The following is a 72,089-nucleotide window of genomic DNA, read 5'->3' as shown; positions in this document are numbered from 1 at the left end:
TCATATGGTTCAGTCACTTAATAGGATATATATCCTTTCCATAACAGCAGCTGTCAAAGATAAATATATATGTGCATGACACATACTCATGTGTTCACGTATTTTACCCTCACACTCAAGACTGATGGACAGTTAAAAAGAATGGGATTTGGTGGTATGAATTTCATGGACTTCTTAATTTGAGCTATTAGATATCTAAGAAGTAAATGCCATACCTGCCATTGTCCAAGATGGAATGTTAACAAGCTATGGTGAATGACACAGTTATAGTTTTTTACTAGATGATTTAAGTATCTGAATGCATCCTTATTTATGAAACACCTGGTAAGTATTATCATTGCTATGGTGTTATTTAGTATATTTACATAACCTATAAATAGGAAAAGTTATGGATAGAGTGGTTATCAATGAGGCCGCATTCCTGAGTTAATGATGAGCTAGCCTGGGAGTTCCAACATAATACTGGAGGTCCTGAAGGTATCTGTACATCTACGCATCTGTGATCTTCAGTCTCTCCCTCTTCTATACTATGATGATCTATCTAGTCATTCCTTACTTCAGAACAAGTTGCCTTTTGATGTACCTGCAGTGCCTATGGCACACTTCATTGTCATAGTCTATTCCTGAACTCTCCAGCAATTTTCCTAGCATTTCGCTGTGCCAATGAGAGCTAGTAAGGAAAAAAATAGAATAATGTCATGTCTCACTTCAAGGAGCTATATGGAGCTTCTAGGATTTCTGAGTCAGGAGCCAACCAGACCAATGAGCATTAAATGTTAATTCTGTATTTGAAAGTATATATTTAAGTATTTCTAGTATTCCAAACAGGAATATAAGTTTTCTCTAATTCTTCTCTGTGTTGCATCCAAAATAATTTTAATTACAGAAGACACTGGACTGTGGCTGGCTGTCTTCTCTTGGTGCTTGCTTCACTCACTTTTATCTCAGACTCTTTATATTAATTAAATGAATAAAATCTTCTCCTAAAATAGTATGTGTTTTACTACGTCAGTTTTTAGGTAAGACATAAATTTTAGTTCACAAAACCTCCTTATATAACCTCAGAAACCATTTGTCTCAAGACTATTTTATCTTCCAATTTCAAAAGTATTTTATTTCTATATAAATACCCGTATCAACATCTAGATCTATCATTTATCTACCTATTTAATTTTAAACAAGGTCTAACTACATGGCTCAAGCTGGCTTCTACCTCTAGAGTTGAGACAATTTTTCCAACCAATGTTATAAGCCATTTCTTCTTTTCTTCTAAAAATTGTGGACCTGACAAGCAAAAGGATATGGAAACTTTTAATGTGTGTGATGAGAAAGGAATCCTATACTGTTGATAGGAGTGAAATTAATGAAGACATTGTAGAAATCATAATTGAAGTCCTTTAAAGCTGTAAATAGAATCAGTATGGAATTCACCAACCACACCCTTAGTAAGGGGTGTTGTATTTAGCAAAGGAGCAAAACCGATATGTTGAAAAGATAGCTGTGTAACCATGCTTATGGTCGCACTCACTAGACACAATGGCTGAGATATGTAATCAACCCACACGCCCATCAATAGATAAAAGGATAAAAACAATGGAGTTGATATTCTATACTTGATCTTCTTCAAAAGACAGAAGGATGAGATATGTAGTCTCAATGGACTGCTATTTAGCCATTAAAATATGAAGTTCAGTCATTTGACGTAAAATGGATAAACTGAAAGGGCATTGTGTTACGGGAAACAAACTAAGCACATAAAGAAAACAAAGGCTCCATGAACCCCTCAATATGTCTATCTAGAGAAACTGGCCTTATAAAAGTACTGGGAATAGTACTTATGTGTTTTCGTTACTATCTCACTACTGTAACAGAATAAGTGACAGAAGTAATTCTTAAAAAGGATAGGTTTATATTATGGGCTATTGGTTTCTGGGGATACTATGCAGTCTGGTGGTGAAGGCTTGAAATAATGGCAGGGAGTACCATGTATATCATGGGGTGTCGTCCATGGTGGCTAGGCCAGAGCACATGATGGAAACATTTAAAGATGATAACCTAGGCAGTCCCAACTCCATAGACCTTCTAAACCTCTCAAAGTGATTCCACCAACTGGGACTGATCATGAAACATATGGTTTGTGGAGGACTTTTTAATCCAAAGCTCAACCTTTACTCACACCTGGATAAGTTAAAGAATTACACATGGAGGGAGACTAGTAAAGGGATATCAGGTTATACTTAGGTGAGAAAAATGTGTCCTCATGTTCTCAAGTCATCTAGAATGGTGGTGGTCAACCTTCCATGTTGTGACCCTTGAATGCAGATCCTTATGTGATGGTGACTACAGCCCTAAATTATTTTTGTTCCTAGTTTACAACTGTAATTTTGCTATTACTATGGATTGTATTATCAATATATGCTATGCTTCATATCCTTTTTTAAAAATATTTTATTGGATATTTTTATTTACATTTCAAATGTTAATTCCCTTTATGCTGCATATCTTATATGTGATTCCTATAAAAGGGTTGTTTAACCTCAAAAGGGATCGCAACCTATAGGTTGAAAAACAGTGATCTAGAATGATCATGTAGGTCAAAATGTTAAAAGAAATGTTTTGAAATGCCTAGAAGAATGATTTTGAATATTATTTTTCAAGAAATTGGCAAACATTTAAAAGTGCAAATTCCTAAGGACTTCAATTTGATTATTATATAACATATACACATAGTAAAACACTATTTTACCTTATAAAATAAACAATTGTGTTAGACATGTCTCAGCCTCTAATACTAAAATTGGAGAGGCTGAGGCAGGATTGTCATTAGTTCAAGGTCAACCTGTGTTATATATTAAGTTCAAACCTGAGCTATAGAGTGAGAGGTTTTTCTTTTTTAAGTTAAAATGAAAACAGTAGCGAAATATTAACAATTCTTAAAGACCAACAGAAAATAGGCTTTCTGGTCAGGGATGTACTTTAGTGGTAGATGATTTGTCCAGTGTGTGCAATTCCCTAAGATCTATTACCTCCTTACATAAAAATACATAATAGTAAATATAAACAAAATTCTACTAGAACTATGTTCCAAAATACAGAACCCAAGGCTTGTCTTTTTTTAATGTTTTATTATATCTTCATTTGGGGGTAGAGTAATTTAAAGCACTGTCACTTTCTTTGAAAAGGGAAAAGGGCTCATGTGGGAAAATCACAGAGAACTGAGTTTTCTGCCTGTAAGAGCCTGGTTTGTGTGCCTGGTGTTTGAAGATATGAGAAGAGGGAGCTGGATCCCTGGAAAAGGAGTAACTAACAATTGTCAGCCTTTAAGTGGATGATGAGAACTGAAAACAAGTTGTCTGCCATAGCAAAAATGTGTTTTTAACCACTGAGCTCCAATAATTTGTGGTCTTTGAACAAAGTCTAAGGTGCTCAAAGAGTCGCCATCTCTCCTCCCCCTTTTAGCCTTTCAGCACATCAGAGAAAAGAAGAAAATACTTAAGAAGAGCAAACTTGTGGTCCAAATCCTAATTTTGACAATGATTACATGTGCTACAAAAGATGGCTCATTAAAATTTTGATGTTTGTCCTAAGCACTTGACATTTCTGATGCATTGTTTGTGTGTCAGATGCATATATAGATATAGATATAGATACAGATACAGATATAGATATAGATCTAAGCACGTATATATGCATTTTATTTGTTTAATCATCATTACTTTAATCATTTTTATAAGCAAAAGGTAAAGAAAGCCTTTATTCGTTTGGAGAGTTGGGTTAGCAGTTAAGAGCACTAGGTGCTTTTGCAGAAGTCCTGAAGACTCAATTCCTGCACCCACATGGTGGTTCACAATCATCTAGAACGTGATCTGATGCTCTCTTCTGGCATGTAGATGTGCATACAGCATGGCAATCATACATAAAATAATTCAAATGAGCAAAAAATAGAAGAAAAAAAGAAAGTCCTTATTAAAGACGAGAAGCTATGCACACAGCAAGACCCATAGATAGCAAGACCATCTGCAAACTGGTGCTCTGGAAGCTGAAGCTCTGTTTGATTTTATGGCAGTGTATTTTAAGGGTCTTTGAGGGAGTTCTCCTTTCCCAATTTAAGACTGAACAAGGACAGATAGGCTAACAGGTACAAAGGTCTTTGGAAATACATGCTGGGCAGCCTTGAACTTTTCAAATGGGTTCACAGGCAGGGGTATTACTGGTGGGAGAAAAAAACTGCCAGGTCTTTGTTTTAAGCTGGCTGGATTTTTTCTAGGGTGAGAAGGGTGAAGAAGTTAATAATCTTGGGAGTTCACCATCTTCATTAGGTCACAGCCTCTCTCCCTACATGTCTGCCTACTGAGGTATCTAATTCCTAGTCCGAGGTTCCCCGCTTGCAGAGGTCACCCTAACACAAGTGGCTCTAATTGCTACCAAAGCTGGAAAAGGTGGAGACACAGATGGGACAACAGTTAGAGTGTCTCAGAGGAGGGTTGACATAAAGGTCCATGATACAGCTTAACAGATGGCCAAGATCCAGAACGTAAGACAGACATTATCAGTGTACCCATGGAGCACGTCATACACTTGAGATAGCATCTGTAACGTACCAGACAAAGAATCAGACTGTTAGCACTATAATAATTCCCACTAAGGGTGGAAGAAAGAAAAGAGTTGAGGCAATTGTTTATCTTATCAGAGGAAGAAGATAGGCAAGAAAACACAAAGAACCATTGGCAGGATTTGTCACATTTAGTAGCAAGACTTACGATTTTATTTTTGCCATGCTGTCTACTACAAGGTTTTCACCTGGGAAGATGCTGGTTTGGTTTAGTAGCTGGAAATGTTTTTTCACTGGCCAGTGTTAAGTTCAAAAGTCAGCTTTTGGGGTTGGGGATTTAGCTCAGTGGTAGAGCGCTTGCCTAGGAAGCGCAAGGCCCTGGGTTCGGTCCCCAGCTCCGAAAAAAAAAAAAAAAGTCAGCTTTTGGGTCTCCTTGATAAAATCCCCTGGGGAGTATTAAGAGGAAAAATTAATTTTAAAAAATCCCTTAACATTATGATCAACATAAGTTTTGTTTATCAAGGTGAAACATAATTATTCATCTGGTTAGACTGTGTCCCAGAGCCCTGTGTACCAGTGAGAGAAGTTGCTTTCTCTATATCTAAGTTGACATAAGATTTCTTTGACAGACCAATGTTTAACTGTGCAATTTTTGATATAAAACTCCTGCTTAAGGGTCAAAGCGTGGGATTTGTTATATGTTGATGTATTAACAATCCAGGTAAGCTCTTAAGGTGTAAAAATGGACATATTCTTAGTGAGAGAACGAGACTTGTTCATAAAGATTAAATTAGCTAGATATTTTCCAAAGTAGGGAGTAGGGAGCTAGAAAGCTTATTCAAGTTAGGGGTCAAAATGCATTAGTAAGGGGGTGTAAAAGATGAGATTTAGATGGGTTCAAACTTAAAAATATATGACCAATTAAGATTTATTTTTAAATGTTTGATTTTTGCTAAAGCATTATTTAAATACTATATAGTGGTGTAAAACATTACACTGGTGCACCTGACCTTCTGGGTATTTGTTCAATACATTACATGGAGGCTTATAAGTGATGGGGTCTGAAGAAACTAGATGGAGACTATCTTCTCCCTCATACACCAGGGTCTGCAAGACTGTGACACATCTCTCAGAATGCACTGTAACTTAAGGGAATCACCCATCCTCTTATTTACAGGGACCACTGAGATGCCACTGAGTAGAACCTAACCAGTGTCTAGTCTGAAAAAGGGAAGGTCAACATAGAGGGAAAATCTCCCCCACACTTCCAAGCACAAGACTCAAGCACCATCATGGCCTATGACCTTCTCCCCACAAAGATAGTCTAACTAGCAAATAGAAATTTCTCTCAGACTCAAGTGACCCTGAGCACCTCATCTTCAAATGGCTTTGACAGTAAAAAGAATTCTTTGTTACCTTCATGGTCCTTCACACCAACAGGAAAGAATAAGGATTGAATCAAACTGTATGTTTCTTTCTTCTTGTACAATCCAACCTCAGACCCCTGCTCCCTGCCCCTAGCTCATGATGTTAGTATAGGCAGGACAAGGGACTCCAACTCTCACTTTAATTGTTTTAGAAAACACAAAAGCTTAGGTCCCAATTCACACTAATCTTTAATTTGGGGGATTCTTTAACTCCCATTCCCCATTGTCTTTTATTTAAAGTCATCCTCATTTGTTGCTTGTTAGTTTGTTTTTTGTTGGTTTTGAGGCAGGGTCTCACTCTGAAGGCCAGGTCTGTCCAGGAGTATATAGTCTAGGCTGGCCTCAAACTTAGAGAAATAAAACCCTTCATAATAGTCCCAAATAATATAAAATATCTCAGTGTAACTTTAACCAAGCAAGTGAAAGATCTGTATGATAAAAACTTCAAGCCTCTGAAGAAAGAAATTGAAGAAGATCTCAGAAGATGTAAAGATCTCCCATGCTCATGGATTGGCAGGATTAATATAGTAAAAATGGCCATTTTACCAAAAGCGACCTAAAGATTCAATGCAATTTCCATCAAAGTTTCAATCTAATTCTTCAGAGAATTAGACAGAACAATTTGCAAATTCATCTGGAATAACAAAAAACCCAGGATAGCTAAAACTATCCTCAACAATAAAAGGACTTCTGAGGGAATCACTACCCTGAACTCAAGCAGTATTACAGAGCAATAGTGATAAAAACTGCATGGTATTGGTACAGAGACAGACAGATAGACCAATGGAATAGAATTGAAGACTCAGAAATGAACCCACACACCTATGGTCACTTGATTTTTGACAAAGGAGCCAAAACCATCCAATGGAAAAAAGATAGCATTTTCAGCAAATGGTGCTGGTTCAACTGGAGGTCAACATGTAGAAGAATGCAGATCGATCCATGCTTATCACCCTGTACAAAGCTTAAGTCCGAGTGGATCAAGGACCTCCACATCAAACCAGAAACAATCAAACAAATAGAAGAAAAAGTGGGGAAGCATCTCGAACACATGGGCACTGGAGAAGTGTTCCTGAACAAAACACCAATGGCTTATGCTCTAAGTTCAAGAATCGACAAATGGGATCTCATAAAACTGCAAAGCTTCTGTAAGGCAAAGGACACTGTGGTTAGGACAAAACGGCAACCAGCAGATTGGGAAAAGATCTTTAGCAATCCTACAACAGATACAGGACTTATATCCAAAATATACAAAGAACTCAAGAAGTTAGACTGCAGGGAGACAATAACCCTATTAAAAAATGGGGTTCAGGGGTTGGGGATTTAGCTCAGTGGTAGAGCGCTTGCCTAGGAAGCGCAAGGCCCTGGGTTCGATCCCCAGCTCCGAAAAAAAGAACCAAAAAAATGGGGTTCAGAGCTAAAGAAAGAATTCACAGCTGAGGAATGCTGAGTGGCTGAGAAGCACCTAAAGAAATGTTCAACATCTTTAGTCATAAGGGAAATGCAAATCAAAACAACCCTGAGATTGCACCTCACACCAGTGATAATGGCTAAGATCAAAAACTCAGGTGACAGCAGATGCTGGCAAGGATGTGGAGAAAGAGGAACACTCCTCCATTGTTGGTGGGATTGCAGAATGGTACAACCATTCTGGAAATCAGTCTGGAAGTTCCCCCAGGAAACTGGACATTGCACTACCTGAGGACCCAGCTACACCTCTCTTGGGCATATACCCAAAAGATGCTCCAACAGATAACAAAGACAGGTGCTCCACTATGTTCGTAGCGGCCTTAATTATAATAGCCAGAAGCTGGAAAGAACCCAGATGCCCTTCAACAGAGGAATGGATACAGAAATGTGGTACAACTTCTCCCACTAAAGCTAGACCAGACAGTCCTCTGCTACATGTGTGCTCAGGGCCTCAGACTGGCCTTTGTACGCTCCTGGTCTATGGCTCAGTCTTTGGGAGTGGCCTGGGGTCTGGATTAGTTGAGACAACCGGTCTTCCTATGGGGTCTCTCTCCCCTTCTGCTTCTTCAGTCCTTCCCCTAATTCAACCATAGAAAGAAAACACAAGAAGCTAAATAGTTCAAAACAAACCCAAAATAAGAAAATAATACACAAGTATTAAATTCTCTATCTGGAAATCAATACAAAAAAAGAAAATGGTCAATAATCTGCAGAAAGATTGGAGATTCTCATCAAAGGCCCTTTTTATTCCTTGTATATAAACATTGTAAATATAGTAATATCATAAATTACCTTCTAACTCATACTGAATTTCTGTCTACATTGAAGAGAGTATTGATAGATATTAGCTTCCATATCCCAAGAGCAGGACCTCCAATGTTCTATCAGGCCATCTCAAACATGGATGCATCTGGAAAGGTTTTTACAGGCTAGGAACACCTTGCATCTAGATAACTAAAAGATCCCCAGATGGCAATGTGTGTGGTTTGCCCTGGAGTTATCTCTATTTTGATGCTAATTCCACTGCCCCAAGGACAGCTGCCTAGTCAGGTACTCAGTGACTTCACCAGAACCTTCTCCCCATTGAATTTGTAAAGTACAGGTGAGGGACAGGTACAGGATAGAAGGAGGCCCCTCACTGGAAGAGAAGGAAGGATGGGCAGGAAGAGAAGTTTGAAGGAAGAGGAGGAGACTGGAACAGAAAAGGGGAGAGAGAGGAGGGAGAGAGAGAGAAGTCATTGCAGGTGACATTAAGAGTCTGCTCTGTGTATTTACAGGTTGTTATTAATGTTCTTATGGGATGGATGGTAGTGGGCTTTGCATGTTTAGGTGGGCAGTTATATCTTACCAAGTGGGTCAAAGATTATTGTGTTCTGTGCTCTTTTATGTGACGGTTTGTGTGTAGGAAAGTGTGCAGGGGCTGGAGACACGGATTTGGGATGTGTGTTTCCACCAAGATATCTAGCAGATATCTTGGGGCACTGAGGTGCTGGACCTAGGGGGATAAAAGACATCCATACTTTTTTTATTTTACAACAACAGCAATAATATATAGCTAAAGTGAAGACCCACATTGTATTCTCTCATAAATTCTCCAGATTCTCCCTGATGGAAGAAGGCTACCAGATACCCTGTTTTAAAACTCACAGGGTTAGGAAAATTAATCAGCATATAAAGTTCTATCCCAGAGACTATGCTAGACAATACTATAAAATGTCCCACTAAGATTTTATTTCTCTTTTATACTATCCATTAGATGCTGATGTCTGGTTCTGACCTCTACAAATGAAATCTGGATTGCACTCATATTTGGGGCACAGTGTCTGTTCCCACCAGACACTACATCTAGTAAATTAGCAAGGAAATTTTGGTGTGCTATTTACCCTCTTAACTAAGCAGGCAAGCAGCTGCTTGGCAAACTTGGACATGGAGAAACACTCACTCACTTTAGACTGATATTACCACATACACTTCAAGCTGGACATTTTGTTATCCTGTGGATTTCAAAGACAATCTGGATGCTGTTCTCAAGACAATGATATTCTGCTCTGGGTAATTTATTCAGAATTTTCCTTAAAGGTATGGTGTATGCTGTCATTCGTGTTATTGTGTCCGGTTTTACTCTGTCATGGGTTATCCAATAATGGGTCTGTTATGTTCTTGCTGGTGTCAATAGTCACCTCTGGGAAGTCACTGAAATAATACTTATCCTTTGATTTTTATGTTTATTTTAAAATGCGTAACAGTATGTTGATTCTAGCTTATCAATGAACCCTGTATTGAAGGAGAAGGCTGTATCTAGATTGTAGTAAGGTAATAGGGAAGATTGCTAGTTTTTCTTTTCCTCGTGTCAAAGATAAGGCTGTGGGACCAATCACCAGGATTTTATTTATCACATGGGGTGTCTCAGCTAATGTGCTCTGCGAGTGACAAAGGAAGATTTAGCAAGAATAACGATGCCCCCTGGAACCTTGAAGATGACTACAAACAAAGAGGAAGTGACAAGACAAATCTGCTCTCTGAGGGCATTTAAGCTCTTTAATGACTACTTGTTAACGGATTGAAGATAGTATGGACTGCCAAATAAAAGGATGCTGAGCAAATCCTGGATCCCTGGGCGTCTTTGCCCTCTTAGTTAGTGAGACACCAACTTCACAGCTTGTACAGAGAGGGGAAAATATTAATGAATAGTCTATGAATAATCAGTCTTGCCCAAATTGCTCAGAGCCGACTGGGGACTTGGACCTTCAGCTGAAACTGAAGAACTGTTTTATGGCCACCAAGGGAGAGTAAAATGACCTCAGAGCAGAGGGTGGGGATGGGCAGCTGGCGAGGACTGAGACCTTCTTGTGCCATTGCCTAGCACTTGAGTGTACTATGAGTCATGCTGGACACACACTACACTTCTGCATTAGCAGTCAATGCTGGTGGTGGAAGAGAAGCAGATGAGACCTAAGGATGCCTGGGACAACCCACCTTCCTGTGCTCTGTGAGGACAGCAAAGACCTTCCATTCTTTCAGGGCCTGACTTAGATTATTACCCATGTGTGAAAACATGCCAGTCACTGCCAGGCTGAGACATTTCATACAAGATAAACTGAAGGGATTTTTGAGATTATTTTATTCTATCCAAGTCATCACAGAATCACAGAGCTTAGTTTCAGATAACAGCTGCATATGCATTCCTGGAGATTAGCTTAAGAGTAGCTAAAGTAAAACCGTTTTTTTTTTTTTCTGGGCAGTCGCAGTGTTGAAAGACATAGCCACACTGACTACAGCATTGCAGACTAAAAGCTTTCCTCTCAAATAGGCCCGAGCTTCACAGACATTGCTTCTTTTCTCCTCATCATCATGGGATGGCATCCTGACAGCCTGCTTCTGGCTTGATCCCAGTTCTGCTGTCACTTCTTGGTGCTGCCCCTGGCCTATTGTGTCCAGGGTCTTCAGCCTAACCTTTACCACTGACTCCTTTAAGCAGTTTTGGAAACACAAAATTTTAATTCCAACCAACAACCTTTAATCAAAATGAATGAAACAATAAAGCTCTTAAATTTCTTATGTACATATATACATAATATATCTACATTTATACATATGTACAGATATTATATTATCTATTCTATATGTCTATAATATATACCCATATTATCTTATATATTGAGCTATTGTGCACATATTTATATAATATATGCAAACAAACTATTTAGCAGAGGAATTTGTTAAAAGGAAAGAATCTTCATTCAATGATATTGAATAAGTATGTATTCACAAACAATACATATAAAGTTTACAATGTTTCTAAAGTTAGTTCCTTTAAATATATGCTATATTATAAACTTTTCTAGGACATCACATACATGGCAAGCAAATCAATATTGACCTTTGAAATACTTAACAAAAGGATTATAATTCTAAGTAACCTTATCATCAATGAGAATGTGGCAAAGATACTTTCAACAATATTATCTCTGGAAGAGAGTATTTCATTTCATACTTACAGAATTATTTTCCTTTCAGCATTATACCTCCACAAGCCACCTAACAATGAAATATTTTTTTTTCAATCTAAATCTCATAATACAATCTTCAGGTATTTGGTTCTGAAATGCCATGTAAGTCCTTTATGGAATCAATACATAGTGATAGAAGGGGAGAGACAACTTGAAGATGATTTTGATGAGTTCTTGGATTCGGTTTGTGAGAATTTTGTTCAGTATTTTTGCATCAATATTCATAAGTGAAATTGGTCTGAAGTTCTCTTTCTTTGTTGGGTCTTTGCGTGGTTTAGGCATCATAGGATCTGTGGCTTTGTAGAATGACTTAGGTAGAGTTCCTTCTTTTTCTATTGTCTGGAATAGTCTGAAGAGTGTTGGTATGAGCTCTTCTTTGAAGGTCTGGTAGAATTATTCACTAAAAGCATCTAGTCCTGGGCTTTTTTTTGATTGGGATATTTGAAATGACTGCCTTTATTTCCTTGGGGTGACGGGACAGTTTAGATAGTTTGCCTGATCCTTATTTAACTATTGTATGTGGTATTAGTCTAGAAAATCATCCACTTCATCTAGATTTTCCCGAATCAGAAAATTCTCAACAGAGAAACCTCAAATGACTGAGAAGCACTAAAAGAAATGTTCAACATCTTTAGTCATCAGGGAAACACAAATCGAAACGAACCTGTGATTCCACCTTGCACCAATCAGAATAGCTAAGATTAAAAATACATGCACATGCTACAGTACACGGTGGCAAGGATATCGAAAAAGAGCACTCCTCCATTGCTGGTGGGAATGCAAACTGGTACAACCAGTCTGGAAATCAGTCTGGCAGTTCCTCACAAAATTAAAAATAGTTCTACCTGAAGACCCATTTACCACTCCTAGGTACATATCCAAAAGATGCTCCACTATACCACAAGGCATGTGATCCACTATGTTCATTGCAGGCTTATTTGTAATAGTCAGAAACTGGAAACTGCCAAGAGGTCCCTCAATGGAAGAATGGATATAGGAAATGTGGTTCATTCACACAATGCAGTACTATTCAGCTACTAAACACAAGGACATCACGAATTTTGCAAGCGAATAGATGGAACTAGAAAATATCATTATGAATGTAATAACCCAGACCCCAAAGGACAAGCAGGGTATGTACTCACTGATAAGAGGATATTAGCTAAAATGTTCAAAATACTCATGATACTACTCACAGACTGTAAAAAGCTTAACAAGGAAGGTCCAAGTATGGATACCTGAAATGCACTTAAAATGAGAAGAAAATAATCATAAGAGGTACAGGGAAGGAGCAACCTGGGTGGAACAGGGAAGGTGAATGGAAGAGGGGGAGGATAAGGTATTGGGGGGAAGACAGGAGAGGAGCTGAGAGGGAGCAATAACTGAGATTTTCACCAGGGAGGGTTGGAGGCAAGGAAATCTCTAGAAAGTCCCAGAGACTTGAGATGTGAGAGGGTACCAGGACTCAATGGGCATGACATTAGCTGAAATGACCAACAGTGGGGAGATGGGACCTGAAGAGAACACCTCCAGCAGATAGACATGGCCCCCGGCTGAGGCATGAGCCTCACACTCATCTTCAAAAATTTTGACCCCAAATTGTTCCTGTCCAAAGGAAATGTAGGGACAAAAATGGAACAGAGAGTGAATGAACGGCCACCTAGTGACTGACCCAACTTAGGATCCAGCCCATGTGGCACACACCAAATCCTATCAGTATTACTGATGCCATATTATGTGTGAAGACAGGAGCCTGGCATGAATGTCCTCGGAGAGGCTCTACCAGCCTCAGACTGAGACAAATGGTGATACAGCCAAACATTCGATCAAGGTTGGGGAACCCTGTGGAATAGTTAGGGAAAAGGACTGAAGGAGCAGAAAGATTGCAACCCCATAGGAAGAACAACAGTGTCAACTAACTGGACCCTCTCACAGCCCCCAGAGACTAAGCCACCAACCATGAAGCATACAAGGGCTCCTCCATGACCCCAGAGAACATGTGTAGCAGAGGACAACCAGGTCTGGCCTCAGTGGGAGAGGTTATGCTTAAACCTGTGGAAACTTTATGCCCCAGGGAAGAGGGATGCTGGTGGGGTGAGGTGGGGGTGGGTGGGCAAGTGACAGAGCACCTTCTCAGAGGCAGGGGATTGAGGGGGGTTGGAGTGAAAAACTCGGGGGAGAGAATGAGGAAGTGGGGCAACTTTTAGAATGTGAATAAATAAAATATTTTAATAAAAATATTAACTTGTAAATTATCAAATATATGAAAAGACAATTCACATGATTTTATTTAAGTAATAAGATCTCCAAATGTATTTTGCTCTTAATCATGAACTTTAAGTCTACTGCTGTATGCAATGCGGCTCCTTGCTTTTGTCACAATAAGATACTCAGCAAATATCTCACCCCCTCTGTAAACATTTTCTCTCATTTTATCAGGAACTGATGGTGATAAAAATTTAAACAAAACATGTAATAACCTATTCCCTTACCAGAAGTTATTATAGTACTTGGCTTTTTAATTTTGTCATCGTAGGTATGTTCTGTTTTCTTATGAAATGGAACATTCTACTAATTGTAACCAACAGCCTATATCTTTATTTTTATTTGAACTGCATCGTAATTTCTTCTTCTTAGGTATATCTTTGCCAATTTTCTAAAATTTCTATACTCTGAATAAAGTTATCCAGATCCTATATTTACTTATATCTTCTTCATATTAAAAACCATTAGTATAAAACTTTTGTGTTTGGTGGGTGGAACAACTTATCTCCTCCAGCAAACCATACACAAGGCCATACACATTAACAAACCTTATAAGGGATATGCGATTCTCTTGAGAACATTAAGAAAATGGATTGAGTTTCGCATCTGGGTCCACGTAATGCTAAATAGGGAAAACACATGGGGGCAACAAGATAATCTATAATGTAAGCCAATTAAGTATAAGCCAAGAAAGGACCAGAAGGGACCATGAAGTTATAAAGTCCTCTGGGGATTTTTGTAGAAATGTGGAAAAATCAAATATTCAGAATGTGACCTAGTCTTTGGGGAGAAGGGTGCAAACTAATTTCAAGATGACATCCCCACATTTTATTCAGAGTCTGTTGTCAGCAAGGACAGAACGTGACATGAGAGCCTGATTTGAAATCAAATATTTGCATATTTACATGAATTCATTTATATTTAATATATGCACATATAAACAGAAAGTAAAGATGAAACTCAGTATGGAGAAATGAACAAAAATATATTCCTCATGAATTCTTCATTTGGCATATAATAAAGTATGATGCCATTCACAAAAGCAATTGCCAAACATAGTCCTGAGTCAAATCACTTGGCCTCAATCACACTTCCTACTTGGATTTACATAAATTAAGTTTCTTTAGACTAATGTACAAAAGAATATGTAAAATACCCCAAAAATGTTCCAAGTGAATAGATTATTGAACTGAGGACACCTAGAAATTAATCAACTTAAATTACCTTGCCTTAGATTTTATGATTGTGTCATAATTTCATGAATTTTTCATATAATAGATGAATGCCAGGTTAATAAAGTGGCATGAATTTTGTCTCTAAAATTTTTTATCAACATCACATCAATATGCAGTATGTCAAGACAGTAGAGTCATAAAAGAGGAAAGCTTAATTTTCTGTCTTTCTATGTCTCTAAGATCACATGACAGTGACCATCATATTTCTGTTCATGTAGTTCTAGTAATCCTACCCGATTAGCCATGGGAAGGATTTAGTTGAACCTTTTACCAATTCAAACAAAAGCTAAATAATTCAGAATGAAGACAAAATAATTCATCATTGGATCCTGTTCTTACTTCAGGTAATGTCCTAGCATTGAATGAAATATATCACAAATTTAAGAACTTCAGCGGGTGATTTCAAGTTCCACCTTTTCTTACCCATAAGAGAAACATTACAGTTCTTCTAAGGACTAAAATAAAATCATAGTTCTGAAATTTCTTACAAAAGTCATAAGACCAAGATAAGGAGATTCATTTCTCTTAATCCTTTAGACTCAAATCCAGTGTTTTAATTCAAAATTGTATTACTTTTTCAAAACCTCACTGAATCTTATGCCTTGGAGTTCTTCCCATTATTTTGAGCTAACAGGATCAGTGTATTTCTGGCAAGAGTCTCTACTAAGGCTGGCATCAGTTCCTCTCATGAAAACTTGAGTTCTCCAATGTAACTTGTATTTAATAGAGATTCAAGACTGGGTCTTGTCATTACCAGCTGTCTAAACAAGATTTCTTAAGGCTAGATTTTTCTCATTAACCTTTTAAGCACAACTTTCCAATTCTGTACCACCATAGATTTCAGCTAAAAGTCTGTATCTTCATGACTCAAGGCAAAATTATCACTTGACCCTATGTTTTGGTTTGTCTCCATTCTTATCTGAGGCCATCAAATATATATTTAAGAGACAGCAATGCTTAGTCATAATTTGTATTGTAGAGAAATTTCGGCCAGTGTTGCTTTTCAGATTGACACACTAATCTATTACAAAACCCTCATACTTGTTATTTGGTATAAGTATTTCATAAGAATTCTTGCAAATATTCAGTGAGTTAATTTTCTAAGATCATTTAGTTTTCATGATTTTTTCCCAGCCTCGTTTTGGGGAAGAAGGTAATTCCATTATGACAAGGTAGTTTAGCTGGATAATCTTGATGGATAAGAGTCCATGTTTATAATCTTCCCTGCCTCTGATAACCACCCAGTTGGTTAAACCTAGTAGTTTCTATATATGTATGCCAGGTCAGTTCTCCACTTCTCATTTAAAGTCAATGAACACATTGGCCATTCTTTGCTGACTGATAATATGCCCTTTAATCTCCTTCTGATTGAAAACAGTGATGTTGTCTTTTAGTCTGTGTGAATGGAGTTACAACACAATTTAAGAAATCAGATTGATTCATACAATGACCAGAATGAATTCTTTCTTCACTGATGATAATTAACATATCCCTTTTATGGAAGAACTGTTTAGGGAGGGGGAGCAAACTAAGATCAGGAAAACTACAGGGAGGAAGATAAAGGGGAATAGCATGATACAAGTGATCTGATAAAGGGGGTGGCAAAGTGGGTTCTTAAGTGAATGGGGAAGAAAGTAAATATGAAGAAAAGGAAATATGAATAATGTAAGAATATGAATCTCTAAAAGGCCAAAGAAGCCATACTGTTAATTATTTATTAAAATAAGTAACTATGTGTAAATATAAAATACAGTTTTAATGAAATTTTCTCATCTTTGCCAAATAGTGAGCTCTGAAAACAAACATACAGATAACACTGTATAGGCAAGACAAGTTGTATGAACACACACACACACACACACACACACACACACACACACACACACACATATATATATATATATATATATATATATAAAGTGATAACAATTAATAAAATGAGGCAACGTCTAAAAGAATTATCTTTAATATAAATGTAAGCAGTGAATTAATACGGCAGTTGCATTTCATTACATTATTGCTAGTCACCAATAATCATGCAGAGAAACCAAGATTTACCTCAGTAGCTAAGCAGTTAATTAATCTGCTTTAACTTCCTATGTTCAACTAGCTGTGTCCCATCCCCATCTCATGATATTTGCATATTATTATTGATTTAGCTCTATGGGCTTCAGAAGTGTTTTCATATTTCTCTCCAGACCACTTTCCTCATGGCTCCAATTCCTCCATTTTCCTACCTAATGTGAAATTACTTCTCTATTTCCTTTCCCTGCCTGCAGACACCCTAACCTATTTCTGCTTCTGCTCAGCCATTAGGTGATCGGCATTTATTGACAAGGCAGAGAATAGATGTTAAGAATTGCTTACATAAACTTGAGACAGGAGATTCTGGGTACAAGAATTTCAATGGCCATGTCCAGACTGAAGCAAGACATGCAGAGAAATAATCAGTTGAATAACACAAGAGTAAACTTTACACAATGCATAAAAACACTGTGCCTAAAGCAATGAAGAACAATATGAGGCATATCAGACGTTTGAGAGTGTGGAGAAAGAAGGGAAAAATACTGTAATTATAGTCTCAAAAAAATTCTTTCCCACGAACATTGCTCAAGGTGAATGGCAGACAATAGTTGCACAAAGTAGGTGATTTCAGACACAGGGTCGCTTCTTTGTGCAATAAATTGAAATCCTCTGAATCAGACATCGTTGGCCTAGGGTTTGTAGAAGTTTCGATCATTCACATCACATATTTTTACCTATTGTTTCAAAAAAATTGTACAATTCTTACCTGTCTCATTTTATTGATGAAGGATACATGTATTTGGTTTTCTTAAAGGGCAAGAGAATGATAAACTGGAGCATGAAATTATTGTAGAAACATCTTGTTGAGTTTTACTTAAAATTATTGGCAAAAAAAAAAACAACAACAAAAAAACAAAATTATTGGCAAACCTGCAAGTATTATAATAACTAAGGGAATTTTACTCAATCATAGGATAACTTCTTGAAAACCTAAACACTACCAGAATGGTGTTTTATGTCTCCTTTCTAGAGGCAAAAATTTTAAACTTCAATAGCATTTCTTTTATCTGTGCATACTCAGGACATTTGCTCTTTAAAAATAAAAGATGTGTCAAGTATGTAGGTTTTTGTAGTTTTCTCCTACATTCTGCTAGTATTTGACTGACCCAACTGGTGTACTTAGTACATTTTATCTGCCCATTTAATTTAGCCTATGGTTATTAGTCAAATTTTCAACATAACATTCTTTTTTAAGATTTATTTTATTTATTATATATAAGTATATATATTATATATAAGACACTGTAGCTGTCTTCAGATATACCAGAAGAGGGCATCAGATCTCTTTACAGATGGTTGTGAGCCACCATGTGGTTGCTGGGAATTGAACTCATGACATCTGGAAGAGCAGTCGGGTGCTCTTAACCGCTGAGCCATCTCTCCAGCCCCTCAACATAACATTCTTTTATACCCATTTTTATTAAATTGGACATTTTTTATTTATATTTCAAATGTTATTCCATTTCTCAGTTTCCTGTCCGTCAGCCCCCTAACCTCACCCCTCCCTTATTATATGGGTGTTCCCCTCCCCATCCATCCCCCAATTACCGACCCCCCTAACAATTCCTTACACTGTGGGTTCAACCTTTGTAGAACCAAAGGTTTCCCCTTCAACTGGTGCCCCAACAAGGTTATTAACTGCTACCTATGCAATTGGAGCCCAGGATCAGTCCATGTATAGTCTTTGGGTAGTGGTTTAGTCCCTGGAAGCTCTGGTTGGTTGACATTGTTGTTCTTATGGGGACGCAAGCCCTTTTAGCTCTTTCAGTCCTTTCTCTAATTCCTCCAACGGGGTTCCTGTTCTCAGTTCAGTGGCTTGCTGCTAGCATTCACCTTTGTATTTCACATGTTCTGGCTGTGTCTTTCAGGAGAGATCTATATCCGGGTCCTGTCAGCATGCACTTCTTAGCTTCATCCATCTTATCTAGTTTGGTGGCTGAATATATATTGGCCACATGTGGGGTAGGCTCTGGCTGTTCCTTCAGTCTCTGTTATAAACTTTGCCTCCACATCCCCTCCTATGGATATTTATGTTCCCCCTTTAAAGAAGAAGTGAAGCATCTGCATTTTGGTCATCCTTCTTGAGTTTCATGTGTTCTGTGCATCTAGGGTAATTCGAGCATTTGGGCTAATATCCACTTGTCAATGAGTGCATACCATGTGTATTTTTCTGTGACTGGGTTATCTCACTTAGGATGATATTTTCTAGTTCATTCCATTTGACTGTGAATTTCATAAAGTCATTGTTTTTGATAGCTGAGTAGTATTCCATTGTGTAGATGTTCCACATTTTCTGTATCCATTCCTCTGTTGAAGGGCATTTGAGTTCTTTCCAGCTTCTGGCTATTATAAAAAACACTACTATGAACATAGTGGAACACGTGTCTTTCTTATATGTTGGGGCATCTTTTGGGTATCTGCACAGGAGAGGTATAGCTGGGTCCTCTGGTAGTTCAATGTCCAATTTTCTGAGGAACCTCCAGACTGATTTCCAGAGAGATTATACCAGTCTGCAATCCCACAACAATGGAGGAGTGTTCCTCTTTCTCCACATCTACGCCAGGATGTGCTGTCGCTTGACTTTTTGATATTAGCCATTCTGACTGTTGTGAGGTGAATCTCAGGGTTGTTTTCAATTTGCATTTCCCTGATGACTAAGGATGTTAAAATTTTCTTTAGGTGCTTCTCAGCCATTCAATATTCCTCAGCTGTGAATTGTTTGTTTAGCTCTGAACCCCATTTTTAATAGCATTATTTGTCTCCCTGCGTCTAACTTCTTGAGTTTTTTTGTATATTTTGGATATTAGCCCTCTATCAGATGTAGGATTGGTAAAGATATTTTCCCAATCTGTTGGTTGCTGTTTTGTCCTAATAACAGTGTTCTTTGCCTTACAGAAGCTTTGCAGTTTTATGAGATCCCACTGTCGATTTTTGATCTTAAAGCATAAACCATTGGTGTTCAGTTCAGGAAATTTTCCCCAGTGCCCTTGTGTTCGAGCCTCTTCCCCACTTTTTCTTCTATTAGTTTGAGTGTATCTGGTTTCATATGGACGTCTTGATCTTAATCTTTGTACAGGGTCATAAGAATGGGTCGATTTGCATTCTTCTACATGCTGACCTCAGTTGAATCAGCACCATTTGTTGAAAATGCTCTTTTATCCATTGGATGGTTTTGGCTCCTTTGTCAAAAATCAAGTGTCCATAGGTGTGTGGGTTCATTTCTGGGTCTTCAATTCTATTCCACTGGCCTATCTGTCTGTCTCTGTACCAATACCATACAGTTTTTATTACTATTACTCAGTAGCAATACTGCTTGAGGTCAGGGATGGTGATTTCCCCAGAAGTCCTTTTATTGTTGAGGATAGTTTTAGCCATCCTAGGTTTTTGGTTATTCCAAATGAACTTACAAATTGTTCTTTCTAACTCTATGAAGAATTGGATTGGAATTTTGATAGGGATTGCAGTGAATCTGTAGATGACTTTGGGTAAAATGGCCATTTTTACTATATTAATCCTGCCAATACATGAGAATAGGAGATCTTTCCATCTTCTGAAATCTCCTTCAATTTCTTTCTTCAGAGACTTGAAGTTCTTATTATACAGATCTTCTCAGCCTGTTTATCTTTTGTGTAGAGGAAGGCTACTGATTTGTTTGAGTTAATTTTATACCCAGCCACTTTGCTGAAGGTGTTTATCAGGTTAAGTAGTTCTCTTGTGGAACTTTTAGGGTCACTGAAGTATTCTATCATATCACCTGCAAATAGTGATATATTGATTTCTTCCTTTTCATTTTGTATCCCTTTGACCTCCTTTTGTTGTCTGATTGCTCTGTCTAGGACTGCAAGAACTACATTGAATAAGTAGGTAGAGAGTGGGCAGCCTTGTCTAGTCCCTGATTTTAGTAGGATTGCTTCAAGTGTCTCACCATTTAGTTTAATATTAGCTACTGGTTTGCTGTATATGGCTTTTACTATGTTTAGGTATGGGCCTTGAATCCCAGACCTTTCCAGTACTTTTTTCATGAAGGGATGTTGCATTATGTCAAATACTTTCTCAGCAGCTAATGAAATGATCATGTGGTTCTTATCTTTGAGTTTGTTCATATAGTGAATTACACTGATGGTTTTCTGTATATTGAACCGTCCCTGCATACCTGGGAAGAAGTCTACTTGTCCATGATGGATGATCACTTTGATGTATTCTTGGATTCGGTTTGCAAGAATTTTATTGAGTATTTTTGTATCACTATTCGTAAGTGAAATTTGTCTGAAGTTTTTTTTTCTTTGTTGTGTCTTTGTGTGGTTTAGGTATAAGAGTAATTTTGGCTTCATAGAAGGAATTTGGTAGTGCTCTGTCTGTTTCTATTTTGTGGAATAGTTTGGACAGTATTGGTTTGAGATCTTTTATGAAGGTCTGATAGAATTCTTCACTAAACCTATCTGGCCTTTGGCTCTTTTTGGTTGGGAGACTTTTAATGACTGCTTCAATTTCTTTAGGAGTTTTGGGGTTGTTTTAATAGTTTATCTGTTCCTGATGTAACTTTGGTACCTGGTATTTGTCTAGAAAATTGTCCATTTCCTCCAGATTTTCAAGTTTTGTTGAATACAGGCTTTTGTAGTAGGATATGATGATTTTTTTTTAATTTCCTCAGATTTTGTTGTTATGTCTCCCTTTTCATTTCAGATTTTGCTAATTTGGACACACTTCCTGTAGTCTGGCTATGGATTTATCTATCTTGTTGATTTTCTCAAAGAACCAGCTTTTGGTTCTGTTGATTCTTTGTATAGTCCTTTTTGTTTCTACTTGGTTGATTTCACCCCTGAGTTTGATTATTTCCTGCCTTCTACTCCTCTTGTGTATATTTGCTTCTTTTTGTTCTAGATCTTTAAGGTGTGCTGTCAAGCTACTGATATATGCTCTCACTGTTTCTTTCTGCAGGCACTCAGAACTATGAGTTTTCCTGTTAGCACAGCTTTCATTGTTTTAGCCAAGCTTGGGTATGTTTTACCTTAATTTTCATTAAATTCTCAGAAATCTCTAATGTCTTTCTCTATTTCTTCCTTGACAAATTTATCATTGAGTAGATCATTGTTCAACTTCCATATATATGTAGGTGTTCTTTCCTTATTGTGGTGAATGAAGACAGCATTAGTCTGTGGTGATCTGATTTGGTATCTTGATATAAATATGAAAAATAAATATATTAAGGGCCTTTGGTTGGATATTTTACCTTCCTAATGACTCTTTCATTAGAGATGGGCAATGCAATATGAAGATGAAGTTGGCTGCTCACTCTAACTGTCTAAATTTTATTTTTGCTTTGAAAAATTAACAGTTCCAATATCACATAGAGGCCTTTAAACATAATTTTGTGGAAGAATTGCATTTAGTTTCTAGTGTGTATAATTGCCCACTTTAACTTGGAGACAAAGAAATATGTCAAGACTACATACAGTAGTAGTTCAGTCTATAGACTTCAAGTATCAGAAAACCTGAATGTTGATTTTTGTTACTTTTATTTCTTTTTAAAGAAGATTTTCCTTATTTTAGCAAAAGGAAAGAGGAAAAAGTACAATAAATTTTGATTGTATTGACTTATGCTCTTGGTTGGTGGGTTTATAGGTATACACACAGTTGAAGGAAAAAAGCAGTACAACTGAATTTTTAAATGTTAAGAACACGCATGCATTTTTTTTAATCCTAGAGAATGTGTTTGAATAGTGTTTTATGTGTTTATAGTAAGATGGCTGGAGAAATTCTTCAAATAAATCTGTACTCCTGTTAGAGTAATAGGATTCCAGTTTGTCACTTGACTCCTCTACAGACATTTGGCAGGTGATTATGATTTTCTGTTCTGACAATACTGTTTTTTTAATATTTTTCTGGTTACACAAGATACTAAATTTTTCTTTGGTTGTGCAAGTCAAACAATATTCTAGTTGGCAATTGTCCTCTCTCACTATTAGGGTAACATCATCTATTTTCCTCCTGCATGGATCCCTACACATTGAAGGAACAAAAGTGACATGAATGTTTTGGCATAGTGCTAATTATATTTATGTGATCTCTGACAGTGTGGTAAAATAACAGTTTTCGTCATTCCTGAAGTACTTCAGCTCCACTGATAACAAGAAGCCTAGCTGCAGGACAGTGTCACTTACTATCCTAATAGCTGGCTTCAAAATGGTGCTAATACAGGCTCACGCATGTGTTTATAATCGTCATAGGAAGACATGACTTTTGAGTCACCAAGGAACCATAGTCTACTACAGGGCTCATGATAAGTAGAATCTAGCACAGCCCATTTTTCTGAGCCTCTGACATTTACATAAACACTCTGATGATCTCACTTCCACTTGCTTGTATTATCACCAAGTTTCAAAAATCCTTTCTAGAAAAAGTGTGGTTCTCAGATATTAATATGCCTCCAAACCACATAAAGGACATTTGACATAACATCTTGAACCTCAGCTTCTATAATATATATCTGTTCTGTCACTACAATAAAGGCGATGGGGATCCATGCCTCTTGCTGGTTCCCTGGTGGCCCTGATGCTGTTAGTTCAGGAATTTCCTTAGACAGTCCTTGTCCTTAGTATTTCTTCTTCCACCTCTGCTCATCCCAATAATGCCTATTTGGGTCTTGGGGAATCTGAAGCTCAAACACTGGTACCTCCCGTTTTTAAAAGAACATTTTTATTTGATCGTTTATTGCAAACACATATGTAATATCACTGAGGTCACATCGTTTGCAGTTCTTTTTTAAAACATTTTATTGGATATTTTATTTATTTACATTTGAAATGTTATCCACTTTCCCAGTTTCCACTACAGAACACCGCCATCTCATCCTACCTCCCCCCTGTTTCTATGAGGTTGCTTACCTACCCACCAACTCCCATCTCCCTGCCCTTGCATTCCCCTAAAGTGGGGCATACAGCCTTCCCAGGACCAAGGGCCTCTCTTCTCATTGACTGGAGCATGGGTCACTCCATGTGTACACTTTGGTTGGTAGTTTATTTCCTGGGAGATCTGGGGGATCTGGTTGGTTGGTATTATTGTTCTTCCTATGGAGTTGCAAACCCCTTCAGCTCCTTCAGTCCTTTCTCTAATTCCTCCATTGGGATCCCCATGCTTAGTATAATGGTTTGCTGTGAGCATCTGCATCTGTATTTGTCAGACTATCAACTTTTTAAACTGATTCTTTGTAAACTTCACTCCATGTACCCCAAACCCACTCATGTTTCTGTTCCTCGAGATTCACCCTGTGTCCTTGTAACCTCCCCTTAAAGAAAACAAAACCAACAAAACAAACAAAGCTGTCAGCATGGACGCTGTGCTATGTGAGTGTCATACAGTGTACACTTCTGTCCCAAAAGCTTTACAGAGCTTTGACTTGGCCCACTCCACCCTCGGTTCCATCTGGGAACTGCTGGAGCACATGAAAGGGCCGGATCTCTGAGAGGAGTCCCGGTGAGGATCTGGGATTGATAGTGAAGCAGAAGCCAGAGGCTGGAACCAGACCATTGACTCATTGCAAGGGACCTTTTCAAATAAAGCTGTTTGGGGTATTGAATGTAAGCATGTGATGGTCACTCAACATATGACTGATACAGGTTCAGAATCCCAACCTGACATGTTGATGTCAAGGTTCCACTTACAGAGTTCTGATTTGTGTTCTGTCTGCAAGCAGCACTGTGTCCTCCTAATTTCGAGTATAAAGTTTCTAGGAAAGGCAATGTGTCAAGCCACGGAAAAGAATAGCAGTAGTAGGCTTGCTGGCATTAAGACTGTTACCCCAATGGTTACTTCTATTGTTAATACTCAGTGACCCTCTGGCTAGTATTCAGAATGAGATTCAAAATATCACGATAGAGGGTAGAGGTGCTGATAAACTCGATCGCCACCCTTATCCCATTTGATTTTTTTCTAAAGTGATCTAAAATCTTGCAATGAATTGATGTGCAATTTCATGGATGAATGATAAAATAATGAAAACACAGAAACAAGGAGTAGAATGTGGACAATGTTTGAGGCTGGGTCTATCATGTGTGTCCTGTCAGTAACATGGTACCTCTCACATATCTGACATAGTAAACTCTTTACATGTGCAGAAGGAAAGGTGGAAGAGTAATATATAAAAGAGTTGAAAACACTTGGCCTTGAGAAATGATATTTATGGAGTTGAACAGTGTAATAATATTGTGGGCATCAACAGACTGAATTCTTTCACCTTAAGTTCTAAAGAGCAATATGACATTTAGAAGTATGTATGTGTATCACTTTGATTAAATACTAAATTTCCTTATGCATGAACTGTGAATGGAAATGCCAGTCTGGGAATTCCTATCTAAAAAGATAAACTGCTGTAGTTTTGATTTCTTATTTTACTTTTAATATACTTTGCTTTTCTTATTTTTTCTTTCAGTGCTTAAGCGAATACATAACAACCTACTAAAACCGGAGAACTTTTATTTACTTTTAACAGATGTCTTTGGCTGCATTTGCCAATGGTCCACCCAGGAATCCTGACTCATTGCAGCCGGGTGGAGAGCTTCTGAGCTAAGGGAAACCTTTCCTCGGATGTCATAATTCCTGCAGTTAATAATCAAGATCCAATTGTGCTAAATTTGCTAAGCCCAGAAGTATGGAGGTTATAACATTTAATATTTTCACAAGCATGGTTGTTGTATTTATGAGTGGCTGTGTTTTAATTATAGCTAGCCCGCATTCTTGTCTTTACTTTTAGATCAAATTCCAAATCTGCATAACGCCAAAGCTCCTTCTGCAAAAGGGGGCTGTGGAATGTGGTTTTTACTATGGTGTTTATTATGAAAACTTCACACCTTTAGTACAATTGGGGAGATGGAAGGAGGAAGCTTATGTTGGACTTTACAGAACTGGGCTCCTCCTCTCCAATCACTTCCCAGAGGATGTCCTTGCCATGCCCTCACTTATCAGCTCTTTCCAATGAACCATTTGTGTGCAGTTGAATTAAATGTATTATCCACCATCAATCTTAATATATCTTGGAAAACAGAGCAATTTTCAGTTTGGAAAACACCTGCTTGTGTGTCTCATCACAGGAACACATGGACTGAGGAGAAACATGAGATTCATTAAGTCTACTTACCCTTTAAAGTGAATAACCACAGCCCTTTCAGGATCACAAAGAAAATCTCCCAAGTAAACAAAGAAACATGATCAGAATTGGAACTGAAATAAATTCCCCGCTTCGTCTGTCTTTTCTTAGGAAACTCACCACCCTTATGAACATTTTCTTTTCCTAGATTCAGCCAAAGAGGATTTTTTTCTGTTGATAAATTTGACATCAAAGAGGAATCAGTGGCCTGTGAATTCTGTTACCTATTTGTAACATAAACGTCAGGTGTCAGTTCTTGCTAATGAAAAATTAATCCAAAGTACTGGAAACAGAATTATGTTTAATCTCAAAAGAAAATCATCAATAATGTATTAAGAAAAAGACAGTGAAGTAAAATATTCCTATTCTATTTTATAAGGATACAGATAGCAATATCCTCATTATAAATTCACAAGACTTTAACATTTGAAAATTTTTACAACATATGGAAGGCACAATTAGTACAATAATAAACAACCTAGAATATAGACTCAATAATATTAATTCACTTAATCTTTAAATAACAGGAAATGTTATTGTTACAATTCATGGTTTTTGTCACATAAGCAACCATATAATTTTCAGAGGCATAAGATGATTGAGTGAAGGCAAGCAGCATTTGAATAAAAGGAGAAATGTAAAGTGTCTCAGCTATGAACCTTCTTATTAAAATATTGTTGGTTAATATTATTTTATTAATAAGTTGTTTTCCAATAGCCAAATATTCAATTATTTTTATGTATTTCCTAATTTGAAAATTGAAATGTGAGCCAAAACATAAAATCATTAAAAATATCTAAAACTATTAGTACTTTTCAACACTAACAAACAATTAGGTTAGTAAGTACTTTGTTACTTGAAAGCTTGAGTTTTTTCCCCAGCACTTACATAGCAAGCTAAGCTTGAAGGCAGTTGTAGTCCTAGTGCTGGTAGCATTGGAGTAGACAGATTCTTAGGACTTAATAAACAGGTAGCACAACCAAGGAGTTTCAAGTCCCAAGAAGAGACTTAGCTTCAGAAATGATGATAAACTATTCCAGTGGAACCACAAAAAAGGCTGAACTCTGACCTCTGCATTATCGTTCCCAAACTTTATATGTACTTGCACAGCCCCATACACAAAAATATGCACCTACCTTCACACACAAGCCCACACATACCTCCACACACAAAGTCGTAATATCTGCTCAATATGATCCACTTTTTAAAACTATTCAAGTCTAAAATATTTAGAAATTCTACAGCAAGTATCCTTGTAGACTCTGTTCAGCTACTTTTAGCTTCTGTTTAAAAATAATTTATTGTATTTACTTATTCTTTCCTTTTATTGATTTATTGATTTATTTATTTACTTAGTATGCACATCCATGCTTACACTTGCCCATGCATGCCCTCTGTGTACACATGTGTTTATATGTTAATATAGACCAGAAAACAACTTTCAGGAATTGGTTCTCTCCTTCTATCCTGTGGGTCTTGGAGACAGAACTGAACTGATCAACTTGGCAGTAATTTTCTTTACCGGCTGACTCTTTCTTACTCAATTTATTTCCAATCAAAGCTACATATTTTTGCTAAAGGTCATGATATTATTTATAGATATATTTACCTAAATTAAAGCATAATTTATAAGTAGCTCCTTTACGTTCTGTGATCCTTCAGACTTACTGAGATTCAGTGAATGTCATAATTTGTTTTGTAAGCTTTCATTGGTAAATTGCAACGATAGTGATTTAAAATAAACATAGAGTAGATCATGAAGCTCATACAAGATAAGTGGTTATGTAGATAAAAACACCAGCAGATGTTGTGTGCATAAAGGAGTGTAGGTGTGATCAGGTTTGTTGCAAGCAACAGAGCAGATCCAAGAACTTAAGAAAACAAGAGATAAGTTGGGTTGACATCAAGTCATTCTCAGGATTGAAGGAGACCTGAAAGTTTGAATAAACAGGCCAATAAAAAGGAAAGATAAAAGGGAAACTCACCAAGGCCTGGCTCTGGAAGTCTATCTCACACATCAGGAGCTACAGAGGTGGCCATTCTGCTGTAAACACTCCCTGAGGTGGCTGGGTTCACAAAGCCACTTTCAGTGCAGATGAGTCTACAGAAGAATTTATGAGCCTTCAATTTAGTGGGAACATTTAAGGCTGAATTTCTTCAGTGAGGATGTGATTGGGTAAACCTAAGGCATATGGTTTAGGCTCTTCCCAGGAGTAGAAATACATTCTTTATTCCTTTAGTGTCCTTATTTGGATGAATACCATGTCTTTCCCATGAGACACACAGTCGGTCATTCTCTCTAAACAACAACAGCAGCAACAACAACAAAATCTTAAGGTGTTTAACGTCAACAAAATGGCAAAGGAACAACTAAATTAAATTATAGCTAAAACCTCTCAGCGTCTATCAAATACTTCTGATTCATGTGTCCTACTAGTAACTATCTTTAATGTACACGTGGTCATTCTGAAAACATCAAACTTTCCAAAATCAATTTTTTAATTCTATGTATATGCCTTTTCTGGTGGGACGTGCACATGAGTTCTGCAGAAACCGGAAGCATCAGATATCTGGAGCTGGGGATGAGGGGTGCTGTGAGCTACTCAGTGTGGGTACTCGGAACCAACCCTGCGTCCTCTGCCAGATCAGCAGAGTTCTTAACCACTCAATGATCTTGCTGGCTTCTAATACTTTACTGAAAAATATAATTTGTTTTATTAAAAGGTATAAAAATAGAAATTTGTTTTTTAACTCATCCCGAATAAGAAAATGTTACAGTAGATCATTTCTGTTTTTTAATATATTACTTATTACATCTGTGGAAAACAGAATCATCAATGAACTCACTGTGTGCTCTTTCTCGTATATTTATGTTTTTAATATTTCGATATTCTAATATATTTGTAACACTTTTAGCATATTTTGGATTTACAAAGTGGGCTTGCTTTTATTATATCCATCCTTGAAACAAGCTAGAGATGATTCTGAGTTTCAAAGAAGTAACATCAGAATTTGCAATTAGAGCAGTAGTATCATGCTTTAATTTAAGCACCCTTCACAAGACCTCAGAACTGAAATCCATCAGATGCAATACATTACTTCATCCAAACCAACCAGGACTCCGAGGTCTGTGGAAGAATCCTTTACTGAACAGTTCAGGCTCAAAATGGACAGGAGATGCTCCTGGAATTTAGAAACCCCATCCTATTGGGAGCCATTGCTCCAGTTCCAGAGAGGATGTTCTCTCATTCCATCAAGCTATGTCCTATCAGCACTCAAACTCTGCCCTTAATCAACTCTTGCTCAGGTGGAAGCTTGTACAGCTGTGGGATCCATAGAGTTCCTTTCATTTATATTTTCCAATCTCTACATTTTGCATAATCAACAAATAACATTAAAAATAACATTTCCAATGAGAGAAGAAAGGATTTTTGATGGAATTGTACAGTCATTGTTGTGTAATCATGAAGGTCTAAGTTGAATCCCAAAAAGCAATATAAAGGCAATCTTGAGCATGGCAAGACAACTGACTGGGTAAAAGTGGCTGATACACAAGCCTGATGACCTAAGCTAGGCCCCTGGATGCTGAAGTGTAAGAGGAGAACAATTCCTGAAAGTTGTCCTCTGTCCTCAACATGGCATGTGCACCACCCCAAACACACTAAATTTAATTTAACTAAAAATAAAAAAAAAGCAAGCCTGGCATCATTGTGTGTTCCCATAATCATGGTGCTGGTTGATGGAGACAGGGGATAACTGGGATTTACTAACCACATATTCTAGTCATAAAGGTTGAGCTCTAGGAGTAGAAACATATCTTGTCTTCAAAAGTAGAGTGTAGGAGAGTAACTTAAAATGAGATCAGACATGGACTTGTGGGCACACACAGACACATGAGTATGCAGAGAGAAAGAGAGAGAGAGAGAGAGAGAGAGAGAGAGAGAGAGAGAGAGAGAATAAAAAAACAGATGAACTCCTCAGATATCAAAGAGGCAACAAGAGATCCCTTGCTGGTCATTACCGGTATAGACAGCTCTTGTATCTAGGAATGGCTTTGTTCCCTGTCCCAGTCTGTGACAAATGCTTTGGGTTTCTGAATACAGTGTTCTGAACAAACTCCTCACTTGGTTCTCAGCCAAAAATAATCATGTGATATGACCACAAAGCAGATGTCAAGTTGAAGAGAGAGCGGTAGAAAATAGATATTTTTCTAAGAGTAAAGATTAGGTAAAATATATAAGAAAGAGAAAACTTCACTTGAAGTTGGAAATGAATGAATCTCTCCATTAAATTCTTAACTGAAATTGATACCACAATTCTCCTGTAAATGCACAAACTTTAGAGGTGAGAAATGAATAGAATATTTTGAGTGGCAACACAGTTGCCAAGCAAACATCCTAGTGAATCATCTGAACACTCTATACTAAGACAGCTAACCAGCCAGGAATCCGGGGAATTGTGAAACTCAAACATGCTAGTGAACTTTAGCGTATGAGGTTGAAAGGTATAAGCCTCCAAATGGAAGACAATGGATTGTTACCAGTGTTTCTCAGCTAATCCCTGGCCTTTACACTTCAGCCCTTGAATCTACTTCCGCTACCGAGGATTCTGGGTAAACACACTTATATCCAGACCACATCTTGGCAAACCTGTGGGGCAGGTTTCGCTAGGGTAGGCTGGGAACACCTGTGCTTTCTTGAATCGTTATGTGGTAAATCATTAGCTGGGATGTTTAAAGGTTTGGCTTAATATGACTTTAAACTGTGACCTTTTCCGAAGAAGGATCATTTAGGATGGACCAAGTGGGGTATGACTATAAGCAGCCAGAACCCCCTATACCTCAACACACAGGCAACCAGCCGTGGTGCCTATTCCCACAGCCAGTCTTCCTTGTTGGGCAACATCTGTCAGGCTTGCTTTCCATTCAAGGCCATGATTTCCTACTGTTTACACTGCCCCTAAAGAGGAAGCAATCTGGGGACTTCAGAGATTTTAACTTGCCATCAAAATGATTGCTTCCCCCCCGCCACGCTTCCTGTCAATTGTTTCATAGTAGCAGGCTTGGCACATTTGCCAGCCCCACAAGGCGTGCAAATGGGTTCTCCACGGACGTGAAAATCTTCACTGTTCCCATTCCAAAAATGTATGATTGAAAGAATATACTGTGTTCTGTGTGTAAGCACCTCTAGGACCAAAGCAAGTTTATATCTTTGCTACTGAAGTTTGAACACGTCTTCTTTTTTGTCAACGCATACATATATAATGTGTCCTCCTGGCAGAATAGTGAACTCCAACTGACACGCCTGCTGCAGATACAGCGGCATTGACCTTTATTGTTTTTCCTCCCTTCTACAGACACATCAAATGCTGCTCTCCTAGAGGGCTGGGCAGAGGCAGTCATAACTTGAGCCAAATAACTTTTTGAAACTTTTGTCGAGAATTTTGCCAAATGCTAAAACTTCTGTTTCTTTAAATTCTTGCATACTTGAAGCAAATACTTAATCCACATGTTTCTGACTAACTTGCCTTTGGAACAAATCTCATCAGAGTACAAACTAGAATCCCAATAGGCATATATATATTTGCATTACTTTGTAAAACAAATAACAACATTTCCTAGTGAAAGTCGATGAGACTCAAATTGAAAATAACATATTGGTGTGAATGAAATCAGTTTTCATTCTTTGGGGAAGAAAGTGATATGATACACATATATACATGTAGAATATAAACTTTCTTTTTTTCTTTGCTTCGTGAAAGTGGTATTTCTATTCTTTAATACGTTACATGGGCTGCAGTTACAGAATTTCAGAGAAATGCATCCACATTGTCTTCATAGAACTTCTCATCCAACTCCTGGAAAAACAAGAAGCAAGCTGAAAACAGGAGATTCAACTCCTACTCTATGTTAGTGCAAACAATTCTGAATTTAAGTTTAAATCTTCCTTGTTGAGTAATACAATCATTGAAAAAACCGATGAAGCATGGACAACTTATTACAGGGAGTTCAAATGTTGTATCTATTTCATAAAACAAGAAGAATACCTACTCAGTAAAAATGACAGTGAATCTTCCCTGATACTTGGCCTCCTGGGAAGAACATACAGTAAAAGAATATCTGAACAATTATGAGTGTCCTGAAGGACCTCTTTTGTTTTAGAAAAATATTTTTTAGCATGTTGTTAAAGTGATTACTAGAAAGAGAAATCAACATCTTCCAACAAAAAAATTCAATAAGTAGATTTATATGTGCCCCTCCCCCCAAAACAAGTTGCATTCCATTGTCCTCTCAGAATGAGAGTAGTAGAATTTGAGGCCAGTCTCAATTGCATCTCACAGCATTGTTCTTTTCGTTGATTTTGTTTTCTTTGGCTGCCAGTGCACAGCTTCTAGTGAAAAAATGAATACCCTGATAGTGTCTGTGTTCCTCGCATGTGTGTGAGACTACTATTTGGCTCAAAAGCAAGTACAGGCCAAATCAAGTGTTCCAGTGAATGAGAGACCTAGGTTGCCTTTAACTTGGACACCAAGAACACAGTCCATCCATTCAGCCGAGTCTTCTAGTGCCTACTGATGGTGCACACAAAAGTCCATCACAGAAGAGGGCATCATTTCCTCACATCACTGAAACTTCTTACACCCTGACTTTTCATTCAGAAATGTGTCTGGCAAGACATGGATACTTGTGAATATGGAAAGAAATCAGAAAATTTGGCCTACCTAGAAATGTCTTTGTGGCCTTGCTCTCAGCTTATGCTTTCCCTATTGATGTCATTACCTTGCTTTAAGTATTAATATTATCAATTACTACCACTTACCATATGCAATATGACTAAGAGTAACAGTAGGAAAAGACAACAGAGATGTAAACAAGACCCTTAGTGTTGAATCATTTTAGGACTTTTTTTTCCACATGTACAAATAGTTCATCACATGGAAAGAAAGGCTCGCCTTCGGAAATGATAAATGAAGACCTTTTGCATTACATAAATGTATTATAAATATAAAGGCAAAACATGATTTGCAAGTTACAATAAGATATTCTGCATTATACAAATAGGTCACATAAATGAATAATAATTAAGATTATAAAGAAGGAAAGGCTTTGACTCCAAGCCCACTTGCAGAATTTTGTGTATCATTGTTTGTAGATATAAAATTGAGGAAATGAAACAAAGCCAAATTGTTATAAGATTACTTGACCAAAAATACATATTTTTTAAAAAAATAACGTGATATTTTCCTTTTATTAAATATAATTCTTACCTTGAAAATTGTTTTTGCAAGTTCGGGCTAAAAAAAATCAATGTATCCTGGTAGTCTCACATCTATAGTATATATACATCTCTCACTAAGTAATAATAATTATTATTATTACTATTATTATTATTATAATTTAAGCAAAAACACATCCCACATGTGGCTAGGCATGGTTGTTCTTACCTGCTAGATAAAGCAGAAAGACCACTGATTAAAGGTAGTTATGAGAGAACTGATTAAAGGTAGTTATGAGAGACATGTAGACACCTTGACTCAAGAACATGCGGGCAAACAAAATGCCACGCAAGCAGATAACAATGAGAAAGGAAAGGTCTGACAGATTTTAAATAGGGTTCCTGGGGGCTGGAGAGTTGGCTCAGCAGTTAAGAGCACTGTCTGCTCTTCCAGAGGTCCTGAGTTCAATTTCCAGCAACCACATGGTGGCTCATCACCATCTGAAATGGGATCCGATGCCCTCTTCTGTGTGTCTGAAGACAGCTACATTGTACTCATATGTAAAATAAAATAAATCTTTGAAAAAATAAACAGGGTTCCTTTGGACTTTTAAGGACCTTATGAAGCTGCCTCCCGAGTACTGGTGAGAATTCTGAGCATCTAGGGGCATTGACTGCTTTTTCAGAGGAATTGGATTAAATACCCAGCACCTACACAGCAGCTCACAACCCTTTGTAGTCCCAACCCCAGGAGACCGGAAGCAGTTTTCTGGCCTCCCTGTGCTCCAAGAACGTTTGTGGTATTTTGATTTATTATCAGGGAAAACACCCACACATACTGAAAAAAAAATGTGCCTCCTGTGTGCAGTGTTCTATCAGTTCTGCTTAACTGGGTTTGGTATTGATGCTGTGCTGAAGCAGAACTCTAATGATACTGGAAGAAATTACGTTCCCTAAATTATGGCTGGGTTTCCTAAGGCTGGTCCTGAATAGTCTACCTAGCTTGCTTTCTTTAATCTTTGCCCAGATAAAAAGTATCAGTGAACTTTGTTAAGAGCTGTCATTCTTGGCTTTAGGCCCGCTTTAGAAGCACGCTGAAAAGAGCTTAAGGTCTGCTAAAGAACAAAATTATAATTTCAGTATCATAAGTGCCTTCAGTTTTAATACTAGAATGGGACAACACTTTCATCCACTAAATGGTATATCTTATGAAGTTAGGCAGAGCAGTGTTGCATGTAATTTTAAAAAGACTTTGTTCTTTCTCGAGAGCTCTGCCTGAGCTCCCTCAAATTCTCACAGGTAACTCTACCAAGCCGCCAACAACTGCCCAGGCTATGCCCTTTCTCCTGACCACCTTAGTCGCCGAGGATGGAAAACACCAGACAGCCTTAATATTTTAAAACTAGCCAGATAACTGAATGGCTGGGTGAAGAATATGCTGCCCTATCCTCCTTAGGCTTCGCCTCTGGTGGAGGCTACAAACTATCTGTGCCCTGAGACCCACATGTCTAGCGTTTCATGCACTCTACTTCCTGCTCTCAATCTGAATCCTCCCTCGGTTTCCCTCTCTTCCTGTTGGACCCGGAAACTCCACCTTTCTCTTAGCCCAGTAATTAGCTTCTGCCTGTTTTACTGACGCAATCATAAACCAATTAAGGAACCACATTTTAGTATCAGCTCCTCCCCACTTCGCACCAGTTACAGAGACAGAAAAGAGTTCAGAAATGCAGAAGCAAATAAACAAAAATGTAGATTGGCCATTTCTAAGTTTCTTTCTTTGTGAGACACAGAGACAAAACAATAATAAAGAACCGATTGGCTAGCACCAGAGTTCTTCAGACACCCTTCTCCATATGTCAGGATTACCCAAGGAAACTCCAGGATCCTGCTTATTGAAGCTGCCTTGGTGGGGAAATGTGGATGTTATTTCTCTGTTCCTGATTTCTCAGTTTCAGCCTGGTAACGTGGAATTAGGTTTTGGATGAGTGGTTCCAGTTTTTGATTTTTGCCTAATTTGTAGGTGTCTAGTGCTTAGCTTAGTTCAAAACAACTTTCTGCAAATTTATTTAAATAGCATTTAAAAGTTCTGATGTTGTAGCGATCTCTTTGGGGGAGGAATACCGTATTTCCTGTTTTTCCTGGTTTCTGTCTTTAACAGACAGCTTCATATTTATTTCACCGTGTTCTGCTTGAACTGTGGTGTTAGTCATTTATAGAATACTAACAACTGTTAGAAGTTAAAAGTTAAGAACATTGACAAACATTAAAATAAGTTGTTTACTACAGTCTGATCAGTGTATTAATGTGAACAATTTGATATTCTTGTTTGGTTGCGTTGGCTATAATAATAAATTGACATTAGTTTTCCTCATTAATTTAATTATATTTATCACTTTACAGGCTCATCAAAGACCAACTCCCTCTTCTCCTCCCAGTTCCACCCTCAATTCCCCTCCCCATTCCTCCATCTCCTTTTCCTCAAAGAAGGGAAAGCTCTCCCGCGAGCGAGTACCAACTCACCCTGCTATATCAAGTTGCACCAGGACTAAGTGCATCCCCTCCCATTAAGTCCAGACAGGCAGCCCAGCTACGGGAAAGGGAACAGAGGCAGAGACAACCCATGCTCTAATTGTTAGGGGACCCACATGAAGAACAAGCTTCGCATCTGCTGCAAATGTGCAGGAGGCCTAAGTTCTGTCCATTCCTGCCCTTTAGTTGGCGATTCAGTCTCTGTGAGCCCCCATAGAACCAGATTAGTTGGTTCTGTAGATCTTCTTGTAGTGTATTGATCTCTCAGGCTCCTGGCTCTTCGCCCCAACCATATCCTGTCACTTCTTGTAGGCAGGACAAATTTTGGGTCAAAGATGTTGTGAATGGGTTGGTGTCCCACCTCCCTCTACTGGAAATCTCACCTGGCTATGGGAAGTGTCCTCTTCAGGCTCCATATCCCTGATTGGTAGTGGTCTCAGCTAGAGTCAGCCCCATAGACTCCCAGGAGCCACCCAGATTCAGAGATAGCCCTCCACACTGATTTCCATTCTCTCTTCCAGTCTTTCCAGCCACCCCCCCCCCGTTCTTGATCCCTACGTCTGTTCCTGTTCCCATCTCTACCCACCTCCCACCAAGTTCCCGCTCCTTACCTACTTCAGATGACTATTTTATTTTCCCTTCTAAGTGAGATTCAGACATCTTCCTTTGGGCCCCCTCATTGTTACTTGGCGTCTTTGAGTTGTAGCGTGACAACAAAACAAATAAACCAGTTTAAAAATAAGATACAGAGTTAAATAGAATTCTCAAAAAAGGAATGTTGAGAATGGCCGAGAATTACTTACAAAAACGTTCAGTGCCCTCAGTCATCAGGGAAACGCAAATTTAAATGACTCTGAGAATCCATCTTAAATCTATCAGAACAGTTAAGATAAAAGAACTCATGTGACAGCACATGCTGACAAAGATGTCCAGTGATTGCTGATTGGAGTGCAAACTTGGACAATGACTGTGGAAATCAGTCTGGCAGTTTTTCAAAAAAATTGGAGTAGTTCAACCTCAAGACGTGACCCAGCTGTACCATTCCTGGGCATATACCCCACTGATGCTCCCCCATATCCTAAGGACACTTGCTCAACTGTGTTTATAGCAGCTTTATTCATATTAGCCATAGTCTGAAAAGACAAAAAAAACAGATATCCCTCAAGTGGAGAATGGATACAGAATCCGTGGTTCATTTGCACAATGGAATATTCTTCAGCTATTAAAATCAAGGACATGAGGCAAATGGATGGAACTAGAAAATACAATCCTAAGGTAACCTAGATTCAGAAAAACATATATGATACCTACTCACTTATACATGAATGTTAGCCATAAAGTACAGGACAGCCAGGCTACCACTCACACACCCAAAGATCAATTGCCCGTGCTTATGGAAATTTTATTTAAAAGTGTAATGGTGCTTACCAAAACATAAACATACGGATGATTCTGAATCTGTGAATATCTTCAAGATTTGAACAAGCAACTTGTTTGAAGGAGAACAATAGTAAGTCAAGCCTTGTGTTCTATGGCTTGTAAATTTCTGTCTATGGCTCTGAGAATTATCTTTGAGATTCGGCTGTGAGTGATCCAGTTGAACACTACCAACTTGGTTATTTACAAGTCAAATCCACAGGTGACAGGCAGGGTGGAGAAGGATTACAGAACACAGACATAAGAGAAATGTAGGCATTGGGGTTGAGGGACAAATAGTCCAGACTGTTACTGTGCCCAGCGTTCTGAAGACACAGGTTTTCATAGATTTTGACTTATGACAGTGGTACTTTTTCGTGCTAACATGGACGATGTTGGATGTTCATTTGTAGTAGTAAATTATCTAAAGGTGCTGTCAGCTTAGCCTGCTAGATAAGCACATTAGAACTGTTTTCCAAAGGCCAAATATTGTACTTTGAATTCTTATTTCTTCCAATCATTTTCTTTTATTTGGAAAGTAACTCAAACTCCCTGGTTTCAATTATACAAACCAGATTACTAATAATGAATACTTTGCTATGAGATGCAACTGTTTTTTAGTAAGCATTTATTGGGTTTTCATACATGAATATTTCCAATGTATGTCAACTACTTTTATCATTTATATATTAATTTTAAAGATTTTTTTCATATGCTTTATAGTCTCTGTGGACGTTTTTTCCCTTTGAGGTATGAGACAGGATCTTACAGGAGCCAAGTAAGGCTATGGCTAGAACTTAAAACAGTTCTTTTTTCTGGGGCTCTCAAATGCTACATAGATATGCATGCACTTATACCCGGCTTATGCCAGCTAGCCAACACCTTCTAGTTGCACTTACTAAATTCACCACCTCAATTCATATCCGGGGGTCTCTGTAGCTGTTCTTTGAGCCTTGGGAAACAGCATTAGCCCCAGATAGAAGGAGGAACTTTACCTAACTTCCCATATCTACAGAGCATGGCCACTGACCTAGGTGATGGTGGAAGTTCTTTCACAACTTCCTTTTTGTGCTTGAACAAACAGGTCTCTATTGTGGAAAGAACATACAGCAAATTAGGGTGAATTAATGATGCTTATGAGCACCTATGTTGTGATAAAAAGGGCTTTAACTAACTAATATTTACCACTGAAGGATTCCTACTTCTCTTTCCACCTGATTATTTGCATTTCCTTCTCTAATTTGTCTCCATCCATTCCTTCACTCTCCTTGCCTGTCCACCTCTATCTGCACATTGTAATGTGGAATTAGAAAATTTTTGAAAACTACTTATCAAGCAGCTCAATGGTCTTTCATTTTCTACTCTGAAAATAAATCAATGTTTTATACATTTGAACTGAATTGTGGTTCTTTTTTTTCCTTTCAGTCAAAAACTTGACAAGAAAGAGTTTTCATAAATTTTTAACATAAATTTTAAAGTGACAAAAGAATGTGACAATGACCACTTTCTTTCTTTTTATTTTTTCCTACCTAAGTTCTTTCAAGCTATATGTGTGAACACTAAAAGAAACACTCTTCTGGTTATTAGCACTGAGAGGAATATAGAAGGATGCATATTATAGTGTGAGTTATGTGGCATCAGTGTTAAAATACTATAGTTTCACTTATAAAGAAATGTATGGTATTCTGTTTAATATGTACATGAGAATAAACAAATGTAATGACATTCAGTGTTTCCACACTCAACAAAATCAATTACAAAGCAGAATTTACTTCCTGTACTTTCAATATGACAGCTATTGTGTCTAAAATTCATTAGCTCATCACCTTTTATCATCATCATCAACATCATTGGATATTTTTATTTACATTTCAAGTGTTATTCACTTTCCCAGTTTCCCAGTCATAAGTGCCCTACCCCATCTCCTCTCCCCTTCTTCTATGAGGGTGTTCCCCCTCCCCAACAACCCCTCTTCCAAAATCCCCACTGACATTCCCCTACACTGGGAGGTCTGGAGGGTATCCAGCCTTGGCAGGACCAAGGACTTCTCCTCCCGTTGGTGCCCAACAAGGGCATCATTTGCCTCTGTAGTTGACATGCTCTGGCTGAGCCTCTCAGAAGCTATATCAGGCTCCCGTCAGCACGTAATTCTTGGCTTCACCAATATTATCTAGTTTTGGTGGCTGTATGTGTGTGGGATATATCCCCATGTGGAGCAGTCTCCGAATGGTCATTCCTTCAGTCTCTGCTCTGAACATTGTCTCCAAATCCTTTACCATGATTATTATTGTTCCATCTTTTAAGGAGTGAAACATCCACACTTTGGTCTTCTTATTCTTCTTGAGCTTCATGTGGTTTGTGGATTGTATCTTGGGTAATTCAAGCTTTTGGGCTAATATTCACTTATCACTGAGTGCACACTATGTGTGTTTTTCTGTGATTGGGTTACCTCACTCAGGATGATATTTTCTAGTTCAGTCCATTTGCCTATGAATTTCATGAAGTCATTGTTTTTGATAGCTGAGTAGTACTCCATTGTGTAGATGTACCACATTTTCTGTATCCATTCCTCTGTTGAAGGGCATCTGGGTTCTTTCCAGCTTCTGGCTATTAGAAATAAGGCTGCTAAGAACATAGTGGAACACGTGTCTTTGTTGTATGTTGGAACATCTTTTGGGTATATGTCCACGAGAGGTATAGCTGGGTCCTCAGGAAGTACTATGTCCAATTTTCTGAGGAATCTCCAGACTGATTTCCAGAGTGGTTGTACCAGTCTGCAATCCTACCAACAATGGAGGAATGTTCCTCTTTCTCCACATCCTCGCCAGCATCTGCTGTCACCTGAGTTTTTGATCTTAGTCATTCTGATTGGGGTGAGGTGGAATCTCAGTGTTGTTTTGATTTGCATTTCCCTGATGACTTAAGGATGTTGAATATTTCTTTAGATACTTCACAGACATTCGATATTACACACCTGAGAACTCCTTGTTTAGCTCTGTACCCCCTTTTTAATTGAGTTATTCGACTCTTTAGAGTCTAATTTCTTGAGTTCTTTGTATATTTTGGATATTAGCCCTCTATCAGATGTAGGATTGGTACAGATCTTTTCCCAATCTGTTGGTTGCCATTTTGTCTTCAGGACAGTGTCCTTTGCCTTACAGAAGCTTTGCAGTTTATGATGTCTCATTTGTTGATACTTGATGTTATAAGCCTGTTGTTAAAATATAATAAATAAAAACTGTCTTTTACCCACTCTAGATCTGGCCACAATGCCCCAAGATATCTGCTAGATATCGTAAGTCTCAGTCAGCAAAGTGTCTCACCTGCCTTGCTCCATCCCATATCACACTGCCGAAGGCCTCTCTCTGAGCCTGGCAGCCATCTCTTTACCCATCCAGAGTCGAAGAGAGGCTTCCATGCCAGAAATACACATTCCAACTCCATAGTGCCCAGACTCTCTGCCCCACATACCCTTACACTTAAATCTGCACATGAAAGAACACACAACACAATAATCTTTAATCCAATTGATAAGATATAATTGCCCACCTAGACATACAAAGCCCTGAAAACATTCATAACAACCTGGAAAGGCACAGTGTGGTATCTTAACATCAGCCTCCATGTTGTGCCGCTAGGGCTTTCTTCTCTCCATCTAATCTCTTCCTTTCCTGGCTCCTCCTCTTCCTTCAAACTTTTTTCCCACCCATCCTTCCTTCTCATCCAATGACAGGCCTCATTCTACCTTGTACCTGCCTCACCTGTGACATCATCCCACATAAGCCATTGGTGTTTTGTTCAGGAAATTTTCCCTGGTGCCCATGCATTCAAGGCCCTTTTGCAATTTTTCTTCTATAAGTTTCATTGTATCTGGTTTTACATGGAGGTCCTTGATCCACTTAGACTTAAGCTTCATATAAGGCAATAAAATGGATTGATTTGCATTCTTCAACATGCTGACATCCAGTTGAACCAGCACTATTTGTTGAAAATGCTATCTTTTTCCCACTGGATGGTTTCAGTTCCTTTGTCAAAGGTGTGTGGGTTCGTTTCTGAATCTTTAATTCTGTTCCACTCATCTACCTGCCTGTCTCTGTACCAATACCATACAGTTCTTATCACTATTGCCCTGTAACGCTGCTTGAGATCAGGGATGGTGGTTCCCCAGAAGTTCTTTTATTGTTAAGGATAGTTTTCGCTAACCTGGGTTTTTTGTTATTCCAAATGAATTTGCAAATTGCTCTTTCTAACTCTATGAAGAATGGAGTTGCAATTTTGATGGTGATTGCATTGAATCCACAGATTGCTTTTGTCAAAATGGTCATTTTTACTGTTTTAATCCTGCCAATCCATGAGCATGGGAGATCTTTCCGTCTTCTGAGGTCTTCAATTTCTTCCTTCAGAAACTGGAAGTTCTTGTCATACAGATCTTTTACTTGCTTGGTTAGTGTCACACGTAGGTATTTTATATTATTTGGGACTATTGTGAAGAGTGTCGTTTCCCTAATTTCTTTCTCAGACTATTTTCCTTTGAGGAGAGGAAGGCTACTGATTTTTTTTTTTTGAGTTAATTTTACACACAGCCAGTCTGGTGAAGTTGTTTGTCAGGCTTAGGCTTAGTAGTTCTCTGGTGGAACTTTTAGGTAACTTAAGTATACTACCATATTATCTACATATAGCAATATTTTCACTTTTTCCATTCTAATTTGTATCCCTCTTTTTTGTTTGTTTAATTTCTCTGGCTAGGATTTGGAGTATTATACTGAATAGGTAGGAAGAGAGTGGGTAGCCTTGTCTAGTTCCTGATTTTAGTGGGATTGCTTCAAGTTTTCCTCTATTTAGTTTGATGTTCCCTACTGGTTTGCTTTATATTGATTTTCCTATGTTTAGGTATGGGCCATTAATTCCCGATCTTTCCAAGACTTTTACACTGAAGGGGTGTTGAATTCTGTCAAATGCTTTCTCAGCCTCTTATGAAATGATTGTGGTTTTTTTTTCCTTTGAGTTTGTTTATATAGTGAATTGCGTTGGGTTGGTGGATTTCCATATATTGAATCATCCCTGCATCCCTGGGATGAAGCCTACTTGATCAAGATGGATGATCATTTTGATACGTCCTGATTTGGTTTGTGAGAATTTTATTGAGTATTTTTGTGTCAATATTCATAAGGGAAATTGGTCTGAAGTTCTCTTTCTTTGTTGGGTCTTTGTGTGGTTTACGCATAAGTGTAATTGTAGCTTCATAAAAGGAATTGGGTATTGTTCTGTCTGTTTCTACTTTGTGAAATAATTTGGACACTATTGGTATGGGGGTCTTCTATGAAGTTCTGACAGAATTCTGCACTAAACCCATCTGGTCCTGGGCTTTTTTATTTATTTGTATTTTTTTGGTTGGGAGACTTTTAATATCTGCTCCTATTTCTTTGGGAGTTATGGGACTGCTTAGATGGTTTATCTAATCCTGATTTAACTTTGGTACCTGGTATTTGTGTAGAAAATTGTCCATTTCATCCAGATTTTCATGTTTTGTTAAACATATGCTTTTAAAGTAGGGTCTGATTATTTTGCTGTTTTGTTATGATTCTGTTGTTAGGTCTCTCTTTTTATTTCTGATTCTGTTAATTAGGATACACTCTCATGCCCTCTGGTTAGTATGGCTAAGGGTTTATCTATCTTGTTGATTTTCTTAAAGAACCAGCTCCTGGTTTTGGTGATTGTTTTGAGTCCTTTTTGTTTCTACTTGGTTGATTTCAGCCCTGAGTTAGATTATTTCCTGCCATCTACTCGTCTTGTGTGTATTTGCTTCTTTTTGTTTTAGAGCTTTTAATTGTGCTGGATAATAACCACTTTCTTGTGTTTATTTGTGAGGACTGCTTGTCTTTCATGTCTGTGGCCTTACATTCAATTCAAACCCTATAACAACAACAAAAGTAATTTTTCATTAAATTAAAAATGAGTATTTGCCATATACAGCAATTTCCCCCTATTTTCATGGTGTGATTCAAAATGGAAATGATAATAATTACTACTGTTTTATCATTTTCTGTTTTGTAACGCACATTACACTTTGAAGTCCATTTATAAAATGAAATAATCTCATCAAATTATATAACCAAAGAATGTGCAAATATCCTCTAGACAGATCTCATGGCTAGTGTTACTTTGGGCAGACAAACTTTACTATAGTTGCTAGCTTCACAGCAATAACCAGTCGATAGTGGGTCTAAAAAAGCAGTTTTTAGTCTATAGACTACGGAATACTACTCAAACATTTTCTACTGTCTTGAAATATGTTGATGCATTCGTACACTTTGAATGTTCATGTCTGACATGTGAATATGAAACAGACATTTTAGTTAATAAAATGCCTATTCTTCAGTGAGTTCTACATCCTGAGTCTTTTTCAATGCATTGGGCTTTGGTGTATTTATGGGAATGCTCAGCTGTGGTGATATAGCAACAGATGACCCAGAAGCAGATGACTAACAGTGTGGGCAAACCACAGAAGCCAGGAAAGCTTTTAAGGCACAATGAGGAATTTTCGAGTTGACGTATTGCCAGTAAGTACAAAATGAGTTCAATGATCGAGTCCTGGTCGAATACCTCTACTTTGATGGCATGTTCAAGAACAATTACAACTCTCCATATTTTAAAAGTCAAAAGGAAATCCTTTGTATCAAAACCCTGGAGTTCCTGTGTAAGTTGTGTAAAATTTTTTTTAACTAGATAGTCTCAAAATGAAGAGGAGGATGTGAGCAGCAAGAGAAATATGTGTTGAGTGACCTACCTACCTACCTGCATACACAAACACACACACACACACACACACACACACACACACACACACACACAAACTCATTTAAAAAAATAGATATTTTTTTTGTATGAGTATACTGTAACTGTTTTCAGACACACCAGAAGAGGGCATGGGATCCCACTAGAGATTGTTGTGAGCCACCATGTGGTTTCTGGGAATTAAACTCAGGACCTCTGGAAGAACTTTTAACTACTAAGCTATCTATTCAGCCCCATTTTAAACATTTCTAATACTTTAAACATATATCTTGGTGTTTGTAATACTAAACTCTTAAAAGAAGGAAGGATTCAATTGATAAAAATAACATTTAACAATAATTCAACTTAGTAGAAGAAAGCAATTGTAAATAATGATTATGTGTAATCAGTCTGACTGATGACCACAGGAAACTTCTGGATATGGGGCATGCAAACACCCTGGACATTTATCCTCACAGTTTTATAACTTATTTTAGAAAGCAAATCAACTATTGATGAGGAAGATGATCTTTGTTCAATTGTCCTTGTTGACTGTCAGATGACCCAAAAACTAAATATATCAAAACTTTGGCTAATAATTCATTTTCAAAAAAAAGAAAAGAAAAAGAAAAAAGAAAGAAAAGAAAAGGAAAGGAAAAGAAAAAAGTAAAAGAAGGAAAGACAGAGAAAGAAAGCAAAAAGTAAAAATTCAGAGCCAGAACTGACCTAGCACGTCTTGCACATTCATGAATACTAACCAGCATACACTGGGTGCTCAAAAGCACTGCATTTTCTCAAAGTGTCTTCAAGATTATAACAGGTTAAAACACACAAGATTCTGAACTGACATTAATAATACATCAGTTGATAGAAAAAACAATTATTCAGTATGTGAATAGCTTCTCAAATACAATGAAGAATTTACTTCCTAGTATTCTGGATACTAGAGACCTCAAGATCATTATACAGTTGGTGACAAAGACATAGTTAAGGGTTGCCTAGAATCCCTGTGGATTGACTGTCTCAGGAAGTGGTAAAGGGCAATTTCTGTACCAGGAACTGAGTGTAATTTGCATGGGGGCCATATAATCAAAAACAAAAGACTCTTGCCTCTTCAAATTAAACCACCATGTGTTCTTTAAAAAGAAGGACTTAGGAACAGCACCACATCGGAAGCATTAATAATACAGCTTAGATAGAGAACAATTGATATGTTACCAACCACGAACCGGTGATTCCCAAGCAAAATCATATATTTTAGTAAAATCCAGTTGATGTTGTCTATTCAGTTCATGCATGCATATAAAATGTGTAAAAAAAAAACTGTTCAGACTATTTAAAGCTAACTAAATCCATCACTTAGCACACAGCAGTTAAGTTTCTCTTTAGTTTTATGCAGTATTTAAAGAAGCAAGCTTTGAGAACAAGAGAGGACAAGCCTCAGGAAAGAGCACACCAATTTATTGTCCAGTGCCAAATGGTCAGCCCTGAAAATATGTATACAAGTAATTCTATACAGAATCAGCAGGTTATAATTAATACATGTATATAGGAGAACATACATGAATGCAATAACAATTAATAAGGAATGAAGCCATGAGGTTGGAGGGTAGTAGGATTGCTTTATGGAAGAGTTTAGAGGGTAGATAGATAATTTAAGTACAATCTCAAATTAAACACCCCCAAAAGAGAAACAAGGTTAATATCATAAATTTGATAAAATATTCGGAATGAAGTTCAAAATAACTCTTCACTTTACTGCTGAACTATATGACTAGTGTAATAATGTAAATAACCTCCTGTTTGGCTTTCTTTTCTTTTTCTGTTTTATCTTTAGTTTTGTTTTGTTTTTCAGGCAAAGTGTTGCTATTTAGCTCAACCTATCCTAATCTCACTAAGTATCCTAGGCCAGCAGCAAATTCTCATTCCAGATCCTGCCTACCCAGTACTGGAGGGTAACATGCTTACCACAAGCAGTATAGGCAACATTCTTTAAGATCATTTTAAAATATGACTGGTTCCACAAATTATTTTCCTATTTACTTGAGACTAGAAATCTTAAATAATGAAATGAAAGTTTTGTAATCCTCTTGAAGTCCAAATAGCACCGCAAAGTGTCAATCAAGGTACAACTCATCTGGTTTCCTAGATATCTGAGCCTAGCTCTGTGAGCAGAGACCACAAAGTTCAGAACATAATCTGTGCATTTGCATTTTCTTCTGCTCATAAGATATGCTCTAAATAGCTGGAATGAACCAACATCATTGTTTTGGGGCAGGAGTCTTGGAAATTCAAGCTCATGGGACCTGACCATCAATTGAAGAGGCTTTCTGAAAAAAAAAGAAAGAAAGAAAGAAAGAAAGAAAGAAAGAAAGAAAGAAAGAAAGAAAGAAACAATTTTAGCCAGATGTGCTTAAGGAAAAAGCCAATCAAATGCCTTTGAGATGAAACAGCTAATTAATATGCCAAGTCACAAAAGGTAAATTATAAAAGGGGCATGATTAGACTCCAAAGATTTCCTTTCCCTCTGCTATCTTTTGAAGCTACTCTTCATTTTTCTTAAAGTCTTTAACTTTAGATACCAAAATAAATGATCAGATGTAAAAACAAAGATAGCATTACTTGCCCCCAGTGTTGCTGGCAGCATGGTTGTGTGGAAAGAAGGCAGCAGTGTGTCCTTTGTCTGGCTCAAGCACTTTTGACTCACTTAAATCTCTGAGTAACATTTCCCTCATTTATGATGTAGAACAGGATCTATCATCTCCCAGAGCTGTTTCAAGGATTAAGCCTAGTAATGGGTTTCTGGTAAGAGGACTTGCCATTTGAATATAGAATTTGTCTATGTGAAATGCAGGCGAGCATTTAGAGGACTGGTGAAGGCCATTTGTTTACATAAGAATAAAGGAAGATTTTCTGCAAGGAAAATCATCCTAAAGTGAGGGACAAGGACACAAAAGATGAAAATTAAAAAAAAATGACACCTCTCACATGAACTTTCTTATCTAACTGTCAGCTCATGAGAAAATCCCAAGAAAATACTATGCAACATGCAAACCAATAATTTGAGGATACTCAAAACAAAGGCATTAGCTTCTTTATTTGTTTATAATTATGGCAATGCTGAGTCAACTCTCGTCTTGCTTGTACTAGGCATTCATTTTGCTAGTGAGCTATATCCTAAGCCCATAAAGAGCAGTACTTAAAAAAAACTGTGTTCAGTAACAAAATATAACAACAAATGAAAGGCTTGAACAATTTCTTATTATTCGTAGAACTTAGCCTATGTGCATTTAGGACACCCAGAAACACAGTTGAGTTCTTCCATATCAGAGGTTAACAGGGGAACACAAAGGCCTATGCTAGTCAGCAATTCTGATGCTTGGCATTGACAGTAGTAACTGCAAAAGTTAGTTCAAATATACCATCTTCATGTTGTAAAAATTATGGGCGATGTGCATTCCTGGAGTAGGAAGATGAAAAGGAAGCCAAATATAGGAGTGGTGTCTTTGGAGAGGTGACTGTTAATAAATAAGGATAGGATATGGTCTGAAAGAAAGATTCTGATCATTGGAGGTCCAAAGTCATCATACTACAGGGTCAATGGTCAGTATTTTAAATATTACAGGTCCCATATAATATGAACAAACCTTGAAAGAATAAAATGGAAAACTCACAGGAAACATCCCACAGGAAACATCACCAATCTAAATAGTGTTCAGTTACTATAATTGTATACTTAATTAAAAGGTAAGCTGGCACAAAATTAGAATTCGATATATGATAAGGAGCTTAAAAGAAAAACATCAAAGTGAAACAGGTCCTAAAAACAACGGTAAAGTGAAAAATTATTATCAGGATGAATTTCCTGTCAAAATGTGAATGGAACATAAAAAAGATAAGATTACCATGATTGGGACTATAAGATAGAATATCATTAGGGACATAGAAATCAAATTGATGGTGACATGATTTGGATTGAGGTAAAGCACCTCAGTCTACATTAAATAATCAAAATCACCTCTGTTGAGATAATTGGATGGATCTACTGGACATAAACTCTATCCAACTATGCTTCTTCAGATGGTTTGTTCTGCAAGACGTGTGAGGTATTTTTCCCCTTTCATGATATGCATGAATGTACTCAATTGTTTTTCCCCAAGATCATCCTGAGTTCAAAGTATTCTTTGTATTAATAAACACCAGGTTGAAAAACAAAAGCAATGGACAACAGCAAAAGCAAGAGCAAAATCAAACAAACAAAATTCCTTGGCTTCCTGAACATACATTCAACAAAGTAGGGAATTGAACCAATTTCCTAAGACACACATTACCAAGAAATCTGAAGTTGCTGAGGTCAGTGAACAAAGCAAGATTATAGAAAGCAAAGGTTCGTAGATAATGAGAAATGTGTTAAACACGCTGAGTTTGAATTTAAGTCTTCCAGAACATGAAACAATAGGCCGCAAGAGTTTCTATCTCATTTGTAATTTCTGTTCACCATTTAAATGTAATGCCATGATAGAAGGTAGCTCAGATTTAGAGTGCTTTCCCTGTATCCATAAAACTTGACCACAATAACTGTAAGACAATAAAATAGAATAAAATTGCATTCTAATATCAAAAAGTAAATATAAACAACAAAATGAGCAAATAAATAAAGAAGTAATGCTATTCATTCTAAAAGAGAAGTATTCCAGAAAATAGAGACTGTGAAGCCATAACCTGCTTTATAAAGCAATCACTGTGTAGAGTCCAGTCAGGCAAAGTTAGTGAGACATGGTTAAGAAGAGAGAACGAAAATGAAGGTAGTAGAAATTATCTCTATTGAATACAAAAAATCTCTACAGGATGATCACCAAATGAATTTAGTGTTGCGTGGTGCTTGCTTCAAAAATGAAAGATTTCTTTCAATTTCAAAAATAAATTAATGCACTAAGCTCATAATATTATGAGGTTAACCAGAAAAATGAGGATTTATAATCTTAATGGAAACTAATACAATTTATTGCCTATTTCTAAGAATGAAACAAGGCCGAGAATTCATAATGGAAGAAATATTCTTATTTTTAAATAGCATAGTTGGCTTATTTTTTTATGTGTACGGGTGTTTTGCTTGTATGTATGTCTGTATACTATGTGCATGCCTGGTGATGTGTTTATAAAAAGATAAAGACATGAGGAATATGTCCTATGAAGGTATAGTTAGGTATGGGAGGAGGGGGTGCTTCGGCAGGTCTATGGTGAGGCATCCCTTCTCCCTGAGGGACCAGCCAAAGAATATAATGTAGAATTGAGTTTATTCAAGGCATGGAAAGGGGAGTTAAGAGGGTAGTAGAGACAGAGAAAAGCAGAGAGAGAGAGAGAGAGAGAGAGAGAGAGAGTAGAGAAGTAGAGGCCAGCCATGAGTACATGGAGAGAGGGGGGAAAGGGATGAGAGGACAGAGCAGGAGCAGGAAGGCAAGAGCAGGAGAGGAGCAACAGAGGGAGGAGGGAGCTAGCAGTCCCTTTTATAGTGAGTCAGGCATACCTGGTTGTTGCCAGGTAACTGTGGGGCAGAGCTTATCATGCTAACACATGGTACCCACGGAGGAAAGAAGAGAACATCATTCCAACGGGAATGGACTTACAAACAGTTGTGATCCTGTAGGCTTCGATTTTTCAAAACCTACTTTAATACAGGTTCTGAAAGGTTTTAACTTTCCTTCTAGCCGATCAACTAAAGGTAAGGGAGAAAGATGGTTAATGGTACAAGGGGGCTGGGGACCTGTTTAGAAGTAGTTCCCTAGAGCAATTCCAATCTTCATTGTCAGAATATCAGCAGTTCAGTCCAGAACACCAAACATCAGGAACAGCAATCAACAAACACCAAACATGAATCAATAGCTGAGGCTCGATCTAGAAGAAACCACAAGGCTCTGCTGAATTGGCATGAATATATAGAAGTGGCACAAAGCAGCAAATATTATGAGAAGTTCTTTGGCACACTTCTCCCTACAAAGTCAAGACAAGTGAAGATCAGTAAGTGCTTCAAGGTAACTAAAGCGAGACCATTGTTAGTGAAAACCGGGGAAGCATTGCAAGCCGAGCCAACTCAAGAGCTTTGTTCACTCTCTGTTGGGTTCTACTTACACTCTTTCCAAACATCACATGTTTTCTCAAGTGTCTGTTTCAGCAAAACATCCTATTAGGAGAAAGCTTCAAGAAAAACAACACATGACTCAACTGAGTCTCCAAAGAAACCAGAGATTTCTACTTTATGACCCTTGTGTTGGTGCTGCAAATTCAACCCAGTTTCTCTGGAAGAGCAACTTCTCTGTTTTTCTTCATTGAGTTTAGAGTTTAGATTATATTATACAAAATAGTCTGATTACAGTTTTCTCTCCCTCCAACTACTTTGGAAATATTTTTAATTTGAAATAAAAAGACACACACACACACACACACACACACACACACACACACACACACATTTTACCAGCAAAATACTTTTTGCCCTAGATCAAGATTAAGACAGTCCTTCTCTTAACTCTTTCATTTGGGACCCAGTGCTCAGTTCCATGGTTGGCTGCAAGCATCAGCATCTGTATTGGTCAAGCTCTGGCAGAGCCTCTCAGGAGACATCCATATGAGGCTCCTGCCAACAAATGGTTCTTGGCATCAGCAGAAGGGGTTTCCCCATAGGAAGAACAACAATATCAAACAACCAGAACACCAGAGCTCCCAAGGACTAAACCGCCAACCAAAAAGCACACATGGAGGGATCCATGGCTCCTTTTGATGCCAGATAAGACAATCCTCTGATTCATATGCAGCCCTTGGTTCTGTGAAGGCTTGATGCCTCAGTGTAGAGGAATGCTAGGGTGGTGAGATAGGAGTGGATGGGTGGGGAAGCCCCCTCATAGAAGCAGAGGAGAGGGGAATGTGATAGAAGGTATGCAGAGGGGAAACCAGGAACCGGGCTAACAGTTGAAATGTAAATAAATAAACTTACCAATAAAAATGAAAAACAAAGTAAATCAAAGAGAATAAGGCAAAGAAATTTATCCTTTATATTCCTACTCAATCCAATTTTAGAAGATCTAGAAAAAATGATAAAGTAAAACATAACAAGAGTGATATTTGGGTTGGAAGGAAGAAATAAGTTTTTCACTATTTGCCGAGATGACCATGAAGAAAATACTAGGGAATAATAACAATGTCATTAATCAGGAAAGTGAAGCTTAAAAAATCACTCAAATATATGGGTATTAACACAGAAACTGTACAACCAGAAACACTCCATGTTGATCAAAAATAATGTGTGAGATTGCTCTTCTCAAAATAGTAGAATATTAATGAAAGGAACCAAAGGAAGTCTACTTAAAAGAAAAAACTATTATGTTTACAGATTTGAAGTGTCATGTCAGATATGTCAGTTTTCTCTAAACTGATCAATAACCTTATACTACTGATGAAAGCATTAGTGGATACTTATAGATACCATCAAGCTTACTGTAAAATTTACATGAAAAACCAGTTTTGTAAAAACTCTAACTTGCAATGTGATTGACTGCTGCTGTAGTTATCAATAGATAAGAGCACTGTTAACAAGATGAAGACAGAGGTCAGAGACTATTCAATTTGCCAACTTACCATCTCCTGATAACTGGCCCAGGGAGGCATCATCATAGTCAACATGTTCTTTTTCTCCTTCCTTCCTTCCTTCCTTCCTTCCTTCCTTCCTTCCTTCCTTCCTTCTTCCCTGTCGTTCTGCAAAACCATTTTGTGGTAGTATTGGGTCTTAAATCTATAACAATTTTTCTAGAGAAGTTTCTATAAATATCTGACCATGTACTGTTACATGTATACAGTAAACACCCCCTTAAATTAAAAAAGAACCCCTATTTAAAACAAAGGCAGTGAACAGTCTGAATAGAATTTGTACAAGGGAAATATCCATGGCGAGGAAGCATGTAAGAAGATGCCTGACAACATTAGTTCCCAAGAAACCACCATGTTAACAGCATGATGATGAGGGCTGGGGATTTAGCTCAGTGGTAGAGCGCTTACCTAGGAAGCGCAAGGCCCTGGGTTTGGTCCCCAGCTCCGAAAAAAAGAACCAAAAAAAAAAAAAAACAGCATGATGATGAGTAGTGTTAGGATAGATAAACATATTAGGAACATAGAAGAATAGGCATTTTGTCAATGCAAAGTAATACAGCCACCCAGGGATGTAATGATGTTGTTTCCTATTAGATTAAACATACACTTACATTATCTAACAACACTACCTTGGGCATTATTACTTTTATACTAACTGATGTTGATTCTAAGTGGCCTAAATCCAAGTGGACTTTTGGCCAAGTCTTGAGACATTTTTGGACATTGAAACTAGCATGTTGTTGTCAGAAGACACACATGCTAGGAAAAGTTCAGATAGCCTCTCAGTTATCATTCCTCAAGAACATCAGAAAACCCATATCATGAAAAGACACATGCAAAAATAACATTCATAATTTCACCTGAGATGATACAACCTGGATACCAATCAACTGCTTAATGAATAAAGAAACTGATGTCCATCTCTATGATGGACTACATCTCAGAAGTATTAGTGATCAAAAGAATAAATTACTGATGTATAAAACAATATGAAGGGTCATGAAAATCATTATACTAAATGAAAAAAATGACAAAATATTACATAATGTTTAATGCTATCTATAGTGAATTTTCTTTAAAAATAAACTATATAGGGAGAGAAAATGAACAGTGGTTGTTAGCAATGAAGGAGAGAGTTGAATTATCTGTATGGAAACCATACAGGGAAACTTGGGAAAGAAATAGAACAGTTTTGCCTGTTGTATTTATTAATGTTTATGTAGATCTATGAATATATCAAAAGGCATGTTCATTAATAAAAGCCATTGACTGTAGGTAAATCTACAATTGAATTTAAAACACACAGATACTTTTATATACTAACAGAAAATGAGTACTTCTCATTAATGATTTCACTACTTTATTCCTTAATTTTGCTTTTTCCTCATGTAATGTATTTTGTTCATATTCTTTTCCCTCTCCCAGCCTTTCCTAGACCTTCTTCCTGCACACCTAATGTCATGTTCTTGAACCCCCGGTGAACTAGATTGTTGGGGGGAGGGCAGCAATGGGGGGAGGATGGAGAGGGGAACACCCATACAGAAGGGGAGGGAGAGGGATTAGGGGGATGTTTGCCCGGAAACCAGGAAAGGGAATAACACTCGAAATGTATATAAGAAATACTCAAGTTAATAAAAAAAAATAACAAAGCAAATGATCAGCTAAAGGAACACGCGTACACACACACACACACACACACACACACACACACACACACACACCAAACAGAATCCATGAATCTGTATTGTGTTGGCCAATTACTTTTGAGTATGAAGCCTGTCCTGGAGTATAGTTGTCATACTCAGTGTTATTCCATTGTAAAACAAAACAAAACAAAACACCTCATTTCCTCTCTCAGGAACTATGAATTGGCAATAGCTTCTTGATTAGTTGTGGGCTTTGCACCCACTTCCCCTTCTCCAAGAGAATCTTATTGTCCAGCTTGAACTTGTTTTTACTAACTAAAGAAGTATTTCACTATGAATTCAACTCTCCTTTTAGTTAGCCCTTTGCTCTTCTGGGAAATTAAGTTAACATCTCTGATTATCACTGTGCTAATCTGTAAAGTGGAACTTTGAGACTTGGAGATGTATTTAACATTTAATAATTTTAATGAAAAATCTTAGAAATTTCTTTTTTGTCAATTATAAAAAATGGTTATTAGAAAATACACTATGTTTTCTAACAAAGTGCATCTTAATCACTTTATCTTGATAGACTCCTCATGAAATACATCAATTCAGCCTTTATTGTGTATTTAAGTGTGGGGCAGCAAGTTATGAAAAGTATCCTGATTCCTGTTCGAGACAGGTTGAATCCCTGGGGAACCCTAAAAGGGAAGGCAGGAGTATTCCCAGCCTGCCAGATCAGGGTGCCACTAGCTGCAGTCCCCCACAAACCTCTGTAGAGAGGTTTGAGGGAGAGCAAGTCACGTAGAGTAATTCCCCAAACCCCTCCCCCACAGGTGGGGACATGACCAGACGTCATGTATCTCAAGACAATTCAGTTATAGAAAGAGGACCATGCCCCTGAATATGTAGATGAGGTCTGACCCATCCAAAAAACTGTATTTAGAGGTCCTGTTCAGAATTAAAGGTGTGCAAGAATCACTCTGTCATCTGAGAGCTTCTGTCATGATACCTGTAACACTGCTGCTTGGGGAAGAGATCTGCTCTCCAAAAATCACCACCAGAAGCTCCCCTGCACCCTTCACAAACTAGGCCATCTCCTGCTGGCTAAACCTGGCCAAAAACAGAGGTGGAACAACACCTTCCTGAGATCGCCTCCTTTCTCCTGGACCTGTCAACCTAGCCAGACCAGAGGTCTCCGTGAAAAACTTCTGGCATGGAGGCCTACACTTAAGACATCATTAATGCTATTTTATTTCAGAAAAAATTATATATATAATTCCTTTCCTAAGAAAGGATCAGGAATCATAGATGCAAGCATCACCAACAGAATAAAAGAGACAAAGAGAATCTCAGGGGCAGATGATACCGTAGAAAACATTGACACAACAGTGAAAGATAATGCAAAATGCAAAAAGCTCCTAACCCAAAACATCCAGGAAATCCAGGTCACAATGAGAAGATCAAACCTAAGAATAGTAGGTATAGAAGAAAGTGAAAATTTACAACTTAAAGGGCCAGTAAATATCTTCAATAAATTATAGAAGAAAACTTCCCTAACCTAAACTTCCCTAAGGAAGTATATATATTCTTTGTAATGACCGGATGATTCTGTGTGTGTTTGTCTGTCTGTAGATTTATTAACTATCCCTATCTTACTGTAGAGGATTAGATCATTTCTACTTTTATATGTAGAACATTGTCCTACATAATTAATTTTATTTTTAAGCTTTATCAAAAATTGCTTTATCCATAGATTAGAATTTTTTTTTTTAGGAACTTGTACCCTGAGCAGACAGACATTGAACACTGGTCCTGCAACCATTCCCACAACACCAAGAGGGAGCCCATCAGCCAGGTGCCCAACACACCCAGGGTCACAGGAATACAGGATCATAGGATCAGGTGTGCTAACAGGTCCAAGATCACAGTAGCACAGGATCACAGAGGAAGCTCAACTGACAGGAGATTAGACACACCAAGGAGCACTGGAGTTCTGTCACAATCAAGATCACAGATGAGGCCACAACAGCTTCTCCAACACAGAGCATAACTGGGACCCACATAGGAACCAGGGACCCACCCACCAAGAGGTACTGGTTTCTTCCAGCTTGTATCTGTGCCCAGAGCATACTCAGGGCTCTGGTCTCCTCCCACCCACTCCTGCAACACCCAAAGAAAGCTTGACTCCCAGGAGTTCAGACACAATGGGACCTCAGGAGCTTGGTCACACAAAGACTTCATTATCTCAGAGGCAGCTTGACTCCCAGGAGCTCCAGCACACTCAGGATCCCAGGATGACAAAGACACCTGGACTCTGAGGAGTTCTGACACAGCCAGAATCACAAGAAGAACAGGCTCTAGTCAGAGACAGCTAGGGCAGGCACTAGAGATAACCACATGGCAAGAGGCAAGCACAAGAATATAAGCAACAGAAACCAAGGCTAGTTGGCATCATCAGAACCTAATTTTCTCATTACAGCAAGTCCTGGATACCCCGTCACACATGAAAAGCAAGATTCAGAGTAAAAATGATGATAGAAGACTTTAAGAAGGACATGAAAAACTCCCTTAAAGAAATAGAGAACACAACTAAACAGGTAAACAAAACCAACCAGGATTTAAAAATAGAAATAGAAACAATAAAGAAATCATCAAAGGAGACAACCCTGGAGATAGAGAACCTAGGAAAGAAACAGGAATCATAGATGCAAGCATCACCAACAGAATAAAAGAGATAGAAGAGAGAATCTCAGGGGCCGAAGTTACGATAGAAAACATTGACACAACAGTGAATGATAATGCAAAATGCAAAAAGCTCCTAACCCAAAACATCCAGAGATCCAGGACACAATGAGAAGATCAAACCTAAGAATAATAGGTATACAAGGGAGCGAAAATTTACAACTTAAATGGCCAGAAAATACCTTCAATAAATTATAGAAGAAAACTTCCCTAACCTAAAGAAATAGATGCCCATGAACATACAAGAAGCCTATAGAACTCTAAGTAGAATGGACCAGAAAAGAAATTCCTCCTGTTACATAATAGGCAAAACACAAAATGTATGAAACAAACAAACAAACAAACGAAGAATATTAACATCAGTAAGGGAAAAAGGTCAAGTAACATATAAAGGCGAACCTATCAGAATTTCACCAGACATTTTAACAGAGACCAAGAAAGGTAGAAGATACTGGACAGATGTCATTCAGACCCTAAGAGGACACAAATGCCAGCCCAGGCTACTATACCCAGAAAAACTCTCAATTACCATAGATGGAGAAACCAAAATAATCCATGACAAAAACAAATTTACACAATATCTTTCCACAAATCTAGCCCTACAAAGGATAATAAGTGGAAATCTCCAACACAAGGTGGGAAACAATAATCATTACTCCTTAATATCTCTTAAAATGAATGGACTCAATTTTCCAAAAAAAAGACATAAACTAACAGACTGGATAGGTAAAGAAGAGCCAGCATTTTGCTACCTACAGGAAACACACCTCAGTGACAAAGATAGACATGACCTCCGAGTAAAAGGCTGGAAAGAAATTCCAAGCCAATGGATCAAAGAATCAAGTTGGAGTAGAAATTCTACTATCCAAAAGAAATTGATTTTCAACCAAAACTTATCAAAAAGGATAAAGAAGGACACTTCACATCATCAAAAAAAAAAAAAATCCACCAAGTTGAACTCTCAATTCTGAATCTCTATGCTCCAAATGCAAGGGCACCTATGTTCATTTTAGTAAAAACTTTTACATTTTACATTTTAGTAAAAGAAAAAAATCTTTACTAAAGCTCAAAGCGTACATTGCACTACACAAAGAAATAATGGGAGACTTCCACATTCCACTCTCATCAATGGGTAGATCATGGAAAGAGAAACTAAACAGAGACAGAGTGAAACTAACAGAAGTTGTGAACCAAATGGATTTAATACTTATCTATAGAACATTCCATCCTAAAACAAAAGAATATAACTTCTCAGCACCTCATGGTACCTAATGGCACCTACTACAAAACTGACTATAAAATGGTCACAAAAGAGGCCTCAAGAGATACAAGAAGATTGAGATAATCCTGTGCATCTTTATCAGATCACAACGGACTAAGTCTTGTCTTCAATAACAACAAAAACAACAAAACACCCACATATACATATAAACTGAATAATGCTCTAATCAAAGATAACTTGGTCAAGGAAGAAATAAAGAAATTAAACACATTTTAAAATTTAATGAAAATGAAGGCACAACATAACCAAATTTATAGGACACAATGAAATTAAGAGGAAAACTCATAGCTCTAAGAGCCTCCAAAAAGAAACTGGAGAAAGCATACATCAGCAGCTTGACAGCATACTTAAGAGCTCTAGAACAAAAAGAAGCAAATACATCCAAAAGGAGTAGACAGCAGGAAGTAATCAAACTCAGGGCTGAAATCAACCAAGTAGAAACAAAAAGAACTACACAAAGAATCAAAAAACCAGAAGTTGGTTATTGAGAAAATTAAGAAAATAGAAAAACCCTTAGCCAGACTAACCAGAGGGCATACAGACAGAATCCAAACTAACAAAATCAGAAATGAAAAAGGAGACATAACAAAAGAAACTGGGGAAATAAAAAAAATTATCATATCCCACTACAAATGCCTATACTCAACAAAACTCGGAAATCAGGATGAAATGGCCATTTTTTAGATAGATACCAGGCGCCAAAGTTAAATCAGGATCAGATAAACCATCTAAATAACCCTATAACTCCTAAAGAAATAGAAGCAGTTATTAAAAGTCTCCCAACCAAAAAGTACCCAGAACCAGATGGGAATTAGTGCAGAATTCATAGAAGGCCTCATACCAATACTGTCCATACTATTCCACAAAATAGAAACAGAAGGAAAACTACCCAATTCCTTCTATAAAGCCACAATTATACTTATACCTAAACCACACAAAGACCCAACAAAGAAGGAGAATTTCAGACCAATTCCCCTTATGAACACCGACACAAAAATACTTAATAAAATTCTTTCAAACCAAATCTAATTACACATAAAAACAATCATCCATCATGATCAAGTAGGCTTCATCCCAGGGATGCAGGGATGGTTCTATATATGGAAATCAATCAATGTAATCCACTATATAAACAAATTCAAAGAAAAAAACCACATTATCATCTCATTAGATGCTTGTTAAAATTCTAGGAAAGATCAGGAATTCAAGGTCCATACCTAAACACAGTAAAAGCAATATACAGCAAACCAGTAGCCAACATCAAACTAAATGGAGACAAACTTGAAGCAACCCCACTAAAATTAGGAACTAGACAAGGCTGCCCACTCTCTCTCTACCTATTCATTTTAGTACTTGAAGTCCTAGCCAGAGCAATCAGACAACAAAAAGAGGTCAAAGGGATTCAGATTGGAAAGGAAGAGGTCAAAATATCACTATTTGCAGATGATATGATAATATACTTAAGTGACCCCAAAATTTCCACCACAGAACTCGTAATCTTGATAAGCAACTTCAGCAAAGGGGCTAGATATAAAATTAACTCAAACACATCAGTAGCTATCCTCTACTCATTGGATAAACAGGCTGAGAAAGAAATTAGAGAAACAACACCTTTCACAATAGTCACAAACAATATAAAATACCTTGGTGTGATTCTAACCAAGCAAGTGAAATATTGTATGACAAGAACTTCAAGTCTCTGAAGAAAGAAATTGAAGATCTCAGAAGACGGGAAGACCTCCCATGCACATGAGTTGGCAGGATTAATATAGTAAAAGTGGCCATTTTGCCAAAAGCAATCTAGAGATTCAGTGCAATCCCCATCAAAATTCCAACTCAACTCTTCCTAGTGTTAGAAAGAGCAATTTCAAAGTTCATTTGGAATAACAAAACAAAAACAAAAACAAAAAAACCCCAGGATAATGAAAACTATTCTCAGCAATAAAGAACTTCTGGGGAAATCACCATCACTGGACATATACACCCAAATGATGCTCCAATATATTACAAGGATACATGCTCCACTATGTTCATAGCAGTCTCATTTACAATAGCCAGATGGTGGAAAGAACCCAAATGTTCTTCAAAAGAGTAATGGATACAGAAAATGTGCTACATTTACACAATGGGATACTACTCAGCTATTAAAAACAATGACTTCATGAAATTCTTAGGCAAATGGATGGAACTAGAAAATATCCTTAGTGAGGTAACCCAATCACAAAAGAATGCACATAGTATATATACTTACTGATAAGTGGATATTAGCCCAAGTTCTTGCAATACCCAAGATATAATCCACAGACCACATGAAGCTCAAGAAGTTGAAAGACCAGAGTGGATGCTTTGGTCCTTCTTAGAAGGGAGAACAAAATATTCACAGGAGGAAATACAGAGATAAAGTTTGAAGCAGAGACTGAGGGAAAGGTCATCTAGAGATGGCTCCACCCGAGGATCCATCCCATATACTTTCACCAAACCCAGACAATATTGTGGATGCCAAGAATTGCATTCTAACGGGAGCCTGATATAGCTGCCTCCTGAGAGTCTCGGCCAGAGCCTGACAAATACAGAGGCAGGTGCTAGCAGCCAAACTGAGAATGAGGTCACTAATGTAGAAGTTAAAGAAAGGACTGAATGAGTTGAAGGGGTTTTCAACCCCATGGGAAGAACAACAATATCAACCAACCAGACCCCCCAGAGCTCCCAGAAACTAAACCACCAACCAAGGAGTACACATGGAGGGACTCATGGCTCCAGCCACATAGGTAGCAGAGGATGGCCTTATTGGGCATCAATGAGAGGAGAGACCCTTGGCCATTGGCCCTGTGAAGGCTCAATGCCCTCGGGTAGGGGAAAGCCAGGGAAGGGAGATGGGAGGGTGTGGGTGAATTGGTGGGGGAACTCTCTCATAGAGGTAAGGGGAGGGGGCAAGCGATAGGAGGACTCCAGAAGGGAAATCTTGAAAGGGGATAACATTTGAAATGTAAGTAAAGAAAATATCCAAAAAAGAAAAAAAATAGCCAATAAAAAAGAAATTTCTTTTTTTCTTTTTTTATTAATTTTTATTGGATATTTTATGATATGGGATGGATCTCCAGATGAAACAGTCTCTGGATGGCCTTTCCAAGAATCTGCTTCACACACTGTCCCTATATTTCCTTTAGACAGGAGTCATTCTTGGTTAAAAATTTGGAGATGAATGGGTTGCCCCTTCCCCCACCCAGTGGCTTTGCATGAACTCTGGATACGGTCTCCCTCCAACTTGTTGGGCATTTCAGCTAGTCTCATTCCTGTTGGGTCCTGGGGGCCTCTTGCTTTCCTGGCATCTGGAACTTGCTTTTGTCTCCCCCAAGTTCCCCATCTTCCATTGCTACAACCTTTGTTCAAATTCCTGATCCTCTGTATGTTTCTACTATTCTTCCATCAAGAAATTTTCTGAACATATTTACTTCAGAAATTAATTCTTGTTGTTGTTCAGCTGTAGGATATTAAATATCCTTTCAATAGCTCCACAGCACACACTAAACATGCCTTCAAATAAAACAAGGTAGGAACAAGTAATTTTTAGAATGAAAATTTGTGTCTTCAAGAAATAAACACACATGCATATACATGTATATATATATTTATATATATTATACACATGTGCACACACACATGCACACACATACATATGTATGTGTATTTGGAATATATATACATATTCCAAATAAATCACTATGTTCATTTCTAACTTCTCTGAAGTCTAAAATGTGGAACTTTATCTTAAGAAAACAGTCTCGGGCATTTGCCCTCTGGTTCCCAGGACTGAATTGGACAGTGTCAGAAGGCGAGCGCCCTGCTCTGCACGTGGACGCACCCCCTGACACAGCGTCACTCTCCTTGTTTGCAATGCCAAGAGTCAGTCTCCGCCTTCCAGATTTAAAAGAACACATGTCAAAATTGTGCTATATCTCGAGGGCTAAGGATATGGTCACAAGAAGTCTGAATTGTAAACTTCCAGCTGCATATTTTGAGAACAATCATAAAATCTCTCTGACAATCCACTCTCTGCTGTAAGAGAAGGTCTTCCAGGCCAGGAGGTTTCTTTGACTGATTTTATGGAGAATGCTCATAGGTCGCTTATTATAAAAACCATGTAAGAGACTTATGAAGAAGGTATGTGTGTGTGTGTGTGTGTGTGTGTGTGTGTGTGTGTGTGTGAAATGCTTTGATTTCTTACTTAAATGAAGGTGCAATGAAATCCTTCTAAACTGAAAACTATTTTTTGCTGTATATAAGTGTCGCTTTAGCTACATGATAAAAGATAAATAAACCTGAGATTCACTTTTTATCATTTGAGGCTGAAACATGTTACTGCTTTTTTATGCTGCTCAAAATGTAGTGTGTGTTAATAATTCCACAAACAGGTCTATATGGCAAAGTAGATTTATTCAACTCAGAATGATAGGCCATTCTCTTTGCATACATTGAGAAAAAGCCTCACTTTTTAATATGATTTTAAGTCTTAGTTTCATTTGTGAGATTTAGAAACTTGCCCTATAAGATTTATGTAAATTCTGTTTACCAACATTATTCCTTCTAAAGGCCACTGTATTTCAACAACAGAAAAGAAAGTCACCAACCTTAGATTAATCATTAACATACTCTGTAAGACAAATATTATTGTTGTCATATTTTACTGTAACATTATAAAATCCCAGATGGCAAATAATTGTTCTTGGTTAATCTGACAGAAATAAATGTCTTCAAGCATTGTTCTGACTTGGTCAGTGAGTTTAAACTTAGGCACAGTCAGGAAAATTAAGGGAGGCTTGTTGGAAGACGTGATTAGCATAAATTTTCAGCTGGTCCTAAGTTTGCTGAAATTGATGAGCCCGTTTTTACTGTGGGATGACCTCACAGGGTGTATTGAGTTACTCCACTCAGAGTCTTGGAGGCTGTGCTATGTGGGAACTCCCCTGTTTGACCCTTGTTCAGCGATGCATCACAAACGGGCAGTATTGTACTTCCTTAGAAAACAGACTCAGTAGACTCAATGCATTTCAGCCTCATGCTGACTGCTACCCAAAGCCAGCATAGCTAAATTACATGCAACTTTCGGTTTTAAAACAAGGAGAAATTCAGGGAGGGGACATATTTCTCATGGATTCCCATCTTATACTTTGTTTTTCCAGGTAACTAATACAAATTTGGTAGATCGTATTTCAGAAATTAAAGGGAAACTATTTCACGTCCATATTTTTAATGTTTAGGAAATCTAAAATCATTGGGGCAAAACAGACAGGTCCTTTAAATGTAAGTGTGCCACACCACATCAATCTGGTCTAGAAATTGTGGTAGAGCACGTATTGGAATGTTTAGGGGACTTTCCGATCTTACCTCAATCTTAAGTATTTGTATATCTCTGCATCCATGTACAGCACATAGATAGACAATGACAGTACGGTCCTGGTGTCTCAGAATCATGTAAACCCCGAATCCATCACTCAGTACATCTTTTAGTCCTGTATTCAAATATAGATTTGATTAAACAGTGAAAGTACGGTATTGAGTGTAAACATAAAGAACAGAGACAATTTGAGGTCTGCCATGTTTTTAATCTACTTAGGGTTTTACGCAGATTTATAAATGTTTCACATGAAAAGGAGAGAAGATGAAGGAATGTGGAGGTAAAGAAGGTATTTATGATAATGCAATTAAGATTTTATATGTTCATACGTAAATAATTAAATGCACAAATTGGATTTCAATAACACAATAAGAGTTCGGTTATCTCTTAAATTATCATTTTGTTAAAATAATGACCATTCTCATCTGCCCTGGAGAGATGGCTTAGAGATTAGGAGAACTGACTGCTCATCCAGAGGTCCTGAGTTCAATTCCTGGTCACCACATGTTGGCTCACAACCATCGGTAGTGGGATCTGACGTCCTCTTCTAGTTAGTCTGAAGAGAGCGAAAGTGTATTCATATAAATAAATAAATAATTCCTTTAAAAATTAATGTGTGCAATGATTATCCAAAAGTAAATGTACTTTTTTTCTAAAAACATAAGGGATATTAAAAACTGATCTTTATGGTTGCTAGATATTTCCTGCCCACCCCCATAAAAGATGAAGAAATTAGGAAGAGAATTGTACAGTCTGTTAAGGCAATACTCCACACCAGGTGTTTGTACAAAGCAAGCGCTTACCTGCGCTATCCCATGAGGAAGGCCTGGAGCTTTAGCTCAAGGACCTCCTGAGTCAGCTGCAAAGAATGGAGAAGTTGGTGGTTCATTGGACCCAAACTTCTTCACAGGTCAAATGCTTCTTAGGGATTAGTTCTGTCCTGCCTGGGTATTTTGAAATGTCATTGAATGAACACCTGAATTCTGCTCATGTCCACACTGAAAAAGCCAGTTAATAAATAACAGTCATTAGCGAAAGTGCTGGAGAGGTTTTCTAGTAGCACTTTCAAGTCAAAAAAAAAAAAATTAGGACCATGTGAATGTAAGTTGTAGCTGAATTGAAAGTGAGTTGCTACCTAGAAACTGCTGTCAGGGCAGGACATTTACAGTTCTGCAGTGCTTTCAAAATTCATGAGTCTTAGCTTTATTTTGTCAAGATTAAAATATGTCATTGAGACTAAAATTATTATTCATGAGGTCTGATTTAAAAAGTTTTATTTTCTCAGATGAATTCATCTCAAGGTTGGAAAATGTCAAATTCTCCCCAGCTTGAGTTTTTAACACTGAATTATGTCTTCATTCTGACAGGTTAGACATTCAGACTTGGGTGACCTATGTTTCTTGGAAGGTAATTTATCACAAATCTTTGGTTATCTGAAGCATCTGATATGTTTAATAGTTTAAATGTAAATAAGTTAGGCAGATGGATTCTGTGAAACTGTGAAGTGCAAATTGTGTTGGACTTTTGACTATATATGAATATATATTATATAAAGATATATTATATATCTTTAACTTGAGAAGACATTTTAGAGAGTTTATATTGGTTATGTAAAATTAGTTAATTAAAAGTAGCAATTAAAATATTCATTCAATTATGTCACTATAAAATAAATCATTTACCTAGCAAATTAATAGCCAAAATGGAATACTTTGTAGAATCCCATGAGTCTTCAGGGAACTTTTGTAATAAAATTCTTGAAAAAGTTGTATATAAATTTAGAGACTAGCTGAGGAATAAGACAATAAATGAAGCCAGGAAGGGTGGGATCTGCCAGCATTGAAGAAATTAAAATAGGAGAGTTGCAAGTTCAAAAACAATGAAACAAAATAATACCCAATAAAAACAAAACCAGTCACAACAACAAATGCAGGATCATAGAAGATTTATCACTGAATTGAATCTGCTTTCAGAATAAAAACTCAGGGCTAGAGTAGTGATTACAGTATTACATTGTTAAAAAAAATAATGAGAATCTCAGCTGTTTAACTATCCTATCATATTGCCAATGTAGGCAAAGAATAATAATAGTAACAGTTATTGAAATCTCTCTCTCTCTCTCTCTCTCTCTCTCTCTCTCTCTCTCTCTCTCTCTCTCTCTCTCTCTCTCTCTCCCTCACTCCCTCTCTCTCGCTCACTTGCTTGCTCTCTGGCAACCAAGACTTAGAACAAAACTAAAAAACTCTTGTTAGTTGGGGTTGTACTTTTAAGAATGTAACATCCTGTTTTTCGATGAAGACACACACATTAGGCTTTGACATTTAATGTGGGGCTTAGTGAAATGAACCACACATTTCTCCACATCATGTCTGGGCATCCAGCACTTCCATTTCCCTCTTTTTCTTGGCACCAGACTGTTTCGTCTGTGGTTGACTTTACATTGATCCTGTTTCCACTCTTTCCTTTTCCTCTGACCTGGTTACCTAAGCATGCGTCTCTGCTGTGCTTTGGGTTAATATGAAATATTTGGTCAATGTGTAACTTTTGAATGAAAAATATAACTAATAGTAGAATAGCCCTCTGTTTGCTTTCATGGCAGCTGATCAATAGTGATTATTCATTAACAAGTCCTCCACCAGTGAAAAAGGCCTGGAAGGAACTGATTGAGAAAGTAGCCTTTGTGTTTTAGGTTTTCCTTTCATCCTGGCTCATTCCCTATGTCCTTATGCCTGAAGCGGTCACTCTGCTCTTCTGTGTCGCCGTGCTACAATGAGCTTCACATTCTGCTGGAAAAGCCATTGCTCACACATCCCACTCAGTGTCTCTGCAGCATTCAAATGACACAATGGAGAGGATTTCCCCGCAGGCCAGCACTGCAGTCAGAAATAAAGTCAGTGCCAAAAACTAAAAATGAAATATTATAAAAAAACACCCACACTTAAGAGATGCAAGCATAAAGGCTGGTTGTGTGTGTGGTAATATGAAACCATGAGGATTTAAGCAAATGGCACAATCACACCCTCATCATAAACTTAAAGGCTTAACAGTCTTCGTGACAATTCTGGAAGGGCTCCCCTGCGGGCACTGCTATATGTACTTCTCCCAGAAGACCAACAAATATATAGGTAGCATTTAACTAATTTGAATACATAAACAGGATCCTATAGGCATAGCAAATACACAAACCATTCAGAAGTTTTCTTTATAATTTTTATAATGTTTTAAAATTACCAAAGTAACCACTAAATAATATATTATTTGAAAAGGAAACAATAATTAAGCAAACACAAGGGATCACCCATACATTTATGTCTGACATTGTATCCCCTGTAAATCTGTGTTGAGATACTAACCCGTAGAATATTGGGAAACAGTGTCATAGTGGATATGGATGTGTACGTGTAGCTAGTTAGGCAAGATGATGTCATTCTGGTGAGTTTTGTCCAAGACAATGTGTCTTTTTAAAAGGGTGAATCTGGACAGAAATAAGAAGTCAGGGAGAAAACGTGAACAGACACAGGAAGAAGACATTCTCTACAAGCCAATAAAGTAACTTGAAACGGACTCTTCCTTTATGGGTTTGAGAACAGGACTGATTCTGCTGATGCCCAGATCTAGGACATTAAGTATTCAAAACTAAGAAAAAATTCCTGTGGTTCAGGCCATTATAACAGCTGTTCTTTGCTGCAGTATTTCTAGAAAATAAGATACCTCGATTATACAGAGCTATATTCTGTAAAGTTCCCTAAGAATTTATTTAAGTCCCTGAGACAAGAAAGTTGGAGCCTCATCCTGACGTCTGTTATCATCCCTCTTATACACAGTATTCTGTTCTTGCGCACACTGGAGTTGATGAACTATTTCACAACATGCCTGGGGTGGGGTAGGTGTGCTCATTCACCTTAAACAGGGGGAATTTACCTGAAATGGTGTATCTCACTGAGAAACCACAGAATATCTGAGTTTTCAAGCACTTGCCAGCAAACACGACAGTTGCATGGAAAAAGCTGACAGATGCATGTGATTCCTGGATCTGAGACAAAGGAATTTCATTTCATAGCAAGTCAGAAAGTTCAAATTTTCTTACCCTGCTCTTCTGAACCCCTGTTCCCACAGGACTGTGACAAAGGAATGGACGACCCTTGCAGCTCCGGTGCCTGGAGCTTGCTTACCACCTGCCTGTGAAGAAGACACAATCTCTACCTCACAAGTTACTTACTATAAAACGCTTTTGGAAAGAAACATCACCAGCTATGTTTGGAGGCTCTGATCATGTTCGGTCCTTTTTTAATTTTTATTTTCTATTGGTGTATATTCATGGTATATAGCAATAGTTTCATGAGAATAGTTTGATACACAGATATAAAGTACTCTGAGTATACTCAGCCATCGATGTCCCACTCTTCCTTTCCAGCTTTCCCTCCCTTCTTGTTAGTCTTCACTCTATTCTACTTAAAATCTAGCATGTACAAGGGAGCGAGAATATGCAATGTTTGAGTCAAGGACTTACATAGTTCACTTCCTGTAATAATCTTCACCATTCGTTCGGCATAATGTCTGGCTGTGGATCTCTGCCTCTGTTCACATTTGCTGCTACACTCATAGGGGAGTCATCTATGAATCTAGCAGAATATAATTTTCCCCTTGTCATGTTTGGTTTTGCCCTATCTTTTTCAGCTTTCTAATCTCTGACTTTTCAACACCTAAACTGTGCCAGGTATGGGCTGCTCCTCTTGTAGTGAGCCTAAGTCAAGTCAGACTTAGTTGGTTGGCTCTTTCCCCAAGTTCTTTCAAGATGTGATTTCTGGTAGGTCAATCACACTCTATAGGATAGGCAAATAAAAATGAGCATCTAGACAGTACACAGTAACATGTGCTGTAGAGAGGAGAGACTAGATCTAAGTAGACAGGGAGTAAATTTTAACAAAGTTGGGAGTAGAGAGATGAGGGTGAGGCTGCTGCACACACACACACACACACACACACACACACACACACACACAGAGAGAGAGAGAGAGAGAGAGAGAGAGAGAGGAAAGAGAAAAATAATGGTGAAATGGTGAAAATGGGTGGAGATGGAGATGAATTTGAACAAAATAACATGTATAAAATTTCAATAATTAAACAATGTTTATAAGATTAAATTTTTAAATAATTTAATCATTGAAAGCATTTATAAGAATTTCTATCTTTGCTTTTCTTTCTTTTTATATACACCTAGATAAAATATGGATCAAAATTTCAGTCTTAACAAGTGATAAATTAGAAATTTCTAATCAAAAATTTTCTTGGGCTAAATATCATTGCTATAACTTATTAAACAAACCTATCGTCTCTCATCAGATTGTTCAATGATTTAAAAATCACTAATATATTTGCAGCACTCTTCTTTCTCCTATTTCATTCATATATAAATTATTTATTGGAGCGTTATTGTTAAAATCTCATAAACCCCATTTGCTTTATTTGCCTGATAGATATGCTTTTTTGATTAATCAGTGCCTTAATCTACAGAAGAGTAAATAAGTCTGTTTTGATTGAATTAATTTATATAAAATATATTTTTCCTATTGAAGTTTAATAATAAAGTTGAATTTATTAATATTAGAGTCTTGGTACATTTGGTAATGCAGCCAAGACATGCTCCTGCACTTAAAATCACTTCCATCCCAGTAATTTTCAGTGCCTCTAGATAATATTAAATGATTCTCACTGCTTACATGATAACTAGGATGAACTTACCTTTTATATTACCCATAATTCAGAAAAATTTATTCAAGGGACTCACATGTATTAGACATAATACATGCCCTACTTGGCATAAAAACATACATTACACTTTGGAAATTTTGTTTTTGAGTTTTTTGGTTGTTTGTTTTGTTCTACATGAAAAGACATGTTTAGATCTACTGTTGCATGTGGTTTCTCTACACATAGGTCTTTGTAATCAAAAGATGAGGTGCAAAAGCAGCCATTCTGAGATTTTTCTTCTCTCTCCTCTCTCTCTCTCTCTCTCTCTCTCTCTCTCTCTCTCTCTCTGTCATTCTTTTTGTCTCTACGATTGTTCATGTATGCCTGTACCATGCCTGTGTCAAAAGCTACACAAATGTAATTAGAATGTGATACTGTTTAAAATTATGTTATATTAGCTGTTCTGATAATACCAATTTTGTAGAGAGGAGAGACTAGATCTAAGTAGAAGATCTAATTTTCTGCTGTGTGTTAACCAATGGTGGATTCGGATTTAGGAGTGACTATTAACAACAACAACAAAAAAATGCAATCTCTAAGGCCTAAGAACAACATCCAAATATAACCTTTAGTCACTACATATGAGATCAATTTCATTATTCTGAATATTCTCAGAATCATAGTTAAATTCAGAAGTTATGACCCCCTTATAACAAAAACCTGTTCTTTTGATGTGGTTCTACTGTTATTTGTGTTGAACCAAAGCTAAATGAGAAGATGAGACGAAACCTTACAGTGTTTTGCAAGAAAAATTACTGACGGCAAAATGATTGCCAATATTAAACTTATCCAAACCTTTGTTAAGTGCAGGAGGGAGTAGAAATAACAGTCTATTAAAAAGTGGCAAGAATACTTTCATAGACTTTGTGTGAGCAAGGATTAAATTCACAAAAGTGGGAGAAATCAGAGCCAAGAGCAGCAAAGCAGTGGTGGCTATTACTTCCTGTCTGGTTAGTTACTCCTGAGGAATTGCTTCCTGTTTGTGTAGTTACCCCTGAGGAATTGCTTCCTGTCTGGATAGCTACAGCTGGGTTGTAATATCTGAATGGTGGCATCTGCATCTTGTGAGGCTTTCCTGAAGTTTTTCCTCTAGGTATCAGTATCTTCTGATGAACCATTGGCAGCTGAGACACAGGCACATGACACAACCGGATCAAGGACCTCCTCTAGTCCAGATTCCCCTGCTCTGGATGAGTTTCTGTTAAGCCTGACTCTTATGAATCTTGGAAATATTTTGATGGCAAGAATATTGTCAAAGTCCAGTGATCACAGTGGCAGCTGCATTGAATTCTGTCAGTTCAGTAGGGCATGGTCCTGGCAAGGGTTTTCTTTCAAGTCTGAACACCCGACTGAGATGCCGCATGACCTACCTCCTTTAAACTGCTGCAGCTTTCTGTACCATTGCAATATACATGTAACCAATGAATTTCTTTCTATTAAATTAATTACTGAAGATTCATTGGAATTAATGATCTTTGCCTAATTATCATCCTGATAACCAGAGCTATCATATAGTCATGATAGCTAAAATACAAATAGCTAAAAATGCTTTATACAATATGAACGTTATTTATATGATCATTAGACATTTATTTATATGAACATTAAAATTCAAGGCATTAATTTTTCAATACAGATAAAATATCAGAGCAGTTTAATTTGTATTTCCTTGTTGCTTTATGGTGTTGAAATTTTATAATTTTTTTCTCATTTATATTTCTTTTAGATGCCTTTGAAGTTGAGGGGAAATTTTTTTGTGATTTTTGTCTTGTTTTTCCTTCCCTGTCACTCTCCCTCCCTTCTTTGATTCTTTCCTTTCTTCTGATATTTCATTCTTGTTTTCCTTTCTTTCCTGTTGCTGAGGACTAATTCCAAATTTCCGCATGTTCTAAGCAATCACTCTTATTCTTAAAGAAATTCCCAAGTTTATATTTTTTCTTTTGAAAACTATTTGATAGTAGCCAAAGTCTATTTTTGTTAGTTGTTTGTTTTGTTGAAATTTTTTATTCTTTTTATGTTCTAGATATGAATCCTCCGTTAATGGTAAAGTCACTCTTCCACTCTGTATGGCTCCTCCTCAGGGTAATAAGTGCTTTTGTTGATGTATACAGGCAGCTTTTAAGTTTTCTGAGGTCTTATTTGCCAGTTGTGTGTGAATGGAGTCTTACTAAGAAAATTCTTACATATGTCTATACGTTCTGCCAACCCATGATCATTGAGCTATTTCTACCTTCTAATATCTTCACAGCTTTTCGGAGCCCTTTCAACATCTCGGCTTGCGTTTTTGTTTATCTTGTTTTGTCTGCTCTATTGTTTGTTGAAAGTTTTGAGAATGAGGTTGTCTCCTTGATTTCTTTCTCAGCATATTTTTTTATTGGTTTGTAGTCAGGCTGCTGCTTTCAAAGAGGCCTATTCTACAGGAAAGGACTCAAGCCTGGTACTTATTTCCTGACAAAGAATCCATAAAACTGGCAAAGATTCCTGGAGAGAAATCTATTAGCCCCAGGGGAAAATGCTCTATTACTATTTTGCTAAATAGACTTGGTACCAAATTACTGTCTAAATACTTTATATTTAAAATCCTAGACTAATGCAGCACCCAGCCCTTTTTAGAGATGCATCTTTTTGCAGGGGTTGGAGATTAATACCAAAACCCACAAGTGGTCATGGTGCGGGCTTGGCATGTTCAGTCCTAAGTGGGACATTCCACTCATTCTCGGAAACATTCTGGAAAAGGAGGTCAAAGGATTGTAGGAACCAGAGAACGAGAATAACTAATTCAAAATACTGTTTTCTAAACATGATGGGACTTTTGTATGTGCATTCACGACAACTGTGGCTGCCAATTTAAGAGCTGCAAAGATCAGGACACTCAGTATTCAAGTCGGGATGGGGGTGCAAATAATGCCCCATTTCTAGGTGAGGAGCTGCTGTCAGTGATGACTGTTGGAGGGAGAAGGGTCAGTTTTCTTCAATGGGTGGTCCCTGGTAGTCTGTCAATCCTTCAGTGGATCACTCTATGTCCATCTGTGTATGGACGTTACGAACTGAACTCAGTCAGCTAAAATAGTATGAGAGGACAGGACTTGGGAGGAGTAGCAGGATGTCCTGTCACTTTGAGCCGACAGTTGGGAATGAATACAATTTCTTCACTTTCATGTAGGGATGTATAAATAGGTCCATAGACAATTTACTTATACACGTAAAATGCATCACAATTGTATTTGTCTTTTTGACTATTTCGTTTTTATTTTAAGATGAATGGAACTAATTTGTCTATTAGTAAGAATGTAGGATATTTCAGGATCTCTGCTATCTGTAGGAATGGTTAGCTTCTAAGCCAATACAAATGAAGAACACTGTTACTTTCATTTTTAGCAATGTTAAAATGGAGGCCAAGAGTAGAGGTAAAGTAAGACTGTGGACATCAGAGGAGGAAAGAAGAACACATCAGCCATGAAAGCAGAAAAGTTACTGGAAAGAATGAGAGAGGAGCTGAATTCATTGAAACAGAGCTTCTTAGAAAAT

At 37.6% G+C, this 72,089-nt stretch overlaps 1 long non-coding RNA gene across 1 annotated transcript; it reads right to left on the bottom strand.

The window, feature by feature from the left end:
• Positions 1-31,934: 31,934 nt before the first annotated feature.
• Positions 31,935-63,795, bottom strand: LOC102551002 (uncharacterized). Its single transcript, XR_015685907.1, has 4 exons — positions 63,614-63,795; positions 62,801-62,925; positions 51,752-51,868; positions 31,935-32,042 (listed from the first exon to the last, which is right to left on the bottom strand). It is a non-coding gene; the product is annotated as an uncharacterized LOC102551002 (long non-coding RNA).
• Positions 63,796-72,089: the final 8,294 nt, after the last annotated feature.

Source organism: Rattus norvegicus, chromosome 4 (assembly GCF_021556685.1).
Source record: "Rattus norvegicus strain SHRSP/BbbUtx chromosome 4, alternate assembly SHRSP_T2T, whole genome shotgun sequence".
NCBI classification, from domain to species: domain Eukaryota; kingdom Metazoa; phylum Chordata; class Mammalia; order Rodentia; family Muridae; genus Rattus; species Rattus norvegicus.
Note: the sequence above shows the minus strand (reverse complement) of the source record. Positions and strands in the feature narration are given on the sequence as shown.